Source organism: Euleptes europaea, chromosome 6 (genome assembly GCF_029931775.1).
Source record: "Euleptes europaea isolate rEulEur1 chromosome 6, rEulEur1.hap1, whole genome shotgun sequence".
Taxonomy (NCBI): Eukaryota; Metazoa; Chordata; class Lepidosauria; order Squamata; family Sphaerodactylidae; genus Euleptes; species Euleptes europaea.
The window spans coordinates 99,359,807-99,431,895 of record NC_079317.1 but is presented as its reverse complement, the minus strand read 5'-3'; the positions used below and the strand labels follow the sequence as shown (position 1 = coordinate 99,431,895).

The 72,089-nt window shown below is 45.4% G+C and overlaps 1 protein-coding gene across 1 annotated transcript; it reads right to left on the bottom strand.

Moving 5' to 3' along the window:
- Nucleotides 1–21,865: 21,865 nt before the first annotated feature.
- LOC130478761 (acyl-CoA (8-3)-desaturase-like) lies at nt 21,866–58,384 on the bottom strand. Its single transcript, XM_056850968.1, has 12 exons — nt 58,202–58,384; nt 48,204–48,314; nt 47,227–47,424; nt 46,560–46,661; nt 46,294–46,422; nt 39,393–39,453; nt 38,295–38,371; nt 37,663–37,760; nt 36,885–36,981; nt 28,293–28,372; nt 27,600–27,725; nt 21,866–21,943 (listed from the first exon to the last, which is right to left on the bottom strand). The coding sequence occupies exons 1-12, from the start codon at nt 58,382–58,384 to the stop codon at nt 21,892–21,894; spliced, it is 1,314 nt and encodes a 437-aa protein (XP_056706946.1). The 3' UTR covers nt 21,866–21,891.
- Between the last annotated feature and the right edge of the window lie 13,705 nt (nt 58,385–72,089).

The window sequence follows — 72,089 nt, the reverse complement described above, 5'->3', positions numbered from 1 at the left end:
TCCTCCTCAGAGTCCTCGCTGGCACTAAGCCCAGGCTGGGCCATGACAATAATTAAAACAAAGCCCCAAAGTCATTGAAGGGTGACTATGATGGGAACAACCTGTGCATAAAAGGCCTGAGGGTAGAGCACCAAATTTCAGGTGTCTGTTTACATTAATGTTTAGGTCGCCAGTCATCTGGGAAGCCAAAGAATCGGCTGAAGAGAAATGAGGTGCTGCCATGCTTTTCCAAGGCCGGGCTAATGTCAGATACAAAATTGTGCCAGTGGCTCCAGGACCTTGCACCCCAGGGCAGATCAGACTCTAGAGCAAGGTTCTGGGCTTGCAGGGTTGATATCCAGCAGTGAACAGACAGAGAGTCTCCAGCAAGGATCTTGTAAGTGAAATAAAGCTTTATTGAAAACATTTATGCATCCTAAACTAATCTCATTCACATTCAACACTCACCAGAGGTTGGCAAAACCCAGCTGCATACAAGGACTGCCCAAGCAGAATAATTCCATTGATGGTGGCAGGTAGAATTCTTTGTAGGGCTGATGACATATGGAAACCATGAACAGCTTCCTCGATGCAGTTTGGGGGATGGATAGGGGCTAACAAGCTGAACCTTCTTACATCAAAGATTCAACTCATTTCATCAACAAAATCAGTCCATTGAGACTCAATCCACAGGATATATTAGTCAGTTTTGATGTTGTATCCCTCTTTACCAAGGTTCCAGTAAAAGACACAATCTCATTGATTAACCAGATTTTTCCAGAAGATATAACAGCCTTCTTTCACCATTGTTTGACAACAAGTTATTTCCTATGGGATAAAGAATTTTATGAACAGATTGATGGAGTAGCTATGGGAAGTCCACTCAGTCCAGTAATAGCAAACTTTTACATGGAATATTTTGAAAAGACAGCATTAGAATCGGCACCTTACAAACCTACAGTCTGGTTCAGGTTCATAGATGATACCTTTACTATTTGGAGCCATGGTGAAGAAAAATTAATGGACTTTCTAAACCATCTTAATAATATCCATCCAAACATTCAGTTTACCATGGAAAAGGAAATTGAGGGTAAACTCCCATTTCTTGATACCCTTGTCATCCGTAAAACAAACTTTCAGTTAGGTCACAAGGTCTACCGGAAACCAACTCACACAGATCGCTACTTACACAAACACTCCAATCACCACCCCCAAGAGAAAAGAGGAATAATCAAAACATTAATGGACAGTGCAAGACGGATCTGTGAACCACAGTTTCTCAAGGAAGAAACTAATCATCTAAATCACGCACTGCTAGCAAACGGCTATTCCAGAAATGAAATCAGAAGGGCCATTAAACCAAACAAAAATCAGAAAACTCAGGAAAAACAGTCTCCTATAGGAAAGGTATTCTTGCCATTTATTAAAGGAGTCACTGATAGGATGGAGAAACTTTTGAAAAAACATAACCTACAAACAGTGTTTAAACCCACCAAGAAAATACAACAGATGCTACGATCAGCAAAAGACAAAAGAGACTCCCTCACCTCTGCAGGAGTATATCGTATACCTTGCAGCTGTGGACAAGTTTACATCGGGACAACAAAACGCAGCATACAAACAAGGATAAAAGAACATGAAAGATACTGCAGAGTTGGCCAACCTGAGAAATCAGCAGTGGCTGACATGGACTGACACAAACAGGACACAGGGTCTTATTCCAAGACACTGAAAGACTGGACAATTCTACCAACTATTTTGTCAGATTGCACAGAGAAGCCATTGAAATTCATAAACATCAGCACAACTTTAACAGAAAAGAAGAGAGTTTAAGAATGAATAAGGCTTGGCTTCCTGTCCTGAAAACCTCCAGACTAACAAAGACTACAGTCCACAATAGCCATGCAGATTAGCTTTGGATTTCACACATTAACAGATCACTTCAGGATACAATGGTTCCATATTAACATACCACACCCTCATTAGCACATTATCTTGATACTTACAGGACAATGATTAGCACATTACCTTTGATACTTTTTGCAGGACAATGATTCAGCTCAACCCAACCTCTTTCTGACTATATATCACTCTTCCTACACACTTGACACTGAGAGACACTGTCCTTCAGTGTTACTCCTCTGAAGATGCCTGCCACAGCTGCTGGCGAAACGTCAGGAAAGAAAATACCAAGACCACAGTTACACAGCCCTGATAACCTACAAGAACCAATGAACTCTGATCGTGAAAGCCTTCAACAATAAGCTGAACCTTAATCTTGACCAAATGAAGGCGCTACTCATGGGGCGGAGGGGTTGATCCAGGAATTAAGATATTTCCTGTTCTGATGGAGTTGCACTCCCCCTAAAGATCAAGGTCATAGCTTGGGGGGTGCTGCTCGACCCAAACCTCCTGTTTGATAAAAAGATGGCAGCAATGGCCAAGGGTGTCTTTCAGCAGCTTTCGCTGGTGAGCCAGCTGCAGCCCTTTCATAGAATCAGAGTTGGAAGGGACCACCAGGGTAATCTAGTCCAACCCTCTGCACAATACAGGAAATTCACAACTACCTCCCCCCCAACACTCCCAGTGACCCCTACTCCACACCCTGAAGATGGCAAAAAAACATAACTTTTTTTGCCACTGGCCAGTCTGGCTTGGAGGAAAAAAATGCTTCCTGACCCCAAAGTGGTGATCGGAACTACCCTGGGCATGCAAGAAAGAGCCATGAGAGCCCAACACTGATGTAAACCTTCTTGCCCTCCCTCTCACGACCTGCGTAAGGTCATCGAATCAGCACTGAGGTCAGATGGCCATCTAGCTCTTCTTAAAAACCTCCAGGGAAGGAGAGCCCACCACCTCCTGAGGAAGCCTGTTCCACTGTTAGCCAAACGTTCTTCCTGGTGTTTAGCCAGAAACTCTTTTGATTTAATTTCAACCCATTCTGGACAATAAAGATCTTGCCATTGTGATACATGCCCAGATGACACCTAGATTAGACTGGGGCTGCCCTTGAGGATTGTCTAGAAGCTACAGCTAGTACAGAATGCTTGGCTAGAACGTTAGTTGCAATAGGTCGGAAAGACCATATCACTCCAGTCTTGCTCCATCTGTACTAGCTCCCAGTTTGCTTCCAGGTTCAATTCAAGGTACTGGTATCAGCCTTTAATCCTGTACAGCTTGGGGCCAGCATACTTGAAGGATCAACTTCTCTCATATGAACCTACCAATCCATTCCATTCATCTTCAGAGGCCCCTGCCATCTCTGGCAAGACAGATGACAACCCGAGAAAGGGCCTTCTCAGTTGTGGTACCAAAATTTTGGAACTCCTTTCCCAGCGAGATTCAATTGTCTTCTATTGTTATCTTCAACCATCTGGTGAAGTCTTTGGTGTTCCCCTACTAACTTTCATTAGCACTCCTCCCTAGTTCTGTTTTATGTGTGTTTGTATGTCTATATGTTTTTATTGTTTAAATATTTAATATATGCCTTCTTTTAAATGCTGTTCTAATGGTTTAAATGTTTTAATGTTTGCTATCTTGGGAATTCTACTTGGGTAGAAAGGTGGCACAGAAAGATTTTAAATAAATAAACAGAATGACACTGTGATGTCTCTGGCCTTTTGCTGCTCCTTCTTCATCTCTGTTCTGCCCTTTTCCATTACTCTGAATAAGTCACCTGCTACTGCTGTCTTTGAGGAGCCCCGTGGCACAGAGGGGTAAGCTGCAGTACTGCAGTCCAAGCTCGGCTCACGACCTGAGTTCAATCCTAACAGAAGTCAGTTTCAGGTAGCCAGCTCAAGGTTGACTCAGCCTTCCATCCTTCCAAGGTCGGTAAAATGAGTACCCAGCTTGCTGGGGGTAAAGGGAAGATGACTGGGGAAGGCACTGGCAAACCACCCCGTATACAAAGTCTGCCTAGTAAATGTCGGGATGTGACATCACCCCATGGGTAAGGAATGACCCGGTGCTTGCACAGGGCACCTTTACCTTTACATTTTTACTGCTGTCTTTGTGTCTGAATGTGATGTTCCACTGGCTGAGGGAGAACGAACTGAAACTAAATCTAAATCTAAATATGATGGAAGTGATGTGGGCTGAAATGGACAATGCTATAAATTGGATTGTTCTTCCTACCATCAATGGTGCACAGCTTTCACTGAAAGACCCTATGAAGAGCTTAGGAATCTTACTGTATCCTGGTGTCCTGATGGAAAAACAGGTTTCATGACAGTGAAAAATTGTTTATTTTCCCCAGGTACAATCTAGTTTGAAAGCTGGCTCCCTGCTTGCAAGCACCTGATCTGGCCATGCTGTAATACACTCTACATGGCGCTGTCCTTGAAGATGGTCTGGTAACTGCAGTTTATGCAAAGTGCAGCAGCCTGTCCATTATCAGGGGTTCGCTGACAGAACCCCTTAAGTCCTATTCAGAGAACCCTTCAGCGACTTCAGATTAATTTCCCGGTCCAGGTGAAGGTGCTCACCTTTAAAGCCCTACATGACCTGTGGCCCACCTAGCTGAAGGACTGCCTGTCCCTGAACATTCCCATGCAGCAGCTTTGTTCTTCCCAGCAAAGTCTATTATCAGCACCCGCTTGTTCAAGGCGTATTCTGCAATTGCTCAGGCCTGGGCTTTTTCAGTGGCTTTCCTGTGCCTCGGGAACAGCCTCCTGGAGGAGTCTGAAAGAGTTCCTACTCTCCTGGCTTTCTCGCAAAGCTGTAAGACAGTTCTTTTCAGAGACCTTTTGGGGCAGCCTGAGAAGGAGGGCCCTGCTGGTGTTTTTAGATTGGTTTTTATTACAGGTTGAGCATCCCTTATCCAGACATCCGATATCCAGACTGATCTGAAAACTGAATGTTTTGAGCCAGCATGCAGGCATTACTCACAGGCCCTCAGCAGCACCATTGATGGTTCAATGTATACAAAACTATTAAAAGTACTGTTTGAAATTACATTCAGGCTACGTGTATAAAGTATATATAAAACATAAATGCATTTTGTGTTTTGACTTGGGTTCCATCCGCAAGAAGTGAGCCAATTACAGAGCAGCATTTAAATGGGACTTGATTTGAGCTTGGGAGACTGCTTTTCTGTATTCATGGTTCAATTAGCACACAGTTTCATCCCTGATCATTCAAGCCAATGCATACAGTTTTCCCCAACCCAGATTACTTTAATGTGTGATGAACCCAGGTCCAAGCAGGGAGATCCAACCCATGCATAAAAGACCAAAGTGGTCTCTGGCCAGGAGATTCCTCATGCATCCATCATCATCTGGGAAAGCCTTAGTAGCTAGGCTTCTCAGGGCATATCCCAAATCCCTTTTTTTGTCTTACCTTCTGTTGGTAAAAGTTTCTTGACTCTACTCAGGGCACATTGTTCATTCTAATAGCTGCTGTACGGCTTCTCTGATTGAAATATAAGTGCACTGATTCCCTTGTGTCAAGCCCTGAAAGCCTTCCTGAGCTTTGCCTTGCAGTGGAAGGCCTAGAAAACCTTGCTTGGTGTCCACATCCCAGCCTGGCCAGTGTTCTAGCTTTAGTTTTAGATTTTTATCCCACCCTTTCCCCACCAAAACAGGCCTCTGGGCAGCTGCTGTTTACCATTTTCAGCACATACTTCCAACATGTAAACAGGCCCACGTAACTCTCTATGTTGCCTTGTGTAGCTCCACTGCCATGCATAGTTAAATTGTGGAACTCCCTGCCACAGGATGTGGTGATGGCTGCTTTAAGAGGGGAGAGGACATGTTCATGGAGGAGAAGGCTATCCATGGCTGCTAGTCAAAATGAATACTAGTCGTGATGCATACCTGTTCTCTCCAGGATCAGAGGAGCATGCCTATTATTTAAGGTGCTTTGGAACACAGGCAGGGCAATGCTGTTGCAAGTCGTCTTGTTTGGGGGCTTCCTAGAGGCACCTGGTTGGCCACTGTATGAACAGACTGCTGGACTTGATGGGCCTTGGTCTGATACAGCAGGGCTTTTCTTATGTTCACTGTAGGGTATCATGATGGTCTGACTAGTCCATTTTTTCTGTCACATGATGCTTGCTGCTCAGCACCTGTAAATTCAAGCACTACCGCCTGTATAATGACAATACAAATTAACTGTGTGCCTCTTGTCATAGATCTAGCAAGGTATATAGAAAGGCTTTTTCTGGCTTTGGCTGAAAAGATGGAAGGCACCTCTGCCGGTCAGGGCCAGAGCTGGCCTGGCATCAGATGATACCTTTCCATGTTGCACCAAGAATAAAGGGTCCCAAATTTTGGTGAAAGGGGAGGCTGAATAAAGAATGGTAGTTAAAAGTAATTAACTCTGAGCAGTCTGTAAACAATTGGGTATATGTCAATAGAGATGCAAAATACATCATGTTCTTTCAGACTCAGGAGGATCAAGGAGTACTTGAACGTGCTGAGAACAACCTAGCTGGGGACAAAAGGATGACACAAGGTGAAACATATTGGTTAAGGGCCAATAGATAATTACATGTCTGAGAAAAGTGGTAATCATAGTTCTGATAATGATAGAGATGATTTAAAATAACAAGAATGTATTAACTAAAACATTTGTGTAATTAGTGGAGATACATGTGCGGATGATGTTGTACATTGTTCCAAAACTATGAGATAAGATTGTGAGCCTTATCAGGGGGGAAACCTAGCTATTCTTAGGGGTAATTCTGCACACCTTTCAAAATTAGTGTTTTTAATTGCTCCAGAGCTGCTTCTTCACTAACAAAGCTCCTTGTCTTGTGAACCTTCTCGCTTTTGGGTAAGAGCGATGTGTAGTGCTTAAGAGCAGTCGACTCTAATGTGGAGAACTGGGTTTGATTTCCCATTTCTCCACATGAAGCCTGCTGGGTGACCTTGGGCCAGTCACAGTTCTCTCACAACTCTCTCAGCCCACATGGAGGCAGGCAATGGCATACCACTTCCAAATCTCTCTTGCCATGCAAACCGTATGTGGTTGCTACAAGTCAGCTGTGATTTGACAGCCCTTTCCACCACCAATATACTTGGAAAACTGATTCTTCTCAATTTAATCAACTTGATGTGTGGAATATGCTGCCCCACCTCTGACCTTCTTGTATTTAGCTGAGCCTCTGCATATAGTTCAGACACACACAACATTAAAAGTCTGGGGTCTAGATTGCATGGGCAGTGACTATGTGCATACCTTGCAGTTCACATGTATGTATTTCCTTCACAGGTTCAGCTGAATGCATGGAGGTCTGGGGCACATAGGGTTGCCAGCTCTGGGTTAGGAAATACCTGGATATTTTGGGGGTGGAGCCTTAGAAGGGCAGGGTTTGGGGAGGGGAGGGACTTCAATGGGGTATAATGCCACTGAGTTCATCTTCCAAAGTAGCCATTCTCACCAGGTGAACAGTTCTCTTGTCACCTGGAGATCACTTGTAATAGCAACCGGCAGGTTGGTCACCCTAGGGGCACAGCCAGCAGGCATGGCCCCACTGCTCCCCTTCCTGTATTTACTGATTGTGCTTTCTGAACAGGGTTAGAGATTAGCCACAATCCACCATGGAATTAAGCATGCATATACTCAACAAAATTCTTGAATATTACTGCAACAAGATCAGATAGAAAACATCGTGAGAAAGAAATTTACAGATTATCTTTAGATCTATGCAATTAATCTACTGCAAAGATCATGACTATTGTATTGTACTCAGGCTAAAGAAATGGTTTCCATAACAGAGCATGATTCTTTCAGAGGTACTTAAGTCTTGATCAGCTGAAGACAAAATAATCTTAGTAGTAGGACCAGCAGCAAATGTTTTGAAATAACTGGATTTTTATTGCTTGTTATTCCTTGTGTTGAAGATGTAATTTGGCTGTTTTAAGGATAAGATGGTATTATCTGAAGCTAAAGACATGGTGAGGAACATATTATTAGCAGCACCAATAATGGAAACCCCTGCCCTTCTCAGACTCCACCCTGCAAAATCTCCAGGTATTTCCCAACCCGGAGCTGGCAACCCTACACATGACTGACAGAGAAGTTAGATGGGCAGCCTAATCTTAATTGGGGTGTGTGTGTGAAGCTGTTTAGGAGCTGATGTGATCCCAGAGCAGGTGTTCGTGCCTCTTGCACTGTCTAAAGCAGCACGGGCCCTGGCACTGGGCAACTTATGCCAGCTCCGAGCAGCAGTGCAGCAATGCAGCAGCGCAAGGCTTGGGCGCCGCCACAGCCTCCCCAGCAGCGTTTTTCCAGCACAAGTGCTTGCGCCGGCCTCAAAAGGGGCATTCCTGGGGGCCCTTTTGGGCCAGGTGCACCCCTTTTTGCAGGTGCTGAGTTATGCCTGCAGAAAGGCAGGTGTAGCCCAGTGGAACTCTCCATAGAGTTCCACAGGGTTTTCTTCAGAATTACTTTTTTGGATTTCTGTGCTCAGCAGCAAGCCACTCTGGAGGCAGCGTGACTGCACCAACCCAGGTGCTCCTTAACCACCACCATCCTGGTAGGACTGGGCTGTTAGTCACCAAGATGGAGGGGGACAGAGAAAGGCTAACAAGATGAAGGCTTGATGGAAACAGCCTCCCTTCTCACTGTGGTCCCAGTTGGAACCAGGACTCCTCATGTGCCTAGTTTTAGAGAAAACATTCTGAGCTCCGTTCGTGAAACTTCTGGTGTCACATCTGGTTTGACTCTTAATAACCCACAAAGAGAGCGAGAGAATAATTGTGCTCACAGACAGTGCATTACTTTGGCTCATTGCTTCTGAGTTCAAATCCCTCCCTGCAGTAGGGTTGCCAGGTCCCTCTTCACCACCGACGGGAGGTTCTGGGGGCGGATCCTGAGGAGGGCGGGGTTTGGCGAGGGGAGGGACTTCAATGCCATAGAGTCCAATTGCCAAAGCGGCCATTTTCTCCAGGTGAACTGATCTCTATGGGCTGGCGATCAGTTGTAATAGCAGATCTCCAGCTACTACCTGGAGGTTGGCAACCCTACCCTGCAGTGATTGTTTGGAAGTAAATAGAGGGGGGAATGGAACTATCAACGGAGGCATTAGCCGTAGCCCAGATGGCTTTTTACCATCTCCGTCAGGATCAGCAGTTAGTGCCTTACCTCCCCCACCCCGACTTAGCTACAGTGATCCATGCGACAGTCACCTCCAGACTAGATTACTGTAACTTGCTCTACGTAGGGCTGCTCTTGAAACTGATTCAGAAACTCCAGCTGGTGCAAAATGCCATGGCAGGTCTTCTTACATATTATGCCAGTGCTCTACCATCTGTACTGGCTCCAGCTGGAATATCGGATCAGATTCAAGCTGCTGGTTGGGACCTTTAAAGCCTTGCATGGGACCGCCTCTCCTGGTATGTTCCCCAGAGAATATTAAGATCTTCAAATACCAATTTACTGGTGGTCCCTGACCCAAAGAGCGTCTGGCTGGCCTCAACCAGGGCCAGGGCTTTTTCTGCCCTGGCCCCTGCCTGGTGGAATCGTCTCTCAAATGAGACCAGGGCCCTACGGGACCTTATGGAGTGCCGCAGGGCCTGCAAAACAGAACTGTTCCACCAGGCTTATGGTTGAGGCCAACTACGGTTTCTCTATTAATACTGGCCTCCTAGTCCCTACCTTATTCCACCCTGCCTGAAAGCAACTTTTTCCATCTACAGGTTCTTCAATTTATATAAACTATCTGCAGGCCTCACTGGAACCATATGTCACAATCCAAGTGCCATAGGAGATAGCTGATTTTATCATTTGATAGGGCCATTTTAATTAATTGGTTTTAACAGTTTATGATTTGTTATTGTATTGTTACCATTATGTGAGCCACTCTGAGCCCGGCTTTTGCGGGGGAGTGTGGGCTATAAGTCTAATAAATAAATCAACAAACAAACAAACTACAAAAGTGTAGAAGAAGAAGAAGAAGAAGAAGAAGAAGAAAGAAGAACAAGAACAGCAACAATAAGAAAGAAAAAGAAGAAGGGAGGAGAAGGAGATGAAGAAGGAGAAGAAGAGTTGGCTTTTATACCCCACTTTTCTTGTCAGACACAGGCGTCTGTCCCTAGCATCCCATAAGCACACACACTCAGGCAGGTGATCCTAAGCAATGCTACTTTATTAGGAGCCAAAAGACAATTTAAAGAAGCTGACTGCCTTACACGCAGGTAAGGCTGTTAATGACTCTATGCATGCAGGTTATAGTTTAAAAGCATTCTAGGCTGAGAAAGTAAAACAAAGTGAAACCACTCCGAGATAATCGATTCCCAGGAAGGGAAGTCATGACATCGGTACATCTGTGGTAAACAGGACAAGCGGAACTGTACACAGGGATTGCAGGCATGGGAACCCAAAACCTTGTCAGGTAGCCAGAACCTGGCCTACTTATGTCAAGAGCCTTTACTCCAGCTAGCAGCAAAGGCCTGACATTTCTCTACCTTAGGGAGTCTCAAAGCTGCCTACAATCACAATCCTCTCCCCACAACAGGCACCTTGCGAGGCAGGTGAGGCTGAGAGAGTTGTGAAAAAACTGTGACTGGCCCAAGGTCCCCCAGCAGGCTTCATATGGAGGAGTGGAAAATCAAACCCAGTCCTCAGCTTAGAGTCCACCCCTCTTAACCATTACACCACGCTGGCTCTCCGTACGTCACTCTGGGGATTCCGTACATACTAATAAGCATGGCACCTAGCACAAGTTGGAAGATGAAGTTGTGTGTGCTAAGGATGAGAAACGATCCTGATGAAGCTAATGAGAAAGCATATGTCCAACAGTGAATACATAGTGACTCACAGGCCACCAACAAGCACATCTGGGGCAAACGAGTAATTAAGGAGGTTCGGGCTAAACTTGATAGCAGCAAAGATAACAAAGATCTGACGCAAAAAAAAATGTTGCAGTTAGAAGGAACTGTTTGTTGTGTATTGCTTCTTCCTGGCTGTACTGAGGAGAGGGCTAGTCAAGGAGTTCAACAAACTGACAGCCCAACATCTTATCTTTCACCTTGGGCAGTATTCCAAAGGCATGAAGACACCATGGGCTTATCCACATTGGGGTGACTGATACTCATGGGCTGCCTATCCCATAAGCCTCCTTCCATTCAAAAGCATACAGAAAGAGTATTGCTAAAGCACACCAAAGTCAATATAGTTCAGCATCTTTGGCCAGTTGTCAGTCAAGGTAATCTGCCATCGTAAGACTACATGTTCTAAATATCATCAAAGGCCCTTTGGGTGGACGACTAGGAATGGGAATGGTGCAGCTTGTAGATATGTATCCGTCGGTGATAGACTCGACAAGCCACTGTTGTGGCACAGCTGCGGGCGAAACGTCAGGAAAGAAAATACCAAGACCACGGTTACACAGCCCGGATAACCTACAAGAACTAACGAACTCTGACCGTGAAAGCCTTTGACAATAATACTGATTTTGATGGACCAAGGGTCTGATTGAGTATAAGGCAGCTTCATGTGTTCTATGGGGATCCAGGTTTATGTCCCCCCCACCCGAAACCATGGGAGGAGACTTGTAGGGGGAAAGTGGTGGGTAGAGGAAGATTTAAGCTAGCAGGATTTTATTACGTGCATTTACATGCAACATTTTCTTTGGCTGCCAGATACAAAAATGACCTTTCCTCCAAAGTAGGTATGTTGTGTTATGTGCATTGTGTGTTTAATTTTTTTTTTATTGGATTGCTTAAATATTTTAAACATATTCTATTTTAAATGCTTTTTAATGTTTTGATGTTTTGCTGCCTAGGGCACCCTATTTCAGTGGGAAGGCATCATAGGTTGTTTATGCATGGGTACTTTCACTCAGGTTCACCCCCGGTCTGTCATGGTTGTTCCATGGAGTTATGCATGGGTTTTCCGTCCATTAGAGATGACCTCACTGCCAGCTCTCACAAATCCCAGGACTTCCCATTCCTTTATTAATCCAATTTGTCCATCTCCCCTGAGCTCAGCCAAGGTGAAATCCCCATGCATAAGGCAAAGTGCGGGACACGCAAGCTTGGTTTCTATCACAGAAAGTATGCTGCCAAAGCAGCATGTAAAGGGGCAGGGATTCAAATGCTTCCTCTGAGCTCTTTCTGAGCAGAAGAAAGACTTTTTAAATAAATAAATAAATTTTCTTTGCGGCCAGTATGCCAGATAAAACAGAAACTGACCATACAGAGTAGATATTTACAACCAAGCCCAACAAAATTAGGAATCACCCAATTTTACATTTCCACAGATTAAGGATGTACATTAAGGTGATGTAGCTTCATTGCTACTGCACAATATTTTTCAACCTGGGTGGTGATTGGTGAGCTGTCTCCCAACAGAAACCTTTTGGTCCATTCACCCTCATCACCAGAGCCCATTTCCCTAATCAAAGGGTCAATAATATTGAAGAGGGCTGACTTGTAGAGGGGACATCTAAAAATATGTGCTCAATGGTTTCCAGCTCCCCTATGTTACACGGGCAGTCTCTCCACCCTGGGGATCATCTTAAATCTCCCTTCTAATATGGCAGACGGTAGGGCTGCACATCTGGCCAGTGTATAGACCCTCCTATGTGTGTTCCTTTAATATAAATATGCAGCTGGTGCTAGAATATACCTGGAATGTTGAGGTGCTATAAATGCAGAGGATCTCAAGAGATTCGTTTGACACTCAGTATCTTTGACTTTGATTTATAGTTAGTCTAGCTTGGTCCATACCCATTTGCAAAAGTGCTGACGGAGCAAGTCCCAAACTATTTAGTTTATCTCCTATAGTGATGATCCATCTTGACCTAAAGGAGTCAGTAAGTACCCATGGCAAAAGACCCCTAGGATTAAGATTCATCCTAAACTATAGAGAGAGGATAAGCAGACCTTTGCCTCTACCCTCATCATACCAGTTTCCAATCAGATCAGGGAATTTGACACACATCTCAGGAGTTGAAGGCAGCTCTAAGAAATTTGTATTGCACCAGTTCAAGAGGTGTAAAGCAAGAAGGTGCAGAGCCCAGGTGTGTTCCGTAGAGCAGCTGAGCTAATGTTTTTGCCTGGAAGAGTAAGGGCGGCTGGGACATAGTGAGCTATTTTTGTCCGCAAGAACTTAATTATATTGCCAGCTGTTCTCGTGCCTAGATTGGCGGCATAGGTATTATGAGCCATCTTAGATCCAGAAGCCTGAATAATCACACCTAAGTATTTAAAAGAAGACACCTGTTCCAACCTTTGTCCATTGACACTCCAAATCCTATTCCTAATATGTTTACCAAAGGCTATCACTTTTGTTTTCTCATAATTGATCATTAATAGTTCATTTTCATATAACACCGCCACTCTTGCAAGTGCTCTCCTTACTCCCACTGGTGTCCTGGATAAGATCACAGCAAAACAAGATAAAACAGAAAACATGGGCTAATAAATTCTTACAAAGAATTACAGTCCGAGTCTTATAACACTTAAAAGAAAATTACAGCTGGGACACATCTGTCAATTGCGCTAAGAGGCTGTTCTATGGCGTCGAATTGCTGCCATGCAAAATTTCGCAACCTGATTGAAGGATTATCCTCTTGTAGGAGCATCTCAATCCTTTCTCCTGCCCTGTCAGGTCCCATTCTCGATAAGAGGGGCTCAATAAACTTCGAACAGGGTAATGTATAAAAATTACAGTTCAGGAGGGCATGCTCAGCAGTTTCTAAGTCCCCTGATTTGCAAGTGCAGAATCTCTCCTCCCAGGGTGTCTTCTTAAATTTCCCCTCTAGCATCGCATAAGGTAAGGCTGCACATCTGGCCAGGGTAAAGGCCCTTCTATAATTATTCATCTCTAAATAGTGGAGATAGGCTGCTGGTGCTAGGATGTATTTAGAATGGAGGGGTGTGCCATGAATAGAGGCGCCCTTGCTAAATCTGCTTGTCTCTCTATGTCTTCAAACCTTTGGGATATAATAAATTTAGCTTGTTCCCACCCTAACTGAAGTAGTGCTAGGGGTGTAAAACCCAAGTTATTTAATTTGTCTTCTCTGGCAATCACCCATTTTGACCTAAAGGTGTCACAAAGGATCAGTGGGAGAAGACCATTAGGGCTGAAGTTAATTTTTAGCCAGCGATAAATCGAGGACAGGACAATCCTTGCCTCCACCTTCATCATGCCAGTTTCCAAACGGATCAAAGCATTTGGAACACATCTTGGCAATTGTAGGGCGGCTCTGAGGAACTTGGATTGCACACGCTCAATGGGAGTAAGACAAGAGGGTGGAGAATCTAGTTGTGTTCCATATAGTATTTGTGCTAGGTACATAACATCACCTGGCAATGGTAATCCTATTATGGTTGAGGCCAACTACAGTTCCTTTTCCCATAAATGCTAGCCTCTCCTAACCTCCACTGCTATTACGGCTTTCTACTCTTTAGTTAGGTAATGGAATTGTATCCATCTACTTGCCCGGCTGTAACTACATATTACACCTTAGGGGCGCCTCTAGACAATTCCTGTTTTTTAATTACTGGTTTTATAGGGCTAGTTTGAATGCTGTTTTAAACATTTTATCTTATTTTATTGTACATTGTACTGTTGTGTAAGCTGCTCTGAGCCCAGCCTAGGCTGGGGAGAGCAGGGTAGAAATTTTAACAAAATAAAATAAATAAATAATGCTCCCTTGAGGAAGAAAGACATATCTTCTCCAGGTTGTTGGCAACTTTGTGGGGACTCTTAGGAACAAATGTTTATTTATTCGTGTGTGTGTGTGTTAAGTGCCGTCAAGTCGCTTCTGACTCATGGCGACCCTATGAATGAAAGTCCTCCAAAATGTCCTATCTTTGACAGCCTTGCTCAGATCTTGCAAATTGAAGGCTGTGGCTTCCTTTATTGAGTCAATCCATCTCTTGTTGGGTCTTCCTCTTTTCCTGCTGCCCTCAACTTTTCCTATCATGACGTTTTTTTCCAGTGACTCTTGTCGTCTCATGACGTGACCAAAATACGACAACCTCAGTTTAGTCATTTTAGCTTCTAGGGTCAGCATATATCTTTCTCTCTCTACTGTTTGGGCTGTCAGCTCAGAAAGTTTCCTCAGGGCAGTTTCATCTGTTCCAACCCCTCCATTGTTTTTGGCTCCTTGCATGGTCAAGTCAAGTTTATTAATACGTTCGACTGAGCAATCATGTGCCAATACATCAAAATTTCCAGACACAGTAGTTTTGCACCGCAGAATCACACACAGCCTGTACGTATAAAGGTGTAAGGTCAATAAAAGCAACCCCTGGTTAAAACTGTCACATTAAAATTGATAAAATTGTAAAATATTCTAACAATCATTCTCTAATAAAGCTCTGCATATTTTAATAGCAACAGCGCAGAACTTGGCAGTTTGGAGCGTAAGCTGAGGGTCTTCTCCTAATAGGAGCTTCTTTGCCAAAAGCTCAACTGACTCACCAGGGAATTTACCAAGTAGGGGGGAAATAAGTATTGATCTGACTTCGTGGTAGAATGGGCAACAGATCAGTGCATGTCCGATTGTTTCCAATGTCCCCTGTTCCACACGAACATAACCTCTCTGATCTAGGGATCTTCTTATATTTCCCTTCTGAAACAGCCAATGGTAGGGCCTGGCATCTGGCAAGGGTAAAGGCCTTCCTATAATAGACTCAAGATGATAAAAATAAGCTGCAGGTGAGACTAAGTATCTAGATTTATCAGGTACTAGGGAAAATGGTGACTGGCTGCTTGCATTGGGGTATTTTTCATGGCGCCGGTTTCTGTCGTGAGCCAGCGCGAAACCGATTTAAACATTTTCTTCATGGGTGCCCGGTTTGTGCCAACCTCCCGCATTATTCAGTATTCTTCACTGGAAAACTGTGCATCTCTCCTCATGGTTTCTTCCCCCTCTCGCACGTCAATCTTGCTTTCCAGCCTCCTGGCTCAGCCCTCCTCATCCTCATCCTCCTCATGTGACTTGTAGGGGTCTGCTAAGGGGGCAAAGCGGTTTGAAGCTGGGATCGCGGATACGACGTTGTGATGTGACATAAAATAATCTCCTATTTTCCTCTGCTTCTGGGCAGGGGGTGAGATTAAGCCCACTGGCTGACACTGGCGTTTGCCCGTTCTCATTTCCAGCATCGCTGTTATATCACTAATTACGTGTAATTAAGGGGATCTGTGAGACCAAAGGTGTGTAGGTTTATGGTGCCATAAAAGTCACTAAATAGCTGTCCACAAATTCAGTGTGTTTTTGCTCTTTCGCATATCCCTTTACGCTGCAAATCGAAACACAGTTCCCTTAGGTGGTGCAGTTGGCACGAGATCAGAGGACTACAAAGATCCACTTGAGGGGAGACAGCGATGGAAAAAACACACCTAACAGATAAGTCAAGTAAAGGTAACCCGCTGGGAGTAAGAGGAGCAGCGCTACCAACTTATACTCTCAACAGCCAACTTGTTTCCGACTCGCTCGACACCGCTGAGCATCGAGGGAACAAATGTACTTCAGCATATGAGACAGGGTGTGTATACCAGGCAAACCACTTCCAGGAAAAGAGGAAGACCCAACAAGAGATGGATTGACTCAATACAGGAAGCCGCGGCCCTCAATTTGCAAGACCTGAGCGAGGCTGTCAAAGATAGGACATTTCGGAGGACTTTCATTCATAGGGTCGCCATGAGTCGGAAGCGACTTGACGGCACTTAACACACACACACACACACACACACAGTGAAAGAGGGAGCAACGGGGACTCCAGAAAGACCTTCCTCCTCACTGCTGCCCCACCTGCTGTGGTGTATTTTGTTCATGAAGTTCCTCTGACCCGCAGAAATGTCTTCAGGACAAATCGTAGCTTCCTGGGGTAAGGGAAGATCTGTCCCATAGCGTCCCTCTGTGAGCTTTTCGGCGGGACTGAAGCCATTGCGGGTACAAGAAGTTTGTTAGACACTAGAAAATGAAATACATACATCCAAAGCATACCATTTAAAGAAACTTCCTGCAAACAGTTACGGGAGCAACAATTCTGATTAATTTCAGAACAGGGCCATCGCATCCTTAATTAACAAAAACTGGAATCTCTGGCATGGCAACACCAATTTTCAGATCAGATGGTCTTGCTGAAGTGATTGTTTGCAAAGTACAGGATCTGTGGGTGGTAAAGTGAGGAGAATGTCTCTATTGTCAATTAGAATTGCACTAATTACCCTTATCAAATTATACATTACAAAAAAGCACTCTTGTTCTACGCAGATCTCTGGTCATGTGCTCTTCCTTTAAACCAATCAGAAAAAGCAAAGATAGGATGGATACTTTACTTCCCGATACCCAACTTGGGAAATGCTGTGCGTATGGTTGCCAACCTCCAGGTGGTGGCCGGAGATCTCCCACTATTACAACTGATCTCCAGGCATCAGAGATCAGTTCTCCTGGAGAAAATGACCAGTTTGGAAGGTGAACGTTTTGGCATTATACCTTGTTGAAGTTCCTGCCTCCCCAAACTCCACTATCCTCAGGTTCCACTCCCAAAATTTCCAGGTATTTCCCAATCCAGAGCTGGCAACCCAAGCTGTGAGTCTGATCTTCCACCACCTCTAATGGTCAAAAGCCCATTATGGGGAGAGGGACGTTCTGATATCATTCACTTCCTCTACCCTGCAAATAGGCATTCAATGAAATCCTTACTTCAAAGCCAGCAAAATCTGAATAAGTGCACTAAAAACCACATGGCAAGATCTATGAACAGGATGTTCTGCAGTTTTTAAATAGCTAATTAGCAGGCAGGCACACATGCACCACAACCTGTCTTCCCTACCCTCCATTCAGAGCTACCTGCAGCTTTGGGAGCTTCCAACTGAGAGTCATGGGAAGGGAGCAGGAACAAGAAGCACAGGGCACTCCAATATTACATACCTTAGGTGTGGTGCTCCTCCACTATTTGCATTATTCGCATTGCAAGAATCTGTACAGGAACTCCTCTACATTTCCAGCAACTGAGGATGGGTAACTTCTGGATTCTCGGGGGACCCTTTGTTCTCTGGCCAGCCCAAGGACTCCGGGTAATGAGTGGTTGAGCTCCATAATAAATCCAGTGTCTTTCAAGCTTTAAAGGGATCTTGGTTATGGAGCATGTGGAATCATTTTGCATACAAAATGAAGTCAGCCAGCTGCATTCACTGCGGATAAAGTTGTCAGCTAGCTGGGGGGGGGGGGGGACCTATCCCTTTAACCAGAGGCTTAATGGGATGTTATTTACCTCCCTACCATAAAAAGCTTCCACTTCCCATTTCCACACATTAAGCCTCAATTAAAGGGACAGTGCATTTTTCTGTAGGCCAACTAGCAACCCTAATGGTACATCTTCCAAGTTTCCAGCTTTATGTGGCTGTAAAGAAAGGCTTAGAGCAGGGATGGGGAACCTCAGGCCCGGGGGCCATATGCGGCCCCCGAGGACATTTTCTGCGGCCCTCGGGAGCTCTGGGGCTGGGGTGTGGGGGGAGGCATGGAGGTTGGGGCCTGGTCACGTGGGGCCGGCGTGCACAGGTGTGTGTGTGGTGGGGGGGGAAGGCTTTTCTTTCTTCTTTTTCTGTCACTCTCCTTTCTCTCCCTCTCTCTGTCTCTCTGTCTCCCTCCGTCCTTTTCTTTCTCCCCCTCCCTCCATTTCTTTCTCCCTTCTCTCTCTTTTCCCCTCCCTCCCTTTTCCTCTTTCTGTTTTCTTTCCTTCCTCCCTTCCTTCCCTGAGGATCGGCTGCCTCCTGGCGCCTCACTTGCTCAGGCCTATCGCTGGCTCCCTTCCCGCCTGGGAGGGGGGGAGGACGAGGGAGCGGGGGCGCCCTCCAGGCCTTCTCTGCATGGTCTCCCCTGGGGTTGCCAACCTCCAGGTGGTGGCTGGAGACCTGGAAACTGTAGTCTCCCCCCCCCGGGAGATCTACACCTGGCTATGGCCCCCGAATAATGTTATAAATGCGCAAATGGCCCTTGGCAGGAAAAAGGTTCCCCACCCCTGGCTTAGAGGATGGTTGTGTAACCTTTGACTCAATGTATAATGCAGCCGCACGTGCAGTTTATGAGTAGTTTGATTACATCTTCAAAGCTAAACTTTGGAGAATTTCTTCTTCAAAATTTTTGAATGTCACAAACCTTGTTAACATCTGACCAAGCAGGCAATAAATCCTTTTACTGTCATTCCCCCCCCCCTCCAGATAAAACCACTTCCCAAGGTCCAAATTAGATGAGATGGCAGGAGCTTCATGAATGTATCCTTTGTGCTAGTGCTGGTGGGGTTAGTTTAAAAAAGCAGAGGAGGGCATTGAGTTGAGGGGCATTAACCTCTCCTCCCCCCACCAACATTATTTTTCCACCGTAAATTGTTCCTTGAAAATATTTGCCCTATAGTTTTCCCCTGCAAGACAACTTCAGAGAAGGGTTTAGATAAAGAAAGTGATACAGGGGAAATGGTAAACAAACAGAAACAGCTTCCCTGGCTTGATTTACCCCCCCCCCAACACACACCTGCTTTTAAGCTTTTTTTTTTTTTTTTTTTAAAGCAGGTAATCTAATCACAGGTCTCCTGCGGTGTCTTCTACTTGGATCCGAAAACCATTTGGACTGGGAAAGAAACAAGGGATATCCTTCAACCCATCTACCCCCACAACCAAGAAACAGGAGGAAAACAAATAGAAAGACAGGAAGGAGGCACACAATGTTTGCTGAAACTACTCTTTGTTATTCAACGTTCAGATTAAGATTTAAAAGCAGTTTGGGAACTTCCCAATGAAAACGCACACACAACAGTCCACTGCTTTTATCCACAGGAGAGACAACCATTCCTCTCTCCAACTTCCCAGTCCTTCAGTATAATGAAGCTAAGGGCAGGGAGAAAGAATCTTAGGTGGGATCCTTCCAAATGCCAAATCATTCCCACTCTCATTTGGAAGCAAGCTGACTGGCTACAACATGGAAAGGATTAGCCAAAGGACAAGAACCATTTTACCTCTCATGCTTCTCTCTGTAAGAGTGGTGGATAATGGAGGGAAGTGGTTGGAATCAAACATCAGAAGAAAAGAACTGAGCTCAGGGCCTTCATTTTAAGCTAAGTTGCACCAGGGGCTGTTCCCCTCTGGCAGTTGTGCTATATTGCCATCAAGTGGAATAAGGCTCTTATAAGGCAATTCACCTAATAGCTTACTTATTTTTAAAGTATGACCTGCAGGCACATCTTACAAGAGAATCAGAGGTGCAACAGAATGGCTTTCTTTAGATGGCTGTGCAACTGCTTTCTGTGGGCTGGAATGGTAATACATGCTGGGAAGTCCAGCAGTGCCTTCCCCTCTGTTAGGACATGGGTCTTCGTATACTATGTGGACCTCCCAAAGGAGAAATGAGCAGTTGTTGAGATTACATGGCAATATTTCGATACATTAGTAGTGGATTTTCACTCCGCCTCTAAGCTTGACTCCCTCCAACTAGAGCTATGCAAAAAAATAATAATGATACAGACTACCATTTGTTAATCTGAGTGGCACAGCAGACATCTGGAAAGCAATCCAGGGTTTTGGATACAATTTTGCTTCCATGTAGGAAATGTAAAGCATATCTGGCTCCAAGCCCTCACCTTGGTCTGCCCTAGAAAAAGGAACAAGAGAACAACCCAGCGGGTGTGCCTATGCTCTGCCTCAAGAAAGGTTGCACAATCAGCTTACGTGAGGGGAAAGAGAGTTACCACGAAGAGGCAATATTTTTTCCAGAGTTGAACATCCTCAAGGCTATTTCTCATTTTTACTGTATGGGAAGGTGTTTGTGCAACTAAGTTGCCATGAAGGAATTACAGGGACAAGCCATGGTGGCTTTTCTCAGTCAAAATCATGGTGAAAGTCAGGATGTGCCCCCCCCCTTACTCAGAGGTTGGCTACAACTTTGGGAGTCTCTGCTCTGAAGTGATGCAAAATGTGCCTTTACATCACATCCCAGATTAAGGAGTATTCTCTTTGCAGAGTGCAGACAAATTGGCTGTGCTGTAGACAAAGAGCCCTTAGTAACTGAGCAAGGTGGAATATACAAAGAGCACCATTCCAAGTGAGTAAGAAAAGTTTACTTGGTCCTCCCACTCAACTGCTGAAGGCGTAATAGCAGTTAAAGTAAGAAAGCACTAGAATGGCCACCAGCATCATTTTCTCCCTTTGCACAGGATCATAAATCAGTCCATAGACATCCATCATTCTCGAATCAAAATTTGTCCTACGGATTGGCAAGTGCCCACAAATAGCTACAGCTCTTCTTGGTCTTGTGAGAAAAAGTACAGCCAAAGATGTTATAGAATCCCCTGATATATTTCTACATTGAGGTAGTCCAGCTACTGTCCAGTGCTCCTTGGGCACTTGTCCCTGTGTCAGACTTTGGCTGCTCTCTTCCCTCAGTCCTTGTTCCAAAATCAGGCATCTATGATATCTTCTGGTCCCTTCTGTACCTTGTTTCCCGTCTTCAAGCTGTCACAGCTCTCCGACTCTGCATGTGGTCTCTTGTCCCACCCAACCCATCTCCTCCTTTACTTCACTCCTCAGACTTTCACATCATCCTTGGTTACTTTTACTCTGGGAAGGAGCAAGGCAAGTTAGACAGCAAGGCCAAAAGATTTCTTTGTAAGATTTCCTCTCTACATATGAAGCATGTAAAATAGCAGTACATAGATGGGAATTGTTTCCTGGTCCTCCAGATGCCCCTGGGGAACTTCTCAGTAGCTCATGAAGTCCAGAGGAGCAATGAGAAAAGAGCAAGGGATATCTTTAAACAACACACCCAGTACAGGAATTCAGCTCAACCAGCTGCCCACCCCCAACTAAGAGAACAGACTGCTGGACTTGATAGGCCTTGGTCTGATCCAGCAGGGCTTTTCTTATGTTCTTAAGTAAGGGCCTTGCTCGCTTCAAGATGCCAGTTGCTAAAGGAGGCAAAAGTGAGATGTTCCTCTCCAATGCAATGTCGCTTCCTTCTTAATTATGCATGTATGCATCCAGCCAGAGTTCCCCTGAGTCCTTCAGAGAGCTGGAAAGAGAAAGAAACAGATCACGCTGGCTCAGAAAACAAGTGGAAATAACACAAAGGGGAGTTAGATATTGGGCCAAATACTCTAGCAATTCTAACTATCCTGGTAAGCACAAAGAATAAAGAAGTCTTAAAATACCCCATAATGGATCAGAATGGGATGGGGGAAGAGACCTTAAAAAACAAAAGGAGAGAGGCAGTGACGTCTTCTAGAAAGAGTCACAGAGCCAGTTCAGATGTGCATGTTTATCTCATGATTGCAACATCCTAGTAACTTGAATGTGCTATCCTGGATTAGATCCCACAGAACTTCCATGTCTCTTCAATGCAGTCAAAAGCCATGGGTTGGGTTTCTATCTACAGTGTTCCCCCTCTTTCCCTCTCCTCCTCATGGCTCCTAGACCTTACCTGGGCTGCTCCCCTGTGCCTAATCACCTCTTCTTTGCAGGGCAAAACTGAGTCAGCTGGGCTGGGATAAGGTGCATGGGAGAGAGCTGCTGGTGAGATGGGTGTCTTTTGCCTTTCCTAAACTGCTGGTGGGTAGGAGGGAGGGAAGGCAGCATGGTATAGCCCAAACTTGTCAGATCTCAGAAGCTAAGCAGGGTCAACCCTGGTTAGTATTTGGATGGGAGACCACCAAGGAACACCAGGGTTGCTATGTAGAGGAAAGCACTGGCAAACTCCCTCTGTTAGTCTCTTGCCTTGAAAGCCCCATAAGGGGTCACCATAAGTCAGCTGTGTCTTGACAGCTCTTTATACACACACACACACACACACACACACACACACTGCTGGGGAGCCTTAACTGAGGTTGCTGTGGGAGAGGACAGTGTTGGAGGATGAGTGGGTGCTTGTAGCCTGCTGGAGAGGGGTTTCTGACTGATCCTGTTTGTCCTATTGTCTGGTTTGTTGCAGACTGAGGAGGGTCGGTTTGTCTGGGGTTGATTGCTGGCTCCGCCCTCTGCTGTTTCTGTTGAGCCTTTGAACTCTAAGGTTCTTCCTCGTCAGAGGGGCGAGCCTTTGACGAGAACAAAAGGGCAAAAGCCAAAGGGCTCTTGGTCTGTGGCTCTTAGCCTGTGGGCCCTGTAAGAAGCTAAGATGTTTTTACATCCTACATGTGTTATGCTTTTGGCTTTGTTAGACGTTAGGTCAAACCTGTAAATTCCAGATTACAACAACGCACAAAGGAAATTCTAGGATGAAGGAATCCACTTGGAAGGTGATGATGAATGCTCAGGGTTCATTTCCAATCACCTGCAGAGAGTGCGCCATGTTTGTTTTCCTCCCTGAGGACAAGATCGACTTTACTTGTCAAAAGTGTAAGCTCTTAGAAGAGAAGGTTTGGAGCCTGGAGGAAAGGATTGCTAGCCTTCATAAGACCAAGGAAGGGGAGGATTTCGTTAACAGAAGCCATGGAACCCTGCTTAGGGGTGGAAGACCAGTCAAAGGGTGGTGACTGACTTCTCTAATGAGCCTCCTCTGAGCACTACAGCATGAACTGGAAGGCATCAAGCGAGATGGCACTCATTGCCATTGGAACTCTGGAATCGATTCCAGGCCCTTGCCGTGGTGACAGAGATGGAAACACTGGCAGAGGAAGAACCACAAGGACAAGAAAGGCAGAGGGCATGGGGGTATGAAGAAATTGCATTGGAAGGAAAAGTGTTGGTCATCAGTGACTCTCTGCTGAGTGGTATGGAATGTCGTGTCCAGGCCTGACCGCCTAGCCTGAGAGGTGTATTGCTTGCCAGGGGCAAAGATTAAAGTTTGCAGACCAGGTGCCAAAACTGATCAAACCCACAAACCCATTTGTGATAGCCCACATGGAAACAAACGACACAGCTGTGAACACCATCACAAGCATTAAGGCTGACTATAACGTTCTTGGGAGAAACCTCAAGGAAATGGGGGCATGGGTGGTGTTTTCTTCTTCCCATCAGAGGAAGAGGAATGCAATGGGAAGAGAAGATAATGGCTGTGTTGGTGGTGCCGGCAGGAACAGTCTGGATTCTGGAACCTCAGGCAAGGTTTTCTGGAAGATGGCCTACTAGCACACAATGGACTTCACCTATCAAGGTCAGGGAAGAATGTGTTTGGCAGAATCCTGGGGAGGTGTATCAGGAGGGCTTCCCACTGACACCACAAGGGGAAGAAGATGACCAACATTGGGATTTCAATGAAAGAGAACAAACAGCAGAGGCCCACCTTGGAAGGCCCAGTCAAATGGAGTTGAAGGTGTGAGGCTTCAGGTGCCTATGTAACCAATGTCCAAAGCTTAGGCAATAAGAAAGAAGAGCTTGAGCTTCTAATGTAGCCAGAGGGATAAGCTTTAGTAGGCATTACAGAGACTTGGTGGGATGATTCTCATGACTGGAATGTAGTAGTGGATGGATATGAGTTGTTCAGGAAAAACTGAAAGGGTCGAAGAGGAGGCAGAGTGGCACTGTTAGGTGAGGAGAGGGTTTGCTTGTCAGGAAATACTGGAGGGGGTGGGTGATAGCCCAGTGGAAAGTATCTGGGTGAAGGGAAGGGAAGGAAGGACAAACAGTATGGTGGTTGGAGTCTGCTATAGTTCACTTGACCAGGGTGAAGAGGTGGATGCTGCCCTCTTTCAGCAGCTTGTCAGTATATCTAAGTACCATGGCCTTGTAGTTATGGGTAACTTCAACTTCCTTTATGTGCACTGGGAAACCAACTTTGCTAAGAATCCAGTCATTAAACTTCCTGACCTGCCTAGCCAACAACTTCCTTTTTTCAAATGGTAGAGGAAGCTACAACGGGCTTGGCAATACTTGATTTAATACTAACCAACAGGCAGGAATTGGTAGATGGGGTGAAGGTGGTGGGGACCTTAGGGGGAAGTGACCATGTCCTCCTAGAATTCCTTTTGCTGTGGGGGACCATGGAAATTCATGGTTAGATGTATATGCTAGATTTTAGTAGGGCAGACTTTAATGAATTCCGAGGCATGATGAGAGTCGTTCCATGGGCAATAATGCTGGAAGAGAAAGGAGCAAGTGAAGGGTAGGCTCTCCTAAAACTAGAGCTCTTGCAAGCTCAAGCCATCACTATTCCAACAAAATGGAAGCATGGTAGGGGATCCAAGAAGCCAATGTGGATGAACAGAGAACTCCATGATGAGCTAAGGAAGAAAAGAAAATGTTCAAGAAATGGAGGCATACCTCTAAAGAATATCTGAGGGTTGCTAGGCACTGTAGGTCAGCTATCAGAGAGACCAAAGCTTAGAGTGAACTGAAGCTGGCCAGGAGGGTTCACTACAAGAAAAGCTTCTTCAGATACGTAAGGAGCAAATGCAAGGTAAAATGGTGGGTGAAAATGGTAAAACTCTGACAGAGGACAAAGAGAAAGCAGGAAGTCTCAATGCCTATTTTGCCTCATTTTTTCCCCAGAAGAGAACAGGCTCATCTCTAGATGGTAGTAGGCAAGGCATGGCATCTGGACTGCTGGTTGATACGGACAGAGAGGTTGTTGAGAAGCACCTGGCTGTATTGGATGAGTTCAAATCCCATGGGCCAGATGGTATGCACCCAAGAGTGCTCAAAGAACTTTCTAGAGAGCTTTCAGGCCCTTTGTCCATCATCTCCAAGACCTCTTGGAGGATGGGAGATGTGTCACAAGACTGGAGGAGGTGAATGTTATCCCAATCTTTAAAAGAGGGAAGGGGAATGACCCAGGAAGCTACAGGCCAGTTGGTCTGAACTCTGTCCCAGAGAAGATACTAGAGTGGATTTTAAAGGGATCAATCTCCTTCCTCTGGGGGAGGGGCTGTGGTTCAGTGGTAGAGCATCTGCTTGGCATGCAGAAGGTCCCAGGTTCAATCCCTGGCATCTCCAGTTAAAGGGACCAGGCAAGTAGGTGATGTGAAAGACCTCTACCTGAGATCCTGGTGAGCCGCTGCCAGTCTGAGTAGACAATACTGACTTTGATGGACAAGGGTCTGATTCAGTATAAGGCAGCTTCATGTGTCCAATCTGCAAGCATCTGAAGGACAACTTAGAGATCTGGACAAACCAGCAAGGATTTGTCCCCAACAGGTCCTGCCAGACCAACCTCATTTCCTTCTTTGATCAAGTGACAAGCTTACGGGATTGTGGGAACGCCATCAAAGTTGTTTACCAGGATTTCAGTAAAGATTTGACAAGGTCCCCCATGATGTTCTGATGGGTAAACTGGAGCACTGTAGACAGGACTCTAAGATCGTTAGGTGGATAGGGAACTGGTTGTAGAACTGCACCCAAAGAACAGTTGTCAATGGAATTTCATCTGATTGGAGGGATGTGTCCAGTCAGGTATCCAGGGCTTGGTTCTGGGCCGAGTACTTTTCAATGTTTTTATAAATGATCTGGATGAGGGGGTGGAAGGACTACTCATTAAATTTTCAAATGACACCAAACAGGGAGGAGTGGTGAACACACTGGGTAAGTGAGTGAATATGAACAAGATGCAACCAGGATAACTGCACAGTTCTACATTTGGGTGACAAAAATGAGAAGCACATATACTGGATGAGAGATACACTTCTGAGTAGCAGTATGTGTGAACAAGATCTTAGGATATGGGTGGACTGTAAGCTAAATATAAGCAGTCAGTGTGATGCAACAGCAAAAAAGGCTAATATGGTCTTCGGCTGTATCAACACAGGCAAAATGTCCAGATCGCAAGATGTCAAAGTCCCACTGTACACCCCATTGGTCAGGCCACACCTGGAGTACTGTGTGCAGTTCTGGAGGCCTCACTTCAAAAAGGATGCGGACAGAATGGGGCGGTTGCAGAGATCAATGAGGATGATCAGGGGCCTGAAGATCAAGCCCTATGAGGAAAGGTTGATGGACTTGGAAATGCTCAGTCTTGAGAAGAGATGGAGGGGGAGGACATGATGGCTCTCTTTAAATATTTGAAAGGCTGTCACTTAGAGGAGGGCAGGGAACTGTTTCTGCTGGCAGCAGAGGATAGGACTCACAATAATGCATATAAATCATGGGCGGAAAAGTACCGGCTGAATATTAGGGGGGAAATTTATAGTAAGAGTTGTTCAGCAGTGGAATTGGCTGCCTCGGGAGGTGGTGAGCTCCCCCTCACTGACATTCTTCAAGCAGTAGCTGGACAAACACTTGTCAGGGATGCTTTAGGTTGACCCTGCATTAAGCAGGGGGTTGGACTAGATGGCCTGTATGGCCCCTTCCAACTCGACAATTCCATTACTAACACATTCCAAATGCTTGAAAACTCAAACGCTGCACTCAAACATGTCTTAGAGAAGAAATAGTTTAGAATGAATATGCCAAATTTGCCTAATCTCTTCAAGTCACAGATTTTGGACATACTTTAAGGAAGAAAGGAAAGCACAGTGCATCTAGCCCTAACAATAATTTTTACAAGGGGGGTTGCAGAAAACTCTTTGAAGACTAATGCTTAAGGAACTGGGACTTTAATGAAGGGTGTTTCCCCATAAAAAAAAATTGGGTAGCATTATAAGCAGTGGCAAGAGATAAGAGGTACTGTGAAATCCCACATTTCCCATTCTGCCTGTGGTCCTTTTACATGATGTCCATCTGATATGACTTCCCACACAAGATGACCCACCCTTCCACATGGCCCACAAAACTCTGGACTTCTCACATTGACTGATACCTACTATACAATGTCTGCAAAGGCTGTGAGCAGAGGCTTGGACTGGTACTCAATGCCGTATTTTGCACACATGGACTTCACCAAGGGAGTCACCTTCCAGAAGTTGTGTCGAGGCATGGTAGGGAAGAGGCTGCAGAGAAAGACCACACCATAGGATCATGTGCCTGCCCCCAACGCTCCCCTCCCCTAAGGCTCATGAGTGCATGCAGTAATCTGCTGGGCAGCTTGCCCCAGAGTTCTCCATGCCTGTAAGTATCGCTTACTGCCTAGGGCCCAAGCATTATTTGGGGAGGGGGACGGGTACACTTAAAAGCTCTAGGAAGGCACACCCAGTCCAGGCTGCAAGCCCATTACCATGATGGGGTCCATTTGTGTAATTTCAAGACTGACTTTTTGTTTCGTGACACATCGAGGCAGTATGTATGAGATGAGACTGTGTATGGGGAGAAGCCCATGTTACAGATTTGTTCCAGGCCTGGAGAAATGCCCTTTTTGCCGCAGATATTAGCAAAGGGCCTCAGAATGGGTCTCCAATTACAGCACGGGCATTTCCCTCTTTGACTGACTGACAGCTTAAGCCAAGCAGCCCAAACTGGAACTCCTCCCTGATTCAAGCCTGTTTCCCCAAATTGTGTTGGCAGCTATAATGACTGCTTTCCCACAAGATCTTCCTATCCTTCAAAAGGGATATACTCACTGGTGCTCGATTTGGAAATTGAGGTGTCCGCTGAACCAGTCATTGAAAAAGGATTGGTGAACGTTGCACGTTGCCTGGAGCTGCAGAGGGAGGAGAGAGATAAGCAGCCACGTGACGGTATTTTCAGTTTCCCATCCAGCTGGCCATTCTTGCTGATGATGGCACACCCTTCCCCACCCCTTTGTGACAGCAAAGAGAAAAATAAAGATAAGGAAGTGGTGTAGGAGCCCCTCACAATGAGGGAGATTCTAGTGTGATCACTATCTCCAGACTAGTTGCTCAACTTCACTGGGTTCCCAGAGAAAATCTTCATTACACCACTCAGAAAAGTAAACACTGACTTTTACTCTAAAAAAAAAGAGATATCCATACTGGAATTCTCTCCATTTCTGATTCAGCCGTTTAACCAGAAGTACAGAATCTGCACCGCCACCCCCCCCCCCAAAAAAAGAGGTACCTTTGGCAAAGGACAGATGGATGACATACATATGTGTGGCTGTGCCAACAGAACTTTCCCAGTAATACACACTCCACCCCGTCTGCTGTGTGGTACCTGAGAGGGTCAGCATCCACCAGAACACAGTTACCACATCACCAGTAGGGGCAGCTAGATAAGTAGATTAAGGATCACACTGGATTTAGGACTCAACATAAAGGACCTTTCAAGACTCCCTGGGCCCCCATCATCTGCCCAACCATGATGAGTACTCATGTGCTGAACATTACATACAAAAGTGTAGTGGCTAGAGCAGTGTCTCCCAACATGGCTCCCACGGGCACCATGGAACCTGCCAATACTGTTCCCGGGAGCTAACAAGTGTTTTTAGCAAGTGAGTGGGGGCAAATGGGGCTTTTTGCCCAGCAGGGTGTGAGAGATCCCCCTCTCTGAGTTTGCTTCTCCAAATCAGTTGCTCAGACGTTGATACAGAAACAATAGATTTATTGAAGCCTTCAGGAGATGAGACAGGCACAGGTAGAAAGTTGCAAGTGAGGGGCTATACGGGTTTACAGAATATATTGACTCCAGGGCACTGGGGCACTGGGGCTCACACTTATTGTTATGGGAAGTTACAAGCTTGGCATAATACAAAACATCAGACGGATCCCAGGAAGTCTGGTGCGGCTATCACACTTCCAAGGCCGCACCGGCCTGAGGGAGTACTGGCAGGAAGAACAGCGGGGGGGAAGATACATGGGCCATCAGGCCTGGCGCCTGAGACCAGAAGGTGTGAACTGCTTTTACGAGTTCACTGATAACACCGCAGGTGATGGAAAGCAGGGACACAAAGACAGAGACCCTCACATTCTGCCCCCCTTAAGGCCCCCCTCCGAGAGGACGAGGCTTATCGGGATAAGCGAGGTGGAATTCTCGGACCAAGCGAGGAGCTGCCATGTGGGGTGCGGCCACCCATTCGTCATGAGCGGAGCCAAGGTTTTTCCAGCGAACAAAGTAAAACAGTTTCCCTTTCTTCCATTTGGAATCTAAAACCTTGGATATTTCCAAATGGGTATCCCCTCCTACTACGGTAGGAATCTCATGAGCGGGAGGGGGGTGGAACTGGGGAGCTGCTACATAAGGTTTGAGGAGGCTTATATGGAAGACTGGATGAACTCCCTTGAGAGTCTTAGGGAGACTCAGTTCCACGGTAACCTCGTTGATTACTCTGGTAATGGGGAAAGGTCCTACATAACGGTCGCTCAGTTTTTTGCAGGGGCGAAGAGAGCGGAGGTTTTTGGTGGACAGATAGACTTGCTCCCCCACCTTGAGTTCCCATCCCGGAGACCGGTGTTTGTCTGCTTGTTCCTTGTACTTGCTTTTTGCCCTTTCCAGATTTTTGAGCAACCATGGCCAGGTGGATTTAACCACCTGAATCCACTCCTGAAGATCAGGGGTAGACTGGAGCTCTGGCGAGACGGGGGCAGAACCGAAAGGGCCAAAATCCGTCCCGTATATAACTTGGAAGGGACTAAAGCCGGTAGAGGAATGAGGCGCATTGTTGTACGCATATTCGGCAAATGGCAGCAGGTCGACCCAGTCGTCCTGGTGGAAATTTACATAGCAACGCAAATAACATTCTACTACCGCATTTACTCGTTCCGTTTGACCATCCGTTTGGGGGTGATAGGCGGAAGAAAGGCCCTGTTCCTCCACTCCCATTAACTTTAGGAAAGCCCGCCAGAATTTGGCAACAAACTGGACCCCCCGGTCGGAGAGGACCTTCCTCGGGATCGAGTGTAGCCTGAGGACGTGCGTGATGAACAGTTTAGCTAAGCCCTGGGCTGAAGGAAGACCTGCACATGGAACGAAATGAACCTGTTTGGAAAAGAGGTCTGTGATAACCCAGAGAACCGTTTTCCCCCGACTTGGAGGTAGGTCGGTGATAAAATCCATGGCGATGACTTCCCAGGGACGGGAGGGGTTCTCAAGCGGTTTGAGAAGCCCCGGGGGTTTTCCCATCCGTTTCTTGGCTGTGGCGCAGGTGGGGCAGCTGCGCACATACAACTCTACATCAGATCTCATACCGGGCCACCAGAATTGCCTTCGAACCAGGTGAAGCGTTTTTATGAAACCAAAATGACCCGCTAGCCTGGCCCCATGTACAAGTCCCAATACTTCTTTGCGAAGGGAAGATGGGACATATAGTTTCCCCCCTTGCACCCACCAAGTGTTGGTTCGTTCCAAGCCAGTGGGGAGGAGATGGTGCTCCTCCTCCTGTAAGGAGGCGTCCCGGAGTCGCTGTTGGAATGCTTCCGGGATACCTTTGAGCGTAGGGGGGGTCTCCGGTTGGCGGGCTTGGGATCGGGTGGTGACGGCCAAGCCAGGGACTTCCCCTCGCTGTTCGGGAGTGAACAGGGAGTCGACGGGGCGATCGAAATCGTTGCGATACTGGGGAAGTCGTGACAAAGCATCAGCTAGGGCATTTTCTTTGCCAGGGACATGTTTGAGGGTGAACCGGAATTTTGCAAAAAATTGGGCCCACCGAATTTGTTTGGCATTGAGTTTTCTAGCTCCCTTGAGAGCCTCAAGATTCTTGTGATCTGTGCACACTTCGAACGGCAGCTCGGCCCCCTCTAAGAAGTGTCTCCATATGGTAAGGGCATGTTTGACCGCCGCTGCCTCCTTCTCCCAAATGGCCCAGTTGATTTCGGACTGGGAAAACTTCTTGGAGAAGTAGGCGCATGGCCTCAACCGTCCCCCCTCATCCCTCTGCAATAGGGCCCCGCCCATGGCTACATCCGAGGCATCCACCTGCACCACGAAGGGCTTGGTGCAATCCGGGTGAGCCAAAACGGGTTCGGATGAAAAAAGTAGCTTTAAACGTTCAAAAGCTTGCTGGCACTGGGGAGACCATTGCAGACGGGCTGAGGGGAGTGCGGCGCTAGCCCCCCTGTCCTTGGTACGCAACAGGGCAGTGAGGGGAAGCGCAACTTGGGCAAAGTTGGGAATGAAATTCCGGTAAAAGTTGGCAAACCCCAAAAACTGTTGAAGTTGGCGGCGGGTAGTGGGGGTTTCCCAGTCCCGCACCGCCTGGACCTTGGCGGGGTCCATTTCCAACCCTTGGTGGGAAATCACATACCCCAGAAATGTAATAGAAGGTTGGTGGAATTCACACTTGGACACCTTAGCATACAGTTTGTGCTCCCGCAGCCGCTGGAGCACTTCTCGCACTAGGCGCACATGTTCTTCCATGGTCTCAGAGTAAATAAGAATGTCATCGAGAAATACCACCACCCCCCGAAACAGTAAATCATGCAAAACTTCATTAATTAATTGCATAAAGACACTCGGAGCCCCCGAAAGTCCGAACGGCATGACCAGGTACTCAAACATCCCAAAACAACTGGAAAAGGCCGTTTTGGGTTCGTCTCCTTCTTTGATGCGAATGCGGTGGTAGGCTTCTACCAAGTCCAGTTTGGTGAAGATTCGGCCCTCCTTTAATTGTGCTAGAAGGTCAGGAATAAGAGGGAGGGGGTAAGCATTAGACTGGGTGACTGCGTTCAGTCTGCGAAAGTCAATACACAGTCTTAAATCTCCCGTCTTTTTCTTTACAAAGAAAGCTGGGGCTGAATAAGGAGCCTTGGAGGGGCGTATGAAACCCCTCGCCAGATTGACATCCAGATAGTCTCGCAATACAGTCTTTTCACTAGGGCTCATGGGGTAAACCTTTCCCTTAGACAGTTTGCCTTCCCCTACAATCTCGATGGCACAGTCCGTTTCTCTGTGGGGAGGCAGTTCGTCGCACTCTCTAACATCGAAAACATCAGTAAACTGCGAGTACTCAGAGGGTAATTGAGGAGAGACTGGGGCGGGGGACCCTACCAGTGCGGCGGCTGGAGTTCTGAGTACCCGTTCCTTGTCATGCAACCCACAGGGGTTTTCGGGGAAGGAAAGCACCCGTTTAACCCAATCAATGGAGGGATTGTGTCCCCTTAACCAGTTCATCCCTAACACCACAGGGGTTACAATAGGGGCGATGGTGAAATACAACCGTTCCCAATGTTCCCCCACGGACATAATCACGGCTGCAGTTCTGTGGGTCACAGGGCCCCGTTTAAAGTCACTCCCGTCCATTTGGGAAAAACGGAGGGGTCCCGGAAGCCGCTTGCGCCGGACACCCAACTTCTTGGCAGTTTCCTCATTTATCATGGTGCGGGCACACCCCGAGTCGACCAACGCGGGGACCTCTAACGGGGGACCCCCTTTGGGTAGGGACAGATGAACACGCACAAATACATTGTCCTCTTGGGCGCTTACCATCGGTGGAGCTCCTTGCACAACGATAGGGACGGTCTGCTGCGGAGCCCCGTCTACAGCAGACCGACGGCGTTTTTTGCCGGCTGTTCCCACTCTTCCTCCTCGCTGGAAGAGGGGGACGGGGTGGTGGCTTCCGGGGAGCCGTCCGAATCAAAGACGGTATTTGTAATCCGGGACCCCGATGGGACCGTAGAGTCGGATGCCCCATCCTGGGGGCGCGCGTGGAGAGCGGAGGGTGCGCCGGAGCGCCGGCTCAGGGGTCCACTTCTGCGGCGAGGCTGGCTGTCGGCGGCCGGTTTCGTCGGCTCGGCCTGGGTTTGGCGGGGGGGGGTCGGACGGCCTGAGCGAGAGGGGCATTGCGATGCAAAGTGACCCTTTCCCCCGCAGATCAGGCAGACGCCGGCCTCGAACCGCTTGCGGCGTTCCGCGGCCGAGAGACCCCCGCCACCCCCTTGCCGGAGTTCCCGGCCACGGTCACCTCGGGGCCTGGGGTCTCGCCCAAGCCGTTGCTTGGACAAGTTCAGGAGTTGTTTGCGATTCTCGATGTCAGCAGCATGGCGAACCCAACCTTCCACATCCGGGGGGTTCCCTTGCATGAAGGCCCAATGTTGGAGGTCTGGGTTGAGACCCTCCCTGAAACATTGTACCAAGGTAGCTTCACTCCAGTCCAGAATTCGGCTAGCCAGTGACTGGAACTCACTTGCATACTGCGCCACCGACTTAGTCCCTTGGCGCAGTTGCATCAGGGAGGCTTTAGCCCGCTCACCCAGAGTCGGGTCCTCAAAACGGTTTCGGAGTGCTACCATGAACTCGTCCAGGGTTCGCAGCACCGGCGAGCGGAGTTCATACTGCAACACCATCCAGGCAGCCGCCTCCCCTTGCAGTAAGGAAGCCACGTACTGCACCCGGGACTCCTCAGAAACGAAGGTTCGGCCTTGTTCCCGCATAAAAATGTCTACTTGGACCATAAAAAAGGTCAACTGGTCTCCCGACCCGTCATACGTGACTTTCAGGTCCCGACGGGCCGGGGGGGCAGGGGTTGCGGGCGGAACTACCGGCGCCCCGTCTGGGGGAGCACCGGCTGGAGGTTGCAACTTCAGCGCATCTAGGGTCGTGGCCATCTCACCCATTACGCGTTGCATGATCTCCATCTGCTCCTGCATAGCCCGGCGGTCTTCCTGCCACTGCTTTCGTTCTTCCTCCATGAGGGCCTCTTTGCGGGCCGGGTCCCCTTCGAGTCCCGTGCTGGGGAAGGCCAACCGGCGATCCTTCGCCGCAGTCCGCGAGAGCGACCAGCCCTTGGGAGAGTCCAGCCAATAAGTAAGCCCCCGGGGACGTCCGTCCCGATCTTGGTCGGGGGCGCGACCCTTCGGTTTCTTTGGCTTGGCTCCCTCCTCCTTCGGGTCCGGCTTCTCCGGCTCGTCCGGTTCCTTGGGGGCATCGGGGTTAGGGGTGGTGTCCTCGTCGGCTGACATTCTGTCCAAAGCGGTACAGCTGCAGTCCGAGAGGCAAGGACTTGCAACTTAATGTGAGAGATCCCCCTCTCTGAGTTTGCTTCTCCAAATCAGTTGCTCAGACGTTGATACAGAAACAATAGATTTATTGAAGCCTTCAGGAGATGAGACAGGCACAGGTAGAAAGTTGCAAGTGAGGGGCTATACGGGTTTACAGAATATATTGACTCCAGGGCACTGGGGCACTGGGGCTCACACTTATTGTTATGGGAAGTTACAAGCTTGGCATAATACAAAACATCAGACGGATCCCAGGAAGTCTGGTGCGGCTATCACACTTCCAAGGCCGCACCGGCCTGAGGGAGTACTGGCAGGAAGAACAGCGGGGGGGAAGATACATGGGCCATCAGGCCTGGCGCCTGAGACCAGAAGGTGTGAACTGCTTTTACGAGTTCACTGATAACACCGCAGGTGATGGAAAGCAGGGACACAAAGACAGAGACCCTCACACAGGGCTTCTGATTGGCTGTGCAGATTTAGAAGAAGAAGAAGAGTTGGTTTTTATATGCCGACTTTCTCTACCACTTAAGGCAGACTCAAACCGGCTTACAAGCACCTTCCCTTCCCCTCCCCACAACAGACACCCTGTGAGGTGGGTGAGGCTGAGAAAGCATGACTTGCCCAAGGTCACCCAGCTGGCTTCATGTGTAGGAGTGGGGAAACAAATCCAGTTCACCAGATTAGCCTCTGCTGCTCATGTGGAGGAAGACTAATCTGCATAGCAGAAGGGTTATTTAAATGACGGGGCTTACCCAGTCCGGTCTAGAGGGATATACCCTCCAACTAAAAGCACCAGCTTTAACAGTTGCTGATCAGGCTTCTGAAGAAGATTCCCTCACCCGCACAGATGAGCAATCTCCTTCAGAAGAGCCACCTTGGTCGAAACTTTGGTTAGCTCCGATATCACCACCACCCCCCTCATGAAAATCTGCTCTCAAACTGAAGGTCGCCCTGAGTAGTGGCTTTGTTTACCTACACCATGACCATCTCTTGAAATCAGATTTCTGATTACTATTTTAAAGGACTGTTCACAGGATGTCATTTGCCACCAAAAGAAATGTTTTCTGTGCCTTATTTTTCTTGCATTTAAGCCATTATCCTCAGTTTGGAAGCTAATTTGCATGGACATCATGCAAAGCGACCCAGATACGAATGGAGCCCCCAGACTCAGACGTCCCAGCCTGCTAATCGGCTTTTTCCACCAGTCCTCGGCAACACTGACCTTCTGAACCTGAAAACCGATTGACAGCTCGCCTCTCACAAATACCTAAAGGATGGGGGCAACCCATTTGCGAGCCCATAAAATTGGACCCCCTGTCCCAAACTTCACCAAACTTTACTGTCTGTCTAAGGCGAGTCCTTTGCAGTTACACTGCAAATTTGGTGACTCTACCTCAAAAAACGCCCCTCCCCACAGAGCCTTGAAAATATATTCCAGACTGTAACACAGCCAAAATATTTTTGGGAAACTTGGAAATAAAGCTAGTTTGTGGCTGGCTCCACCTCTGGTGGCAGCCATTTTGGGTTTCACCCACCACCATGTGCTGGAATTCCAAAGATTCAAAAAGGCTGGAGACCTCTTGGTTAAAGTGTCTGACTAGGATCTGGGAGATCCAGGATTGATTCTCCAACTCTACCATGGAAGCTTACCAGGTCACCTTAAGCCAATCACATACTCTCAGCCTAAACTCACAGGGTTGTTATGAGAATACAATGGAGGAGGGGAGAATTATGTCAGCCATTTTGGGTCCCCATTGGGGAGAGAGGCAAGGCATAAATAAAGTAAACAAATCATTAAACTGGGTACTTTCCACCAAACATTCCTGTGTTCTAAACTCTCAGTTCTTGTTTTTCATTCCCTGTATTCTCTCATGCCCTGACCTGGATGGCCCAGGCTAGCCTGATCTTGTCAGATCTCAGAAGCTAAGCAGGGTCAGCCCTATCTGGATAGGAGACCACCAAGGAATACCAGGGTTGCTGTGCAGAGGAAGGCACTGGCAAACCACCTCTGTTAGTCTCTTGCCTTGAAAACCCCATAACGGGTCACCATAAGTCGGCTGCGACTTGACGGCACTTTACACACACACATTCTCTATTTGTCCCCGTCCATCATGTTTAATTTAAAATTATTAAAAGTCCACCCTGTCTTTATACACTCCATGATACCAACCCACTCTGACCACCAAATGTTATTCTCCAGCCTTTCCTTCACAGTGCCACACAACTCTTCCATTGCTCACTCACCACTCTCTCTTTCTGAGCTCTTATATTTATGAACTTATCTTTATGGACCATCCTTTATGGAAAAGAAGCAGGTCTCACCTGGGCTGAGAACCATTCCACATTCTTGTCATAATCAATGTCCATTGGGATGTGGTTCATTTGTGTCACCCAGACAAACCAGTGGCTCTCTATAATTCTGTGCAAAACAAAGGGAGGCAGTGATCACATTCTCAGCCACTGAATCTCGTGGGAAAGCCACTGAAAAGCACCAATAGACAAATAATCCGATTTCCCAAATCACCCAGACATTGGAAGGTCAGCAGAGAGCTAGAACTGGATTGCAAAATCACATCAGGCTAAAGAAAATGAACCAAATGTGAAAAGATATAGAGGGAGGGAGGGACCGAGATTAAAAGTCTTGCTCAATTGGCAAGAAGGGGTTATTAAGAAAATTTACTACAAATCATTATGTGTACATTGATTATTCCTTTTTGAGCATGGCATGCTCACAATCACAGCACTAAAAAGTGTTCATCCCATCTCATTTGTGAAGTCTTGAGACTGAAGTGGTGTGTGTGTGTGGGGGGGTTAATAGCTTGTGGGAACAGAGTCATGGGGTGGTGGGTATTCCAGATTAGAGTTCCACTAGCAAAATGCGTGTCATAAAGGGCAGATGGGTGGATGTGGAGAGAGGGCCCATATATTGTTGGGACCTGTTCATGCAAAGACACATTAAGCAAACACACACACAAGTCCCACTCAATGACAGCTGGATCCCCCATTGTAATTAAGAAGTTCTGCTTTTTGATCATTGCAGATTGGTGTGAGATGGTAATCCCACAAACCAAGAAAAGGTAGGGGTCCAAATGTGATTTACCTGAGTACGAAGAAGAGAGCAAAGAGGCTCTTGAGTTCCAGTAAGAAGGAGTAAGTCAGAAAGAACCGGGTATAAAAAGTCACCATCCAGGCCAGATCCTGCCACAAAGAAGAAGAAGAAGATTCTAAAGAAGAGGTTATTATAAAACCACACTTCCCCACCCATTTGCTCATCCCTGGAGCCTTCCTGTAGAGTACTACTTCAAGATATCTGTGCTCTCCCTTTTCTTGTGCAGTATGGGAAATGAATTCCCAAGAGTTCTCTCCTCGGGATTCTTTGCTAAAGTGTCCCAAGTTCAAACCACTCCCAAGTTCAAAAGAGGTAGGCACCAGAAGATTTTACTTTTGAGGAAAATCAGACAGAAGGGAATAGAAAGAATGGGAGTAATAAAGCAGCAGCATTTGTGGAAGGAGGAATAAAACCCATTTCCTCCAGTGTTTATTTACCAAATACCCAGAACTATCCTTCTGCTGACCGTCCCACCACCCCACAACCTAACTGCTAGAAACAAGGACACACATTGTATCCAACCAAGTCACATGCACTTGAACCCCTGGATTTGCATCTAATCCCCAACCCACACTGGGGGTTCAAGACACCCCACAAGCTTGCAGAGAGCAATGCCTACTCACCACCCATTGTTTGCGCTGGACCACAAAGTAGAAGATGTACCATTGTAGGTAGAAGGGCACCAGAGCCAGCGGTCCAACTGAGACAAAGTAAAAAGTGAATTCAGGAACATATTTGTATCTGACATCAGCACTAAAGAAATGGGCAGCTGGAAGACTTCCCAAGTTCTCACCTCAGTTGTCCTGTCATCGCCCACTTTCCCCTTTCCCTGCTCTGGCTGTGCGGGGTTCTAGTTCTCTAGGTACCACTTTTCCTTCCCTACAAATTTAGTATTAAAGCACCTGACCATTAGAATACCACCACCACCCGCCGCCACATGAACAAGCCTCCTCATCCAACTCTGTTTCACAGACACTGAGAAGAGACTTTCACCCAACATACTGCAACTGATTGTCTTTGGCTAGTATGTTGTAATCTGCTACATAACATAAGAAAGGCCCTGCTGGATCAGACCAAGGCCCATCAAATCCAGCAGTCTGTTCACACAGTGGCCAACCAGGTGCCTCTAGGAAGCCACAAACAAGGCGACTGCAGCAGCATCATCCTGCCTGTGTTCCACAGCACCTAATATATTCGGCATGCTCCTCTGATCCTGGAGAGAATAGGTATGCATCAAGACTAGTATCCATTTTAACTAGTAGCCACGAATACCCCTTTCCTCCATGAATATGTCCACTCCCCTCTTAAAGCCTTCCAAGTTGGCAGCCATCAACACATCCTGGGGCAGGGAGTTCCACAATTTAACTATGTGTTGTGTGAAAAAATACTTCTTTTTATCTGTTTTGAATCTGTCACCCTCCAGCTTCAACAGATGACCTCGCGTTCTAGTATTATGGAAGAGGCAGAAGCTGGACAGTGAAAAATGGTTCCAGGGTTATGAGCACTGCAGGCTAAAAGAGGCTTGTAAACAGCCACTCACATGGCTAACTGTGGTGCAAAAGAAGTGCCTATACGTGACCTGGCATGAACACTTCTTTTGATAGTGTACGCACTGTTCTCTCGTGCAGGTGAACAATCTCATAAAAATGTTTGTAAGCTACCAAATTTTGTGAGTTTGGGACACTAGCCCTGTTGTGTGGCAAAAAGGAAATTATACTCACGGATGAAGAAGTATTTGTGCTGGTGGTTATAAGGCATGAACTTCTTTTTCTTTATACCCAGCTGTGAGAGGGAAAAGGGGACAACAGCAAGCCAGGAGTGTTGGCATCAATCACAGATACCCTTCACAATCACAGATACTTTTAGTTGAAACCTCTCTGTTTGAGGAGGACTACTGGGCTCAGGGCCCCACAATGGGAATGGGTAAACTTTCCCACCAGCGCCACCCCATTCCTGTGTCCTGATAATCCTTGGGCCCTGATTCTCCTGGCCTCCTCATAGCCAGATGTCTGTGGTGGGCCCACCTTCCAACAGAAGTAATCAACAAAACAGTTCTCAGTTTGTTTTAAATTATAGGTTACTACAAAGGAGAAAAAAGTGTGTCCAGAACACTTCCTGCTTTTGCCTTGTGTTCCACTGGAAGGTACTATCTCCCTGTGATTTTAATTTACCAGAACCCAACAAGCGGTGGTGGAAAGTTGCATTAAGTAACAGCTGATTCATGGTTCCTACGAGGTTTTCAAGGCAAGAGACGAATAGAGGTGGTTTGCCACTGCCCGTCTCTGCGTAGCTACCCTGGTCTTCCCGTCCAAATACTAACCAGGGCCAACACTGCTTAGCTTCCTATATCTGATGAGATCAGGCTTGCCTGGGCCATCCAGGTCAGGGAAACTCAACAAAGGTGCTTTAAAATGCCAAAATTGCAATGCACTGAAAACAAAGCCCCGTAACACGTGCATGTTTATTCAGGAAAACTGCCCAGGTTATGGCACAAGCTCAAGAAGCACAAGTACAGATGTAGATGAAACTTCTACAGTCTGGGACCATCACATCTCCGGGACCGTCTCCCCTGGTACGCCCCCCAGAGAGCTTTACGCTCCAATAACAACAATTTACTGGTGGTCCCCAACCCAAAGAGTATCCAGCCATCCTCAACTAGGGCCCTGGCTTCCTCTGCCCTGGCCCTAGCCTGGTGGAACTCCCTCTCTAGTGAGACCAGGGCCCTGCAGGACCTCAAAAATGTCTTGATTTTTTATTGAGTTATTCTGGCCAGGCCCTATAGTTGAGGGCAGCAACGGTTTACCATCAAAGCTGGCCTCCCTACCCTCACCCCCCTCTGTCCATGTTTACCATAAATCAGGGGCGGGGTATTAACTGAAATACAAACACATGCCCCTCGATGTGTTGCTGGAGTTACCCTCTGCTCCAAGTTTGGCCAAATGTCGCTGGAAGCTAGGGCATGGTTGGCCGCCTTTAAGTTACAACTTAAGCTGTGCTTTAGCACTGAGGGGTTCCTAGCTTCTCTGAAGCACGACCCTTTTAAATCCGCATGGAAAAAAACCTTAGATGGGAAACTGTCATTGTTGGGCTTCTCGCAGGATATGTTACTAGATCTTGGGAAAACTGAAGCATTCACCAAAATCAAAAAGCGCATTAAAGAGCTTGATTATAAAAGCACTACTTTTCGTGCTCGCCGCGTTTGTTCATCCCAGTTCTTCCGAATACCACCACCATAAGGTTTGCCTGCTTATACATATTATTTGACCACTCCTCGTCTTTCTAGAGCCTTTTGTTTAGCTAGACTGAATGCTAACCCCTCTATGGTTATGCAGGGCAGAATTCTGAATATACCACACCCAGGCAGGACCTGTCCTTGCTCTTCTGGCTCTATTGATTCACTAGCTCATGCCCTCTTGGAATGCCACTTTTATGAGGAACTTCGATCACGTTATATCGCTCTCCTTTTAACATATAAATCTAATGTCTCTGTATCTGACATAATGCCTTTTTAATTAAGTGTCAGTGGCGAGATTTATTTCAGTCCTTATATCCCTCAAACATTAGATTTACACTGCTCAAGATCAATGGATCAAGGAGCTTCTAAGGGATAAAGGAAAGGAAATACAAATAAATAAATAAATAAATAAATAAATAAGAATGCCAAGAGTTCCAACATGCAAATATTCTTTGCCAGTTAATAAGATATTTGCACTAGGCTTGAATACATAGGCAGGTCTCTAGATGCACTGGATCAGGAATATTGATCATCAAAAGACATTTATTTAAGCATATATTTATAGCCTGTTTTTCTCCTCACTTAGGACCCAGAACAGCTTACAACATTGTTCTCCTCTCCTCCATTTTATCCTCACAACAACCCTGTGCAGTAGATTAGTCTGAAAGAGAATGACTGGTCTAAGGTCACCCAGCAAACTCACACTGGCTCTGAGACTTGAGGCATACTCACCAGCCTTGCTGCCTTATGCATCGAGATAGATCACTGAGCAATCCTTCAGAACTGGACTGCTTGTAAGTACATGCAACGCAGAGCCCACAAAAGGGCCAGCTCAAAACAGAAACACAATGGTGGGTTTTTCTAACGGGGCAAGATGAGTTCTTTGCCTCTGTACCCAGGGGGGAAAACCCTAAAGTGCAAAAGAACAGACTGCCACAACTCCAGCTAAAAACACAGTCAGCAGGCTTAGGGCCAAACCAGAAGAGACACAAAAGGGCCATGCCTGGAGCTCCAGTTTTTCAAATACAGATTACCCAATATGGCTACAGCTTCCCAATTTCCAAAGGACCCAATTTCAATCAGGGCGGCACCTTGAGAGGAGGAATGTTTTCAACCTCCCCCCACCCACACCTTTTTTCTGATCTGAAAGGGTCCCAGAGAGCCACTATTTTCTTCATTGGGGAAACATATGGACAATGATATGGGTGCCTGTATGTTTGCCCCAGTGGGACCAACACTGGCTCCCTGGGATCATTTGAGATGAGGAAAATAGCATGGGGGGAGGCTTAACCCACTCCTGCCACTTACAACACAGTCCCGGTCAGAATCAGGCCTTAAGCCCCTGATAATTGAATTGAGAAAACTGCCGAGAGCCCTGATCACAGAACCCCCAGCAGGGCACCTTCTCCCAAACACCCCAATTCAGTCTGTAGAGTGAGCTACGTTGTTCTGGAAAGTTTACAAACATTCAATCTTCCACCTGAAGGCTCAGGTGATATGGTCCAGCAACAGATCTTTATACAACTGCTGCTCATCAGGTTTAAGCCACCACTTCTCTCAGCCCTACATCATACATCTAGAGCAGTGGTTCCCAAACTTTTCGGGCCACCGCCCCCTTGGTTCCACAAACTCAACCCCAGCGCCCCCTACCCTATCCTATAAATGGCATTATTCAAAATAGGGGTTTGCGTGACTCACTAAAGAAGATAATAACAATAAAATTTCAAAACAGTAACAATTAATTGCTCATCTATTCAAAATCAAATTAAAACAGGGACAAATAATCGCGTAAATAACATTTTTTGATGAACAGTTTGTAAAATGCTGTAAGGTGTATTTAAAATTAGAACTAGAAGAGCCTACTTCCTTGATTGGTAAGCTGAACGGGCAGACCGCGCATGCGCCACATTTGTGGTGGCCTTTGATGTTAACTCCTTGCTTACTGGGCATCCTATCGTTTTTAACCAGATAATTCTGCAACGATTTAGTTTTGCGGAGTCCAAAAATGGGTGGTTCAGAACAACTCGGGATGTTGTACAATACATGCCAATGTCGGCGAATGATCTTCTGTATTTCATGAGTTAAATGATTGTACTCCAAAGGAGCATAAATTCTAGCGGGTCTGTCCTGCGTTCTAACATGAGGATGCAGTAGTTTCTCACGATCTTTCGAAGCTACTTTCACCATAGCATTATGGATAATGGAATCCTCATAGCCTCTAATGGTTAATTTATTACTGAGAGTCATGTTTAATGTGGCATTGTGTTTCAATCTCAAACGTTGACTATAAGGCAAGTTGCGCCGTAGATGTAGTGGGTGATTTGATGCAAAATGCAAACTCACTCCCCTGTCGGTAGGTTTTCGGTAAGGTTTCACTGCTATTGTGTGTATCTGGGTCCTAAAGACCACCAAGTCAAGAAACGGGATCTCTTGAGAATGCATTAGCCCAGTAAATTGTAGATGCGGGTTGATGGAATTCATCCATCCTAAAATGATATCAAATGAGGTGGCTGAATCTAGGATACAAAATAAATCATCAATAAACCTAAAGTATTTCAGAACATGATTATGAAACAAATGATGGCACATAAAGAAATCTTTTTCAAATGCTATCATAAAGATATTTGCAATAGATGGGGTGTATGCAGCACCCATCGAGACACCTTGTGTTTGCAAAAAGAATTGATCTTGATATCTGAAAAAATTGTGTTCAAAAATTATGTCTAATAAAGATAATAGAAAATGAGTAGGTATTGATTTGTTATCACGAGTATCCAACCATCTTTCTATAATGCATCTCACATCTTCAAGAGGTATATTTGTATATAATGAAGCCACGTCATAGGTGACAAAAACAGCCTCAGACGGTATAGATGAATATTCAACTTTGCCAATGAAATCCCGTGAGTCTTTAATGTAGGAGCTCGTATCCTTGCTGAAAGGTTGTAGAAAGAAATCAATGAAACGGGAAAGTCCACCTGGAGAAAATGGCTGCTTTGGCAATTGAAGTCCATGACATTGAAGTCCCTCCTCTCCCCAAACCCCACCCTCCTCAGGCTCCACCCCAAAAATCTCCTGCGGGTGGCAAAGAGGGCCCTGGCAACCCTACACCTAGGCCATGTACTGCCAACTCCTCAACAGCCCTAGTTCATTCCTTCTAGCTAAACTCCACAACCTGTCTATTTATGCTTTTGGCAACTTTACCAACACACCTGCGCATATCAAACATAACAGCCTCAACCTGGTCTTCAGGCACTTCCATATTTGATCCTCTTTTTTTTGGTAATCCGTGCCCACTTCCATTCAAACACATCTGATGCAGTTCTTGTTCTCTCAGTCACAGCCTTTTGAACTCTCTCATTTGACCCTGAGATCCGTCCTCACCAGCCACTCCTTTAATCCTTCACTGAACAGCTTCCCATTTTCCACCCACAACGTGTGTAAACTCCCACTCCACTGATAATTCAGATATGAATATTAATACCCTCCCTCAGAAGGATGTCAAGAGGGGAAAGGAGGGAAGGAACTGACAAAGCAGGTTAAAAATAATAAGGGTCTGCTGCAAGAATGTAATAGCTAAAGTTTGGAAGCAAGTGAATAAACCTTCAATTCGTGACTGGAGAGAGAAATTATGGATGTATATGAGGATGGCCAAATTAACCGAATTCCTACATGGAAAAGACATGAAAGAATTTAAAAAAACATGGGCAAAGGCCATCACATATTGGGATAAAATGGCAAAAATGGATTTTACTACTTTAATTAGTGAGTTATAGAATCTTAATATCTTTAGATTTAGTCTTAATATCTTAAGATTTTATTGTTGATAGATATTTTTTAAAACTGTTAGGACACTTCTTCGGAAGTCGGGTGATGGGTCACATTTTTAAGGTGGGTGGTGGGTCGAAGGGGTATCTTTTTGGTCTTAATAACTTTGTAACTATGAATGTATTAATAAGTATATAGATACTCTTTTGTATTATCTTTTGTTATATTTTTTGTATTATTTTTATTGTATTTGTTTTGTTTTTTGTTTTATGTTATAAAAATTTATAATAATAATAATAATAAGGGCAAAGTGGTGCAGGTAGGCCAAAGGCAATTTGGCAGAGAGGGATTAATTCAGATCAGCCCAGCCTGACAAAACTTAAACAAGTTCAGAACGAAAAGCTTTGAGAAAATGTGAGAGAGTCATGTCCCTGTGATTTTATACAGGGCAAGAAAACAGAAGAGAGACATCCTGTGCAGCATATCAGTTGTTATTTTATAGTGTGTTGGAGACTGGCTAGGAAACAAGGCCATGGCTAGCAAGTGCCACCGTTTCCCCACCAAGTTTCCTTCTTTGGCAAGCAAACTGGCTTAATGGATGAAAGAGATGCCTCAGATAAAGCCGGTCTTTTGAAACCCGTCCAAGCGCCATTCTCCTGCCCAAGGTAATCAAAGCAATGGCAGCTGAAAGGAACGACTGTGAGCCAGTCGACATGTTTTCTTTCATGTCTAGCCAATCTACCCACTGTAAGATCTCAGTGGTGTTTTTTTAAAAAAAAAAATACCTTGGATTTTTTTTACAGGTGGAATGGAAAGAACAATAGGAAATAAGCCATTTAAGACAAACCAACAGAGACTAAGGCTGCAGTCCTATGACCTGGATATTAACAGCCTTTCCCTCCATGACAGCTACAACTTTAAAACTTTGTTTAAAAAAAAAAAACTTAAAACAAGTCAAGCAACTATTTATATTTACTTTTTAATCTTACAACAACCTTCCTACAGAGGAGACAATGAAGCAACTGAAAATGGTCAGGTGCTTTGGGTTCAGTTTAGAACAGCTGACAGATTGGTTGCTGTTCTAGCCGGGTGGCCCATTATTTAGGCAAATACAAATCATTATGAGAAGGAGTGTCCTTCCAAAGTTATTTCAAACATAAACCAAAAAAAGAAAATCCATCCAGCAGACCTTATAAAGGAAAATCAACCGTGTGGAAATTTGTAAAGAATAGCATAAGGCAAAATACCACCAACCATGTCAAACCACAGTAACATAATGACTAGATGTAAAAGTCATTTCCCCAAAATTCTGCAGCAAGAGTCCATATTAATTTTGAGTAAACATATTTTGGATCAGGTTATAAATCTGTTACGTTCTCTGAATTCATCAAGGTGCCAAAACGATACAATGCCAGGACAAGCATGTAACTCTTCTAATAGAAATGTATCTGCTTGGCTTTGGAACACCTATAAATATCTTGCAGTCCTTCTCTCTATGTGCCCCCCATCTTGATTAAAGCAAGACATCCACATCACCATCTTTCCCCCTGATACTAAAGACCCAGTCTCCAGTCCTGTGTAAATCCTGGCAACATTATCCAAAGTCCTACAAGACTCACCTCCACAGAGAGTTTCTTTCCCAGCGCAAAAAACAAAGGGTGCATATTGAGGTCCGGGTCCTTGCGGAAGCAGTTAGGCTTAGCATGGTGCTGGAAATGCAAATGATTCCACCAGCTGGCTGGTGCTCCCTGCAGACAGTAAAAGATGAGAAGAACTAATCTGAAATCCTGGCCTACCACAGTGACGTCTCAGTCCAGGCATCTCAAGTGTTTGTTTTTTTAGCCCTGGAGAAATGCCAAGGAGCAATCTTTATGCTGATACTCACTTTCAGATGTCCGATCACAAATTTGTGGACCCAGTGGTTCCATTTTGACTTGCCAAAGACTGAAAGGTGTCCCAAATCATGCTGCAGCCAGCCAGCTTGGGCCTGAAAAACAGAATTATTTTTTTAAAAAATAATAACAACAATTATAATAATACAAAATCATCAATGTCATGCCAAAAGGACAGGTCCCTGCCCCAAGGATTGTAGATATAAATCCTGGAAATGGGAGAGGCCAGAGAGTTACAAATTTGCAGATTTTAGTGTATGGACTGGGGTTAGTTTCAAAGCTACACAAAGAAGGTGGGGACATTTGAAGGGATAGAAGAGATGGCTTCATCTCTTCTAAGAGGTGCGCTGAGAGAGCGAGAGCTCCTTACATAAGAGGCAGTGAGGGAGAATGGATGGAACTGTTTCAGATATCTGCAAATTTTTGGATGGCTGGAGGTAGCATATCGGGAGGAACCAAAGTTACAGGCAGAGATATAGCAGAACAGAGAGAGCAGGAGCAAGGGAAAAGAGAGACCTCGTTTTATAGAGGCCTAGACATACCTGCCTCTGCTGGTGTAACCTGTGACTCTGAGACAGAGAATTCGGAATTTAATAACAGATACAGCACTGTAATGACCACACCATTTGTTATTGTATTCTATGAGATCTAGTAAATTACCTGGACAGTGCCAAGCAGCAATCCAGAGAAGAGAAAAGGCACCCAGGATGATCCAAAGTACCACAGGTTGAGCCAAGCAGCCACATCCAGCAGCAAGATGTGAATAAGGTACAGGAAGAAAAAGAGGCGGTTGGGGTTCATCAGTCCCATCTTCTCAACAGTAACACGGAGCTGACGGAAATCATCTACGAGCAGTTTCTGTGGGGAACGCAACATTATAGCTTCCTCTGCTTTGAAGTTCAGTTTCCCTTCCACCATTACTCTTTAGCTTTACATCAAAAATCACAGTTTCCCAAATGGGGCTACCCTTTGACATAAAATGGTAACCAAACGGAACCTAATGTCAGAATGTTGTTATGGCAGGGGAAAGAATTCTAACCTGGCCTTCATCCTTAAGAACATAAGAACATAAGATGACAATGTTTTTGTGCAGGAAGTGCATCATCTACAGTGATAAGCACAAACGCTGGTTGATCACTGCATTGAGATGTTTTATCCTCCCACTTTATGCTGCTTCTGGTGTTTCTCCCCAGCCTAAACATCTTTTTCTATCACTTTTTTGCATTTGCAAACATGATTCAAAGTTAAGAAATTACACTGGACATTTCTTAGCTATGGGGTTGGCTGCCCTGACCTACTGCTTTTGCCCCTTTTCCTCTCTTCACAAGTTTAATAAATGGGGGTCCCATCTTGTTACATTATTTGTTGGCTTTCCTAAACTGTCTTTAACTTTGACATTCCCATATTTTAGTGAACCTTTCACTAGTTGCTGGAGTCCAGTATTTTGCATAAAACGTTCTTCACAATTGTGTGGTTGGTCTTCTTTTTTTCTTGACTGTAGCTACTCCACATTTTAAGCCCTTCTGTTTTGAATGGAACACCCACACACCTCTACATGATCTTGAAACGCACTTCTGGCCTATGCTATACCAATGACAAGGACCCCTTCTCATGCCCATCTCTCAGAGAAGACTCACATTTTTGCTGGGCTCAAAGCTGGGCTGATCCTCTGCAAGTTCCCCAATGAGCAAGGGTTTCATAAACTTTCTTACTAGGGTCTTGTCCAGATGGAAAGCTGTGAATGGATCCTGATGGGGAAGCAAAAACAGAGAGACATATGGTAAATAGCCATGTAGCGAAAGATGGTGCACTGTGGCCCTCTATTGGTCAAAGGGGGAAATGCAGATAGTGCGGTTCAGTACTTCAAAATATGTCTTCCATTTCTTGGAGCACTAAGACATTTCAATTTATAAATTCCTCATCACTTGCTTATACGATCTCCTGACTTCCTCCTTCTTTTAGCTCATATTCTGAATGTCTCCAGTTAAACTCTTGCTCTTTTCTACTGCTCCAGTTAAGCACAGTTTCTTTAAACCAGTGGTTCCCAACCTTTTTTTGACCAGGGACCACTAGGACCTTTTTGTTCGGTGCAGGGACCCCAAGGTTCAAAATAAAAATTCAGAGAATTTGAAAATAAACTTTAATCATAACTGTTAGGTAAACAAAAATATGTTCTGGTAGGGTATGAGCTTTCGCGAGCCACAGCTCACTACTTCAGATATCTTCAGGTATCTGAAGAAGTGAGCTGTGGCTCCCGAAAGCTCACACCCTACCAAAAATATTTTTGTTAGTCTTTAAAGTGCTACTGGACTCTTGCCCTTTTCTACTACTGCAGACAGACTAACACGGCTACCCACTATGATTTATCTTGTTAGGTAAACATTAAACTTAGAATAATATTTGAATATATATTTTTATAATAGAGAACTTTTAATTGAAAATATTAAACTTAGAATAATATTTGAATATATATTTTATAATAGAGAACTTTTAATTGAAAATATTAATTTATTATGGGTTTATAACTTTGTTTCGCGGACCCCTGGTTTGGTTCTCGTGGATCCCTGGGGGTCCACGGACCCCTGGTTGGGAACCAGTGCTTTAAACGCTGCGCATTGTGGTACAGGTTTTTGGTTTTTGTTGCTGTCAAGTCGCTGCTGACTTATGGTGACCCGTAGGATTTTCAAGGCAGGAGAAGCTCAGAGGTGGTTTGCCATTGATTGCCTCTGCGTAGTGCCCCTGGTATTTCATGGTGTCTTCCATTCAAATACTGACCAGGGCTAACCTTGATTTGCTTCCAAGATCTGATGAGATCAGGATAGCCTGGGATATCCAAGTCAGGGCACAAACAGGTGTGGATATTGTTAGGATTTTTTTTTTTTACTGGTCCCCTGCCAGGAAATTGTCTTGCTTTCATTTTATTTTATTTTATCTCAGAGCTGGAAAGGATCAACAGGTAATCTAATCCAACTGCCTGCCAACGCAGGAACTACAACTGTAATATCCCTGACAGGTAAATATCCAATCACTACTTAAAAACCTCCAACAATGAAGAATCTACCACCTCAGCAGGGTGTCAGGTTCTTCACTGAACGCAAGATCCAGACGGGCTCTTGACATGAGTTCAGACCAAGTTCTGGCTACATGTCAAGTCCTTGGTTCCCAGGGCTTGGAAGCTCCTGTGTATACTTTGTTAGTGCCTGTTATCACAACAGTGGCATGTTGTGTCTTCATTCATGGGAAATACCTATCTCGCTGTTGCCTAGCAATGTTTATCTTACTCTCTTGTCCTAATGTTTTTAAGCAGGTAGCCTGTAATTGCTTTCCATTGCTATCCTTGCCTGCCTGCGTGCAGTTAGTTCTTTGAATTTGCTTTTTAGTTCCTAATAAAGTTTTACTGCTTCAGATCTACCTGTCTGGATGAGTATGCTTGAGGGATGCTAGAGGCAAACGCCCGAGACTGACATTAGGATAGACTGTTCCACTGTCGAACACAAAGCATCATCAGGAAATTCTTCCTCAAATTTAAATGAAGCCTCCTTTGCTGTAGTTTATATCCATTAGTCTGAGTCCGGTCATCCAACACAACTGAGAACATATCCACCCCATCCTCCACATTACCCTTTAGGTATCAGATGGTGGCAATTATATCACTTTGCAACTCATGTGGTTCCAAGACTCAAAGGACTCTGGATGGCCCTAAGCTACGATTATTCCTTCTGACCACTAGGAGCTGCTGTCGGGCTATGTTTCTACTTGGATCTGCCAGCCATTCATTCCCTGATGCGGAGACACAGACAGAAGCAAGACTCTACATAAACTTTACATTCTACAGATGTTTCTGGCCACTTCTGAAAGCCTTTCCTCCCCAGTTCAAGTATGTGAGTGGAAAAACAGTCTCTCACAGATCCACCTTCCATTCCATGTGAAGTTCAGCTTCTCTGTAGTGGAGTGATGGCTGTAACAGGAGATTTATGTCCTGTTTTCATATGTCATAGGCCATGCATCTACCAAATTTGAGCTTTCTAACATGCTGAAGTGCGATAACCATTTTGGGTTACATTTCCCCCTCCCCAATTTTTTTCTAGAAAAGAGGTGCAGAAAAGTCTCATTTTCAGATTGCCTAGTAGCCATGGTCTCTTAGGCACCTCTCCTATGTATCCAGTGTCAGCTCGCTAGCTAGGCCATACAGAAGTGTCAACAGCCCCGTGAATGAATCAGTCCCAGGCATCTTTATATATACTGGCACTAACCACAACCCAGACAGGAAATTCCTTAGCTGAATTTAATGACATGCTTCATTTTTATTTGTCTTTTGTTGCCTCTATCTCTCCTTCTGTATCACCAGCACATATGCAATGATCAGCACAGAAACAAAGAAACACAAGAAACACAATTAGGAACTGGTATGTGACTGGAAATGATGGGGATGGGGCAACTACTCACAATTATACCACTTTGTAGAAATGCACTCCAGTATGTCACTTCAGCGGCAGACTGCAGTGGCCATTCTAGATTTACCCAGGGGTTTCAAATAGCAAGCTTGAAGGGGTCAATGTCCCCCATAGCAACTGTCAAGACTTGGTAGAAAAAAATGTGCACTTCTTTAATGAGGCACTGACTTTTCTGGTACAACATTTGGAAATCACCAAGGGATCAGGCTATATCAGCCGCTTCCAGGACAATGGATGAAAAGAGGGAAGAAGGCAGGTGACAAGGGCTAGAAATCAGAAATTAACAGGTCTGTCTTACCACACATGAAACTGCCTTATACTGAATCAGACCCTCGGACATCAAGGTTAGTATTGTCTGCTCAGGCTGGCAGTGGCTCTCCATGGTCCCGGATGAGAGGTCTTTCACATCACCTACCACCTGATCCTTTTAGATGGAAATTTTATCCAGTGCCCACTAAACTGACTAATGGGGACTTCAGGCAGCAAACCTGAATGGGAGCCATGCCATTAAGACTGTTTCTATCTTTCTGGCCGGACTTCAGATTTTTAAATGATTTTGAAATGGTAAATCTCAGATTCAAGTTATCTTGTTCATTTGCTATTAGGCCTATGACCAAAGCTACATGTGCATTTTCAGACACTTTGATGACCACTCAAGGATCTTCTGCTTCAGTTTATTAGCTCTATCATTGCCCTCACCAAGCTTTTTGTTGTTTTGAATGGCACCAGACCCCCCCCTTCCATCTAGTGTGGTAGAAGACACTCCCCCCCCTTTTGCCTTCCCTTGATGCTGGCCCGCACTACTCTGCGACTACATTTGGATGCAATCCCATCATGATATGGCTGGTGACGCCCCACCATTCTGCAGAACCTGCCTACCCACCTCATCACCTCTTAAATTGTCACCTGTGAAACTGACATGATGAGGGGAAAAGTTAATTACTGCAATGTCCCTTTCTGGTCCCCCCACTTTGTAGAGTTCACAGTCTTCATATGGATCATGATGTGAGCCAGCCTTGATGTACAGACATGCTCTTCGGAAGACATGCTCTTCGGAAGAGGAGAAAAGCGAACAGTGAAACTGACAAGGATTTCTCTTGATCTTGCCATTTTTACAGGAGAGTGGGAGGGGGAGATAAAAGAAAAGGCATCCCAGAGATGCCCCATCATGGAAAAAGAGAAGGAATCAGGTAAGGCAAAAGTTCCATGTCTGTTAAAAATCACCAAAGTGTAGACGGAGGAGAAATTAAAATGTGATAACATCTTCCCACATAAGGAAATGGCTTTTTTTAAAACATGGACTAAAAAAGCACCTGACACAATATAATCCTGTTCGCAAGTGTCAGAAAATACTGGAATGTTAACGTGCAGTTATTAATTCACTTTTTGGCATCAATCAAAAATCTGGCATAAGCACTTTTAAAATTGCATCTCTGCATTTCACACATCCTCACCAACAGAGGAAGAGTGGCTCAGAGTGCTTTAAGTGGCATGTTTGAAATCAATTTGAGAGCTTGCAGGATGCAAAAAGTGACTCCCATCCTATATTATGTAGGGCCAGGTTTTCTTCAAATTCCACTCATCTCATATTTCCAGACTTTCTCTACCCCCCACCCCCCACCCCCCACCCCCAGCAATGCCCCTCTCTTTTCCTTACTAATCTCACTCTCCTTTCTCACTCCCGCTTCAGTGGACTCAGGAAAAAAACAGATTTCTCCTGGTCATACAAGCTTTTTTAGTTGTCATTTCCAGCTCACTGCTAAATATGGTGCTTGGCTGCCAGACAACTCTGAGCTTTCAGACCACGCTAGTTCTTTAACTGGTAAAGAGCCAGGACATTCGAAAATGCAGCTAATACAGCCACTTCCAGCTCAGCTCAATCTATGTTCTCCGAAAGAAAGGGGGAATTCATTCTCTAAGCTCACGTTTATCTGTAGAGGAATGTGGGAGGGAGGAGAGAGTAGTATTTTCCTGTCACTTTTCTTATTGGAAGGGGAAAAGGGGGTGGTTCAGAGGTAGGGCAGTAGATGGTGGTACCATAAGTTTCAACCAATCGTTACAATGATGGTTGTAAAACCTGGCAGAAATGTCTAGCCAGGAGAGGAGGGGGAACTGAGCAGGGGTTTTCAGTGCACTTTCTTGGAATCACAGTGCTTGCCGTGGCAGCATGGTACAAATAGAAAAGTGTTTTTTTCCCTTATATTTAACAGCTTGGTGCTTTGAGGTTTTTTTTATAGATTTGCTGGGTAAATGATTCTTTTTTAAAAAATTGGAATTGCTCCAGTTTTTCCCCTAGAACAGTATGCTCAGATTAACACAGCTTCATTTCAGAGTTCACAAAAATGCTTTCAGCATGCCCTTTACAGCACCGTTAAACTCAGGCTAAAGTATACAGCTCTGTGAGTGACTTATTAAGAGCCAGTTTACACAACCACTATGCATACTGTCTGTTTGTGCGTGTGTGTCTGGATAACACTGTTCATAATAAGCCAGGCCATTTATGGACGGCTGTTTCCTCATGGTCACCCCACTGTCTACTTTGGGGTTTTGCTGTGATTCTGCTTGCATTTTCCAACCGTGAGAGGTCGCTTCGCTCTCCCCGTGCATTTCCAAGCATTTCCCCCACATTTTCTGGATGCTGTTTCAGCCAGCATCCAGAAAATGCAAGCAAAAAGCGTGGTAACATGCGGGGAGAGCGAGGCAACCTCTGACAGTCGGAAAATGCAAGCAGAATCAAAGCAAAGCCCCAAAATAGTTGCCGCAAGGAAACAGCCGTGCATAAATGGCCCCAGTCATCTGAACCATTCTTCTACCATCGCTTCAGTTCTGCAAAGGGGGGAAAATGGAAATAACACCAAGCAGCCTTGGAATGTGGTTGTACGGGTATATGGGGGTGGGGGAGAATGGGTTACCTCTTTTGAGGCTTAAGACCTATCTAAATATTTTTTCCAAAAGATTGAGACAAAATCCCGACTGCCATTCTTAAAAATAAAAACTGCTTTAGGGGAGAGAATTTGGAATGGAGGGGGGAAGTAGGAGAGAGATGAGAATATTAATCTTCTTTCACCTGCTGTTTCTGAACTCCCGGTCCCCCCCCCCCACCCCACCCCCTGGTTGGTTAAGCCATTTTAAACATGGGCAGACATGCATCTAGACCTCTGTAATGGAAAAGCCACTTGAGAAGCCCAATTAGAACAGAAAATCAATGCTGGGGGGGGGGGGGTGAAGCACATTTTACCATTCCAAATCCCCCCTCTTTACAAAGTAGTAGCTGGGATGTTGTTACATGCATTTTTGTGTAACATTTTGTTACACCCTCAAGGACAGTGTTTATATACCTTCATCTATTTCACTGGAAACAGTATTCACTAGAAATGGATTTGCCTTGCTGATGGTGCGACGGCTCCTTACTCCTAACATGCGCCTCATAGTTTTCCAGGCAGCAACCATCATTTATTTTGAATGTTATATCTATTCTTAGGATGCCATTTGTGAGGGCCAGTTTATACACTCAGCAGAATCAAGAAATAAAAGACTGAAGGGATTATTTGAATGCTTCTCCATGGGAGAGCAGGGGATGGAAAGTCAGCACATAGAAAATGAGCATGTCTGGAAGAAAATGTTCAGCCTGGCCTTCTCCATATGTTCATTTTCTTTGTCCTGGTGAGTTTTTTCCATGGAAGGGGAATGAAATACCTTCCCTCCCTCCCTGCAGCATGAAGTGGTACCAGCAAGGAAAAGAATTACCATTTGGTTTGATTTGTTTCTGCTGACAAATTAGCTCTTATAAAGGTAAGTGCACTTTGAGCAAGTGCATTTAGCTCTTCTAAGTGGAAGCAGCCATACCTTCAGCCAAGGATAGGAACAACCCAGAATTAAACACTAGAGAATGCTGAACTATGGTTGGGAAAACCTAGGTCCAAATCCGCATTCAGCCATAAAGTTCCTGAGTTAATCACTCACACTGTAAACATCACCTGCATATGACTGTCATAAAGATAAAGGGTAGGAAGATACCACTATGTATGCCAGGCTGAACTCATCAGAAGCTTATGAATATGTACTACACGAACACAAGACCGTAAGCACCAACTGTTAACTGGATTGTCTAAAGAATTGTCCATAATTTATTTTTCTGTTATATTTTATATAACAGAAAAATAAATTATGGACAGCTCTTCACTTAACTATTAGTACTTATGCGATTCACATACATGAGTGATGCACTTAAAGAGAGGACAAAAAACCGAAGGTCCGTTGAACAACAAAGATGTGCTGACATTAGAACACCATTCTTCCGATCCTTCGAAGAAATTTTGCCTGAAAAGACAATGACTCATGAATGAATGTTTCACCCTGGCAGGGAAAATCCTGATGTTGCTCTGGAATTATAGTAAGGATATACTGGCAAAACAAAATTAAACTGGTTTAAAACTCATGCTAACGTCTCAGGGAAACCAGGGGTTGACATCTAGGTGAAGGGGAACTAGGAACATCTAAAAGAGGATTCTCTGAATGCTCAGCAGCCTACATTTTCCAACATTATTTGGGGAAACCATGACAGTTGTATAAAATTAATGTTTGTGGTATAAAAGGTTCCTGTTCTTTCCCAAGCGCTGCCTGCCCTCTCTTTTTTGCTATACATCAGGGCCAAACTAGATGTGAAGGCATCAATGAGTCAGACCCATGGACACCACTGCCTTTTTAAAGGGATATAAAAATGCTTGTTCTTGTCTTTGTCCCCCATGCATGTGCACACAAACACGGTTGTTTCGGCTCTTGAAAAGGTATGGGGGGAACAACAGCACCTTGGCCCACCCGGCGGGGGGGGGGGGTGGGCTTGCTTTAAAATTGCAGCAGTATACCCAGGTCAGGCCCATGGATGCCATCACATCCAGCTATCCCTTGGTTACTCAACAGGGTGGTTGACCTTCTTGGGGAGTGCAGAACATAGTATCCTCTCCATAGCAGCCAAGACTATGGATCCACCGAAGGCATACTCTCCAGTGTAGGATCCCTCATTGATCCATGCTGCATTTGCGGGGTGGCTCTTCCTCCACTCGCCATACAGGCCATCTAGTCCTACCTCCTGCTTAATGCAGGATCAGCCTAAAGCATCCCTGGAAAGTGTTTGTCCAGCCTCTGCTTAAAGACTGCCAGTGAGGGGAGCTCCCTAAGTAGCTGATTCCATTGTCAAACAACTCTTACTGTAAAAATGTTTTTCCTGATATCCAGCTGATCTCTCTTATCTTCCTTCAAAAATAGTGTTTGAGACCCTACAGTATGGTTTAGGAAGATTGAAATCCCTCATGTACTTGCCAGCTTAGCAAAAACTAAAGAAATCCCCCATTGCCACGATAGCAAATAGTCCGTGTACTTTCTGGATTGCATTTTGGATTTTACATAATTACATTGTGCTCAGTCATTCCCGCAGAACCTGCTGTTTGGATTATGTTTGCATATCTCGTATATAAAAACACCTGCCTAGTGGGAACCTACTACACCGCATATGAGGAACTGGGCTCTAGTCCAGGAAAGAGGGAATAAAATCTAATACGATTTGACGGTGCCACAAGATTCCTGTTCAGGGAAATACCCCGTTGGACTTAATTCCAAATAAACGCCTTTACCAATGTCGGCGCAAGCACGATTAATCCAGCGCCCGCCACTCCGATCAGTACTCCCCACTGGATGCTGCCCTCTGATTCGATTTCCCCCACGCAACCTCTCTCATGCCACTCGCCATCACTCCAGCCATGCTTCTGCCAAAAGCCTCGGCCCCATTCCTCGAGGACCCTCAGGGCCGGATTTAGGTTTGATGAGGCCCTAAGCTATTGAAGGTAATGGGGCCCTTTATATATCCAGCTGTCCTTTGTCAACAACAAATTGTCGCTGTTTTTTGTGTTGAATATATGGCTATATGGTAATTTATGGACCTAATAGGTATCTAAAGCCATTTGCACATTACAAAATATGTATTTTATCAAAGTAATTGTTGAACTGAAATACAATTAAGAAGAAGTATATTAATAGTGAAACAATTATTATTTCCTTTAAATTTTTTGGGGGCCCTAAGCTATAGCTTGTTTAGCTTATATGTAAATTTATATGTAAATCTGGCACCTCCAAGGTGAAGCCTGGTTGCCAGTGGCGGACGGGGTCTAAAAATATTGGTTGCCAGGAGGCAACGGGGGCCCACCCACAACTATAAGGCCATCGTTTAATTTTTATAAGAAAGAAATAAAAAAAATTCAAAAAACACGTGTGTGTGTGTGTTAAGTGCCGTCAAGTCACAGCCGACTTATGGCGACCCCTTTTTGGGGGTTTTCATGGCAAGAGACTAACAGGTGGTTTGCCAGTGCCTTCCTCTGTATAGCAACCCTGGACTTCCTTGGTGGTTTCCCATCCAAATACTAACCAGGGCCGACCCAGCTTAGCTTCTGAGATCTGACAAGATCAGGCTAGCCTGGCCCATCCAGGTCAGGGCAAAAAAACACATAAGTGGGGGGAAAGGCACAATTAAAAGTTTTAGTTGCATAGGTTACAGTATTGGGACTTCTATTATATTTTCTTTTTTTATAATTTTTATTGCATTTTTGTAATGAAAACACAAAGAATACCTTAAAAAAAGAAAAAGAAAAAAGAGAAAAAAAATAAAATACAAAAACAAGAATACAAAAGATACGTATACAGAGCACTGATTAACTACTAATACATTATTCATTATAAAGCCCTATTAGTGCCCTGGCTCCAAATCCCATCCCCCACCACAGTGCCCTTCACCAAGGGACTTCCGATGGAACGTTATGGCAATATGTAAAAATCCCATTATTATGTCATTGGGACTTCTATTAGGTTTTCGAGCTACTAAAAGGCCACGCACATTTTTAACCCACTGCCTGTGGGCCCCCGCTTCATCAGCGGCCCACAGGGCCCCCTTGCCATGGGGCAAGCGGATCCCCCTGGCCAGCCCGCCACTGCTCGCGGCAGCCCGTGCAATGCAATGCAATGCAATGCAATGCTAATGCAATGCAATTATGCAATGCAATTATAATGCAATGCAATTATGCAATGCAACTATAATGCAATGCAATTATGCAATGCAATTATAATGCAATGCAATTATGCAATGCAATTATAATGCAATGCAATGCGGACCCCCCCCCCTTTCCGCCTCTCACCGTGGCGTCCTGCCCGGCGTAGTGGCTGATCACGCGGGAGCCCCCCGGGTGCCTCTTGTGGAAGCGGCTGATGTCGTAGACCTTCCTGTCGACCACCAGCCACCGCTCGGGGTCCCTGCCCGAGCGGAGCTTGATCTCGTCCCAGGTGAAGAGCCGCGCGGGGGGGGACGCCGCCTCCGCCATCGCCCCGCGGTTGCAAGGCGGCGGCGGCAGCGGTCGGGGGAGCCGGCGGGGAGGCTCTGCCCACCCAGCGCCCCGCCGACGTCACAATCAGCCTGCGCCGGCCGGCCGGCCCCTGTCCGCAGCGTCCCACTGGTCAGCTCTTGCTGCGGGCCACGCCCTCCCGAGCCCCGATTGGGCGGCCGCTTGCCTCGCGCTTCGGAAGGACAAGAGCCGGTTCGCGCGCCGTCGTCCGTGCGGTGCAGCCCCCGGCTTTTTCTGTTTGGTCAGTGCATTGCCCGAAGAGAAAGCCCATTGGCCGCCGCAAGCAGGGCTGGGCTCCTGGCCTCTGGGAAGCACGCCCCCTTCCCCGCGATGGCCGGGGGAGCCTGCGCAGGCTTGCCGCCCAATGGCAAGCCCGTTATCGAGAGCAACTCGATGATGGACAGTGGGCAGCCGCGTGTGAGCCTGCCTGCAGTAGTAGAAAAGGGCAAGAGTCCAGCAGCGCCTTCGAGACTAACGCGAATATTTCCTGGCAGGGTGTGAGCTTTCGTGAGCCACAGCTCACTTCTTAATGGGGACTCGTGATTGCACTCAGTAGTGTATTAAGGATAATTCGCAGTGGGTAGCCGTGTTAGTCTGCCTGCAGTAGTAGAAAAGGGCAAGAGTGCAGCAGCACCTTCAAGACTAACCAAAATATTTTCTGGTAGGAGCTTTTGTGAGCCACAGCTAGCGCTCCTACCCTACCAGAAAAGCTCCTACCCTACCAGAAAATATTTGTGTTAGTCTTGAAGGTGCTACTGCACTCTTGCCCTTTTCTACTAGAGCACTGGTTCCCAACCTGGGGTCCGTGGACCCCCAGGGGTCCGCGAGAACTAAATTAAGGCCCACGAAGCAAAGTTATAAACCCATAATAAATTAATATTTTCAAATAAAAGTTCTCTATTATAATATATATATTCAAATATTATTCTAAGTTTAATGTTTAACAGTTATGATTAAAGTTTATTTTCAAATTCTCGGAATTTTTATTTTGAACCTTGGGGTCCCTGAACCGAACAAAAAAGTCCTAGTGGTCCCTGGTCAAAAAAAGGTTGGGAACCACTGTACTAGAGCAACTAGAGCCCAGTAGCACCTACTGCTGACGCTCCTACCCTACCAGAAAATATTTGTGTTAGTCTTGAAGGTGCTACTGCACTCTTGCCCTTTTCTACTAGACCAACTAGAGCCCAGTAGCATCTACTGCTGACGCTATGGTTGCCCGGAGCCTGCTGTACGGATCTTTAGAAGGGCAACGGGCGTTCCTTACTTGTGTTCTGTACCAACTGGGTGCCTGTGAGTCGATAGGTTATGTATTGCTGGTTTGTCCTCCGTACGTGTCAAACCAATATGATTCCACAGGTACCGAAGAGGAAAAATAATGTTGTTGTTGTTTTTGTTTTGTTGTTGTTTTGTTTGTTTTTTTGGTTCTTGTAGGTTATCCCTTTGGACTCTCCAGGAGTAACTCATTAGGGTTCACTTTCCTTGTGAACAGAGCATTCTGAATTTTTTGTAAGAATGTCTATTTGTATTATTTATTTGGATATTTATACCCCACTTTTCTCCGCAATGGGGACCCAAAGCAGCTTACATCATTATTCCCTCTCCTCCGTTTTATCCTTGTAACAGTAACTCTGTGAGGTCAATTGACAGAGAGTGACTAGGCCAAAGTCATCCAGCAAACTTCCACGCTAGAGTGTGGATCTGAACTTAGTTCTCCCAGATCCTAGTCTGACACTGTAAGCACTAAAAGTAAAGGTAACAATCCCCTGTGCAAGCACCAGGTCATTCCTGACCCATGGGGTGACGTCACATCCTGACGTTTCCAAGGCAGACTCTGTTTGCAGGGTGGTTTGCCAGTGCCTTCCCCAGTCATCTTCCCTTTACCCCCAGCAAGCTGGGTCCTCATTTTACCGACCTCGGAAGGATGGAAGGCTGAGTCAACCTTGAGCCGGCTACTTGAAACCGACTTCCGTCGGGATCGAACTCAGGTCGTGAGCAGAGCTTTTGACTGCAGTACTGCAGCTTAACACTCTGCGCCACGGGGCTCCCTAGACTGTAAGCACTGCACCATATAAATTGAGCATGAAGGAAAAAGTGAACACCTAAAGACTGCAAGTCTTTCAAGCAGCAGCAGCTCTCCAAAAGCAATCATATATACTCGATAGCCTCCTCAAGTTTGATTCTTGCAAACCAGTTGTAGAAAGATCAAACTTTTTTTCTGTTTTAGGCAGTATTCCTGTGGCCAAACTATTTCCCCCCTACAATCAAACAGTGGGGACTTTACAATAGCTAGTAGCCACCAGCTATCAAAAGACATCAATGTCCAGTAGTTATGTAACTATCAGTGCTCACAGAGGAATCATTGTAACTATTTAACTACTCAGTTGCCAAAAGTGCTCACAGAGGAATCATTGTAACTATTTAACTACTCAATTGCCAAAAGAAAACGGAATATTTTCCCTCTGACTGGGCATAATAACATCAATCAACCATAGAGGAAAAGCTTGTATTTGATTGATTAGCCAACATCCCATTTAGACAGACACTCAGGGGCAAGATAAGGGGAAAGTACTTGAGCTGGTGGCTCATGGCTGGAGTGACTTTATCACTCCCCGCCCCCAGTAAGTCACAGCTGACCTATGGTGACCCAATAGGGTTTTCAAGTTGAGACATTCAGAGGTGGTTTGCCATTGCCTGTTTGCATGTCACACCCCTGGTCTTCCTTGGTGGTCAACCATCCAAATACTAACTAGGGCTGACCCTGCTTTGCTTCCGAGATCTGATGAGATCAGGCTAGCCTGGGCTATCCAGGTCAGAACACTTTATTACTTAGGCAACCTGAAACAGTTCGCCTTTAATGAGAAGTATCCAAAGAATAAAAATGCAGGCCTCAATCTAGGCTCTCTGGAATTCCACTAAGAATTATAATTTGTAAATAAAAGCCACTTTTTTAAAGTTGGGGGAGGGCTACAGTGTAGCTCTGTAGTTCATTCAGCTCTGAGCATGAAATAATTTACTAGCCAGCTTTAGACATGGTGTGATTTCTCACACTGAACAAGGTCTCCTAAGGCCTCCCACAGGCAAGAATAAGGCCATTGTAATGAAAGCTCCATGAGAGAGAGCAGCTGCTGCTATACACTCACTGGCATCCAGCATCCAGCTGTGGTCATCTGCATTTGCAGTGAGTTCATCTCCGGTGAAAAGTAGTTAATAGAAACATACCAGAACAGACTACTCAATTAACTCTGCTAGTCCAGCAAAATATCTCTCAATGTCCCTGTTTGTCTGAGTGGCCTAATCTATCTTCCCGCTTCTATTCTCCCTGTTTCCATGTCAAGAATTTCACTGATGTGACAAAATACATAAACTCTCGTCTGTAAGAGCTCATGCAGTACACCACCAAAAATTATTTCAGAACAGTAGTTGGGTGAATGGGTGTTTCAGAGCATGCATATTATGCATGATGCACTTTGATTAGAAGAAACCACCAAGAAGGCAAGATGTGTCATCAGCCTTCAGAAAGGCCAATGTAGATCCTTGTTCAGTAAAAGTGATTATAAGCATATATTATTCTGATGCTGATAATGATCAATGATATTATATTATAGTTAGGGTTGCCAACCGCCAGGTACTAGCTGGAGAGCTCTTGCTATTACAACTGATCTCCTGCCAATAGAGATCAGTTCACCTAGAGAAAATGGCAGCTTTGGCATTGAAGTCCCTCCCCTCTCCAAACCCCACCCTCCTCAGGCTCCACCCCAAAAACATCCCACTGGTGGCAAAGAGGGGCCTGGCAACCCTAATCATAGTCTGGAATTGATCGTTTGGGTTTAACCACATGTCATAATGATTACACAAGGACAGAGTGTTGGACACAAGTGTGTGTTAGTGTGAAAAATGGCCATTTTTGGATGGAGAGACAGAGGAACAAAGGTGCTGGTGCCCTTTTATTTGCCTTCTCTTGTGTCTTTGCAAATAACATAAATATTACAAAGAAACTCTCCCTCTCCAGTGCTCTGTCACCTGAATGAACTCATATCCAGTAATGTTTGATGTGCACCAAACATTTTACTGGAACCTGTACCGCAAAATGCACGTTTTCCAACTAAATCACAGCCTAAAACCAATTAAAATGTTGCAATAAAATACACCTGTATCTATTTGCGCATGTTTCAACAATACCAAAAGGGGGGTAGGCTACACAATAACATATTAAATCTGGGGGCATTCACTATCTGTAAATCTTCCTCTCACCAGTGATCATTTGCTTTCTTTTGCACTGCTCTTGCTAGATTTTCTGAGTAGCCCATGTTGAGCATGTTGTTTATTGGTCCAGCTGACCTTTTTGGGTGGAATCCCCATTATTTTCTCCACTTTTTCTCTCTCTCTCTCATGGGAATGGCTATTCAAGCTATTAAATGCTCCCAAACCTGTCCTTATTTCTTATTAGAAGAGGAAATGCAGGCATGCAGACGGAGCTTTGCTCTTTTGGAAATGTGGAAGCTGATTCTTGAAAACATAGACCAGGAGATATTTTCTCTGCAGCATTTTATATGAATGTTATTTACTTCCTTCATCCCTCCCTTGCATGAATCTCCCAAGGAAAAGTAACTTCCGAAGCTGTGAAAGGGATCTGGGATTGTTTCTTAACCCTGGGGCAAAAACAGTCTGTACACTTAACAGCTGGGTTACTTTGAAGTGCAGCCTCCCTCCTGGTCATGCAAAATGGATTTTTAACAAGGTCCATTTCCCCCTTTCTTCTTAAAACCGAAATGACTTTCATACAGACTGGAGACAGGTTTTTTCCAGAGGTGGAGGTTGCAATGCTCTTTCCCTCAATGGCATAACAATCTTTGGTAAACAAGTTTTGCAAGTCTTGTTTAGTGCTTGAAAAATCTGTTTGGCCGGAAAGAACTGTGAAACAAAAGAAATTTGTTTGTACATAAAAAGCCAAATTCGATGTGACAACGCCAGGTCTGTTTCTTTAAGTGAAGTTCCGGACCCCAGATATGTATAAAGCAGAATTTGGCGAACAATTTAAAGAGTGAAAGGTACACGAAGTGAAGAATTTCCTAGAATACCTTGTAACTTACCTTTTAAATTGCCCCCCCCATCCTCTGCTTTGTCATTCACAGTCCTCACATTAAAAAAAATGGACTGCTGCAGTTGTGTCTAGTTGGGACCTCAGGTCAATGATGAATCCGCTATACAACTTTTGATTCTTTAAAAAAACCATTGAGAGTCCCCACATTCAGATGACAAAAAGCAGACTTACCTAAGGCCCCATTTGTGGGCCCACAGAGGGAGGCAGACAGGTGAGGCAAAACACTTTATTACAGCCTTGCCAGAAAAATACATATGCTCATATACATACTACATGCTGATACAACATAATCATTCTTCCTGGAAACTCAGTCCAAAATAGTCTGAATACATAATTACATAACCGATGGACGCCCTTTTGAGGTTAATCCTTACCCTCCTTAGGAATACTCTTAGATTGACTAATTTTAATCGCTACTGCACAGAACCTGGTTGTGGAGGATTTAACCTGCTTGTTTCCCCCCAATAGCAACATCTGCAATAGATCTGCTTGTGGTACCCCTGTGACACCTTTTATTAGGGGGAAAATGAGCTGGACACGAGCCTCAATATACCAGGGACAACCAAATAAAACATGTGCCACTGATTCCAGCTCCCCTGTCCCACAGGGGCATAGTCTCTCTGATATTGGTATCTTCTTAAAACGACCCTCCAACATAGCCGAAGGGAGAGCCTGGACACGTGCTAAAGTAAATGCTCTCCTATGGCTTCCTACTTCCAACTGAAACAGATAGGGTGCTGGGGCTACTTTGTACCTATTATTCTCTGATGATACAAAGGCCGGACACCTCCCCACATCCTCCTGTCTTTCTATGTCCCAGATCCTCTGTTTAATTAGACTTTTAGCCTAACTTTTAATTAGACTTTTAGCCTAACTTTTAATTAGACTCGTATCCCATCTGAGACATGACCTGTGGGTCCAGTCCTATTCCAACCAGCTTCCTAAAGACTGCCTGTAGCCATGCCTATTTAAAATTATCCTTTAGAATCAGGGCGGAAAATCCCATGGGGTTGGTGGTCATTTTAAGCCACATTAAGATAGATGCCAGGCTCACTCTGGCCTCCACCCTCACCATCCCCATCTCCAGGCAGATGTTAGCTTTTGACACAGAACTAGGGACTTGGAGGGCCGTTCTTAGAAATTTAGATTGTACCCTTTCTAGAGGTGCAAATTGTGATGAAGGGGCACCCAGCCATGACCCATACAAGAGCTGTGCCAGGGATTTCGCCCTAAATAGTTTGAGGGCCGCGGGGACGTAATGACCACCTTTTACCCGCAAAAACATTATTATTAGCAGACCTCTGGCCTTTGGCTGCCACCCCTTTCAAATGCTCAGCCCTCGAACCCGAAGCCTGCATCCTGACCCCTAGATATTTGAAGCACCTCACTTGCTCTATGTTCTGACCATTTAGACTCCACTTTTGTATCTTTGGCCTTCTGCCCAAAACCATGATTTTAGTCTTTTGAAAATTCAGCCTAAGCTGCTCGGTCTGACAAAAATTAACAAGTTCCTCCATTGCCCTATTCAGGCCAACTTGCGTTCTAGATAGTATCACCGAGTCGTCTGCATACAGAAGAACCAGAATGTGTCTAAGTGCTACTCTCGGGGGGTGAAAGTCTGGGTTGTTCAGCTGACTGACTAGCCCATTGATATAGAAAATAAATAACGTAGGGGCCAAAATACAGCCCTGCTTGACTCCTCTTGTGGTATGTACCACCCTAGATAAGTGCCCTAGACAACTGCATTTCACCCTAAGGGAGGTGTTGTGACAGGTGAGGCATGGAGGGGCAGCCAACTGCAGCCATCAGTGTGGTGGTGGTGGGGCTTCCCAAGGTCCTCCATGGCAGCACAGGCCCTTGATGCCTGACATCCCTGGCTGGCCAATCAGAGGCTGGCCTAGCCTGGCCGGAGGTGGGGCTCTTGCCAGCAGACTTTAGGGAAGGAGTCTTCCCTCTGGTCTGCTTAGCCAGGTTAAGAAGAGGCCAGGCCACTTTCGGCCCTCATCTTTTCCCACCTGTCCCTCCTTCTGTGGTGTACATGAGTTCATTTTGGTGGTGGGTTGTTGGCTTTTCCATGGCAGCATCACATTAGTTTTCACTGTTTCCATTTCGCAAATGCGTTCTGGTGGTATCAGTACTGGACCGGCTCCATTTAAGGGGGAACACAGCCTTCGTGTCCATTCCCCTCATTTTGGGGGATCCCCTTAAGGGATCTTGGGGTGAGGTCATGCCAAGTTTGGAGGCTGTCAAGATACCCAAACTCTCAAGTGGCACCCATGTGGGATCCTGCATCCTGTCATCCCACGGTATCCCTAGCAGGAAGGCTGGGTGCAGCGTGTCTATTGGTCTGTAGGCAGGTTGATACCTGGATCTGCTGCCCTATGCTGTGCCAAGGCTCTGTCAGCTGTAACCAATAAAGCTGTGGTCATTTCACCTCCGACAATATGTCTGTTGTCTGTTTGCCTCGCAGTTCCCCCCCCCCCCCTTTGGTGCTTGTCCATAATACATCTCAGTTAAGGAACAGTACCACTCAGAAGAAGCAAGCATATAATTAGCCTGATGTTAAAGGTTAGGACTGTTTCAGAACTACAGTTCTCTATAGACCCTGGGCCACACTAGCAAGAGAGTTTACAGCCAATTTCTGCATCCTTGGCAGATTTTTCAGCTCCTGTCCCTTAGTTCATGGGTTCTCTGTATAGTCCAGTTGGAGGTGGAAAGCAATCCTTTCGGACCCAGGTAAAGTTTATTCCCGAGGTCATGGATCCACGTGGACTAATAGCCATGTGGGTTGGGAGGCTTCAGTGGGGAGAGGGAAGGGGACAGGGAAGGGGACAAAGTTGCCTCCTCCTCTTACTTCAGTTAGTGGAGCTACACTGATGAAAGAGATTAAAAAGGCAAATTGATCTCCTCCATTATAGTCTCCCAACTTTATGCTTTCAGTCCATGCAGGTCCTGTGAGTGCAACAAGAACAAAGTTTCCAAGGGTTGAAAAAAGACTGCTGTGGGGGGCAGCTGATTGAAGCCATCAATGCGATGGGGGGGGGGGGGCTGGCTTCCCAAGATCCACGACTGTCAGCATCTTCCCAAGACCCACAACTGTCAGCATCTTCTGCAGAGGGATCATAGGATACAACCCAATGGAAGCCATATTAGGTAATATTTCCTAGTTGATGGAGGACATACATTCCCCTTAAGCAAAGCTCCATTTGAAAACCAGTCTTCCTCCAATGAGCATTCCTCTCTTTGAATCTCTTAAGCTGGGTATTTCTCCAGTCCTCAGGCAGCTTCCCAAAACCAAACTTGTACAATAACTTGTTTAAGCACCAACCAAATATCACAAAACTGTGTGCAGGTTTTCAACTTTGCTAGAGCTCTTCACAACTGCGTGTGTTAGTTCATTTTGGTCCCGCATTTGTAACTCATTCCTTTCTGCTTTGACCAGCCTTACATCTCTGCCCAGCTATGACCTTAGGCTGCTGTCTTGTACACAGATACATTCCACTGAGGTCAGTCTGGCATAACAACTACATCTGGAATTAATATCTTTAAATATTCAAAATCTGTCAATGTATAAGGAAAGCGTTACCATCATCCCCTAAAGTTTTCTTGTTGAATTGGATTTCCTTCCGAAAGAAGTCAAGGTATAAGGAAAGCGTTACCATCATCCCCTAAGGTTTTCTTGTTGAATTGGATGGATTTCCTTCCGAAAGAAGTCCATGAATTTGTGCTTAATGCAGTAACATCACCAAGGTTAATGCTTGCCCAAAATTGGGAGAAAAATATAATCCCGAAGATGGAGGAGTGGTTGGAGAAACTGACAGTGCATTCGTCTGAGTAAACTAACTTGTCTGTTAAATGGCTAAAAGTCCAAAAAGTTTGAAAAAATGAATGTGGGATTTTTTCCCCCTAGAATGTGCCGTTAATTTCAGCTTGTATATTTTATCATCAATTTATTTAGTAATTTATTTTTTAGACCCTTGGTTTTATTTGGTGTGTTTAAAGCGTTTAAAAAAATATTCAAAATATGGTGAACTTTCACTCAGGTTTCAAATGAGAAATTTTAAATCCAAAAACTGACACTTGAAGGCTTGCAACTGGGTGGCATCTCTTGCTTATTCTAGTTCTGGCAAATTTCCAAATCCAACACACATTGCTAGCTGTTAGATACAAATCACCCCTTCCATGTTATCAAATATGATCATCTGATACACTGTACAATTATAAATGAGATCCGATAAAATGTAAAAGTATATAACTGACAAATACTGTAAAATATCACATACTAGTGTCACCCAGCCATTAAATATGATACACTTAGCATTTTTGGGATGAACTTGTTCTTTCAACAGTATATTTTATGCTTGATTGATAACCAATAATTTCCAAATGGACTTCTAGGGAACCCCAATTTCTTTGTATGCTTATAAGAACATAAGATAAGTAGAGCCTGCTGGATCCAGCATATTGTTTCTCACAGCAGCCAACAGGGTATAGAGGCTGATGCCCTCCCATGATGTTGCTTTCCAGCACAGGTAGCCATAGGTTTGCTGCCTCTGTATATGGAGGCTCCTTCCAGTTACTATGGCTAGCAGCCACCGACGTAACTCTCCTCCATAAATCTGTCTAACCTCTTTTAAAAATTACCTATGCTTGTGCCCATCACTACCTCCATAGGCAATGATAGCAATCACTTAATTTTTTGTTGAGGAAATAAATACTTCCTTTTGTCTGGCCTGAAACTATTTCTCAACAATTGCATTGGATGCCCCTGTGTTCTACTATTATGGGAGAGGTATTTGAGGTTTCATAAGAAGATAATTAGTAGCAAACCAGCTTCATTGCAAGACAATTTGTCTATTACTACTGATGTTCATCTGCAATATACACATATATGGGAATGATGGGTGTGATCTAGAGCATACTCTCCATACACCATAGGTAATAATATAACAGCATTCCATGTGAATGGAATATACCTGCTAGATTTTAAAACCTGCCCCCAGCGACGTAAAGCAGAAAATTTTCTGGATGCTTTATCTCCCTATACCAGGGGTGCCAAGCTCATTCGTTACAAGGGCCGGATATGACATAAATGTCACTTGGTCGGGCTGGGCCATGCGTACCATAAAATTTAATGCCAGCTACAAGAGATACAAATTTTATAGAAGATACAGGCAAAGCCAATTAATGATATTTTTCTTTATTTTTCACTAAAAATTCAAACATGCTTACAACCATAATACTTTTACAGTATTTTCTTTTATTTAACCGTCCTTGATAATTGACACCTCGGGAGCGGGGGGGGGGTATGACTGCCTCAGCTGGCCCACGGGCCAGATAAGAGTTTTCAAGGGGCCAGATTCGGCCCCCAGGTCTTATGTTTGACACCCCTGCCCTATACTATATCGCACTCCCTCCCTTTTCAAATAGACAAACAGAGCCTTTATCTTGTGTGCTCTGGAGCTGGAAAAAGCAGAGCCCATATCTCCTTCCGTTTAATTTCTTCTACTTGATACCTGTCCCCTTTCACGCAGAATGCTTATGCAAACATAATTTTAATATGCAACTCAACACAGAATTAACAAGAGGGGACATACAAGAAACTTGTGGGGGTAGCTGTCCCATTCCCCCGCCTTGGCGTCACTCCCCCTACTTCTCTCACTCTCTCGCCCTTTCTACCTACTGCCACCCCTTTTCTTTCCCTCTCCCACCCCATCACTCTCGGTTTCTGCCCCCATCACCCTCCTAGCCTCCCACCTGCTTCCTCTCCCACAGCAGCAGCAGTTGCTCTCCTGGAATCACAATGGATCTCCTAACTACAGAGATCAGTCCTCCTAAGGATTGCCAGCTGCAAGCTGGAAAATTCCTGGAGATTTCAGGGTGGAGCCTTGGGAGGGTACGGTCTGGGGAGGGAAGCAACCTCAGTAGGGTACAACGCCATAGAGTTCAACCCCCAAAGCACCCATTTGTAACAGGGGAGCTGATCTCTGTCATCTGGAGATCAGCTGTAATTCCGGGTGATCTCCAGCCCTCACCTGGAGGTTGTGAATCCAAAGTGAAAGCACAAGCAAAGCAAACCCACAATAAGGTTACTACAATAGAATATTGCTGTTTAGAAAAATATATTGAGAATAAAATCTCACAACCACAACCTCAGTTGAGCAAACAGGAAATCTGCAGTTGGTCTAAGATAGACCCAATATAACAACGCAAGAAGCGTTACAAAATAGTAAATATAGGCAAAATGCTCAATTCGTTTCATGTCCATATATATAAACTGCAACAATCAGGCAATGGAAACAAGACGTTGTGCAATGGAAATCCGGTATAATTCCATTTCATGTGAAACTTTTTCAAGCTCTTAGTCCTTCCGTGCGCAATTCATTCAATATACGAAGGAGTGTGCCTTCCTTGTATGCATGGACGGCAAAGTAAGATGTCTGGAGGTTGGCAATGCTAGTTCCCCTGGAGAAAATGACTGCTTTGAAGGGTGGAGTCAATGGCATTATACCCTTCTGAGGTCCCTCCCTCCTCAAACCCCACCCTCTCCAGGTTCCACCCCTCAAATCTCCAGAAATTTCCCAACCTGGAGCAGGCAACTCTATCTCCCTCCCACCCAACAACCCACCTAACTTTATCTGCTCCTCGGTCTTAAGTTTGGCATCTTCTCCCCCCTCCCCCAGCCTCGATCTTGAAAACTTCAGTCTATCTCCACAGTGGGGACCCAAGCAACTTATATTAGTCTCCTCCCCTCCTTTTTATCCACAGAACAATCTGTGCGGTAGGTTAGGTTGAAAATATGTGATTGGTCTAGAATCACGCAGTGATAGGGTTCCCTCTTCTCAACCAGCAGGAGATTTTGGGGGCGGAGCCTGAGGGCGGGGTTTGGGGAGGGGAGGGACTTCAATGCCATAGAGTTCAATTGCAAAAGTGGCCATTTTTCTCCAGGTGATCTGATCTCTATCGGCTGGAGATCAGTTGAATTAGCAGATCTCCTGCTACTACCTGGCAGTTGGCAACCCTACGCAGTGAGCTTCCACTGCAAGGTGGGGGTTTCAACATGGGTCTCACAGACCCTGCTCTGAAGCTCTAACTGCTACACCACACTGGCTTTCATAGGGGGGCTGCTGTGAAACAGTAACAAGCAGCCAGGGCTAGTTAAGTCATGCAAGCTGGATGGTATCAAGTTACCCAGAGGTTGCTGCCAGGCCTATGTTTGCCAACCTCCAGGTGGGTCCTGGAGATCTCCCAGAGTTACAACTGAATTCCACACAACACCTGGAGAAAATGGCTGCTTTGGAGGGTGGACTCTATGGCATGATACCCTGCTGAGGCCTCTTCCTTCCCCAAACCTTGCCCTCCTCAGACTTCACCACAAAATCTCCAGGAATTTCCCAACCTGGAGATGGCAATGCTAGCCAGGCTTGGCCCCAGTGATTCCTCCTACAAAGGCCAAAATAGACCTGGAAAGGGCCCTGCCTTCCCTTTTACTGGCAGAACCAAGCCTGGAATCTGTGGTTGCCTAGCAACTCTCACTGAGGGAATCTGTTGCTTAAAGCTACAGATGCTCCTTTTATCATTTTTCCATTTTTAAAAAGTGTACTTTTTGTTAGATTTCACATTTTTCTGCAAACCTGGGGTCCTTTTCAGGTTTGTAGTAAGATCAGTCTTGCCCATTCACAGCTCCAGTCACCGGATTTAAGTATCCAAAGATTGGCTGACTTTGCTATTAGAATATAAGATATGGAATTGCAATGGGATGATAATAGGAATGACATTAATGCGTGTTTAGAAACTGCTAGGCATGTTTTATGTTACTGAGTCTAGTATGTTATTTTCTGTTGTAAATGTTCTAGATAATGCTATGGAAAGGACATTGCATTATGCAGTTCCCACATAAAGTCACCCCCCGCCCCCGCTTCATATAGATACTCAACTTCGTAGCTTTTGGTCCCTTCAGTTCTTCAGCAGTTCTTTTGTGTCATCTTTTTTCCTCTGTATCCTTCCTTTTCTTTCCTTTGCCCATTCTGTTTGCAACTTTGTGTTCCTCTCTGGCTCTCTAACAGACAGTCTTTTGTCTGCTTCTTACATTTCCCAAGCTGCAGCTACAATGAGCCTAGCCTTTCCCCTAATTGGCTACTCCCCCTGTCTTTTACTGGCAGAACCAAGCCTGGAATCCGTGGTTGCCTAGCAACAGTCACTGTGGGAAATCTTCTGCTTAAAGCTACAGGCACTCCTTTTATCATTTTCAGCTTTTAAAAACTCTCCAATATAATTTTTTTTTTTTTTAGATTTCAGATTTTTCTGAAAACCTGGGCCCCTTTTCAGGTTTGTAGAAAGATCTGTCTTGCCTGTTCACAGTTCCAGTTACCAGATTTCACTATCCAAAGATTTGCTGACTTCGCTATTAGATATGTAGACTAGTGTTACTGCTGTAAAAAAAACACAAAATAATCTTTCTTTGTATTGTATCCTTTTATCTGGCACTTGGAATACTTTTCATAATGCAATAAAATATAAATGGTACAATAAAATTCAGTAGAATCACATAACATCCAATGTATACGATATTAATAGGAAAAG

Excerpts from the sequence above, each read along its gene's own strand:
- LOC130478761 (XM_056850968.1), bottom strand. The coding sequence starts at position 58,384 with ATGGCGGAGGCGGCGTCCCCCCCCGCGCGGCTCTTCACCTGGGACGAG. Across the intron at positions 39,454-46,293 it reads GAAAGAAACTCTCTGTGGAG|CTGGGTATAAAGAAAAAGAA; the intron begins GTGAGTCTTGTA and ends TCCCTCTCACAG. Across the intron at positions 36,982-37,662 it reads GCTCTCTTCTTCGTACTCAG|AATTATAGAGAGCCACTGGT; the intron begins GTAAATCACATT and ends TGTTTTGCACAG.